We start from the raw sequence: 54405 nt of genomic DNA on the forward strand, positions 1-54405 counted from the left end.
TGAGCGTGGGCCCAAAGACCCCAAGGCTCGGGCAGTGGTTGGGCTCTGTTCACGCTTGAGGAGGCTTAAAACATCTGGAATTCAGAGGGTGGCTTCTCACAGGCGTCTGGGGCACTCGGCCAGATTTACGTCTGGAGTCTTCCAAGAGCCTTCCTGCTGTCCTGGGATCTATGGAGGAGGCCACCAGCCGTGATCAGCCAGAGCTGGTGTGCTCCTGCTCTTTGTCCGCTGCATGGAGGAGAGCCTAGTGGGGGCACAGAGTCTATGCTGCGGCAGCATGTTTCCTTGCCAGGAAGGAGGAGGGCCCTCGCCATGAAAGGACCAGGGAGGGAACATTCTACATGCACCAGGTTGGCTTTTGTCCAGGCCCGACAAGGACACCTGGAGTGTCCTGGAGAAGGCTGCCAAGCACAAGTCAGAGATGAAGATGAGTGGGAAGGAGGGGGGAGTGGGAGCCTTGTCTCTCACTGTCAGGGGGAGGTAGAGAAAGCAACAGAATACCAGCTCTCTGGTCAGAAGCGCTTTGATCCCCAACCCAAGGATGCACTAGAAAGTCACTTGGGATTTTCCCTCTGGATTTGGTCCAGCAATGATGACAGGATGGGCCTCAGTGCTGGAAACTCCTGCCATTGCTAGTGGGGGATACTGATGTGCAGCTAGGGCAGTGTTATCTCCTGCAAGGTGATGCACTGTGGGAATGGCCAGCAAGGAGCATGGCTCTTTCATGCACTATCTTAGCTGCATACCCTTGAGTGCTTATTCCGAGTGTGGGTTTGGTGGCGGTTGGGGCTGTAATCCCTGATTGAAGGATGCATTGATTAAATGCTAATGTGCCACCGAGGCTGTCAAGTAATTAGGACTCAGCATTTATAACGGCTTTATCTGAAAACAAAAAAAGGCTTTAAAAACCCTAATGTGAATAGAAACTTTTTTTCCTATTTTGCACTCTCAGTAGAAAGCATTGTATAGATTTTCTTTCTTTCTTTTTTTTTTTTTTAATTCTAAACATTTTGCAGCGTTTGCAAATCAGGAACCAGCGATCAGCCTCTGACAAGCAGGAGCCGCAACCACCTGCAAATACACAGCTAAACTCATAGGTCTTCTTTCCCTGGCCCAGCTGAGTGAAATGCAAAGAAAAAGCAAATGGCAGAGATGGAGAAAAGTCGACTTGATTTTTAACACATCCTTCCATTTTCAATAACCGGAGGTGTTTTTCTTTAAAGTAGACCTATGATCTTGGTCTTCTCAGTGTCTCTTCAATAATAACAATAATGCATAGATCTCAAAGCAATTTAACAAAGAAAGGTCAGTATCATTATCTCAACTGTACGGATGGGGAAACAGAGGCTCAGAGGGAGGTAGTGACTTGCCCGAGGCTACATCATTATAATTCTTATTACAGTTGTACCATATGTGTTCATGGCCTTGTCATGCTGGGTGCTGTACACACACATAGTAAGAAAGAGTTGCTGACTTGAAGAGTTTACAATCTAAATAGGCAAGACAGGCAAATGATGGGAGGGGAAACTGAGTCACAGAGAAGAGAAGTGACTTGCCCAAGGTCACCCAGCAGGTCGGTGACAGAGCTGGAAACTGAACCCAGTTCCTCTGATTCCCATTCCAGCATGTGATCCATTTGACTCTTTAAGTGATCAATATTCAAAGAACTGATGAACGGCCTTCTTCTTCTTCAGACGCCACCGGGGTATGTCTACACTACAGCCACTCCCGCGGCACCGCTCCGGTGCAGCTGCATTGGCACTGTGGTGCTGTAGTGTAGACGCTTAGTTCCTACAGTGACAGAAGGGGTTCTTCAGTCGCTGTCGTGAATCCACCGTTCTGCGAGGCGGTAGCTAGTCCAACCGAGCATTCTTCCATCGACCTACCCGCGTCTACACAGAGGGGTAGGTCAACCTAACTATGTCACACAGGGCATGACATTTTTCGCAGCCCTGAGCCATGGATCCTGGTTGAACTAATTTTTACGTGTAGACCTGGCCTGTGTTAGGACTCCCTGTCTCTCTGAAAGCTCTCAGAGGGAACCAGGATGGAAACAACGTGACTTTTTGATCTCAGGACTAGAGGTGATCGGAGCGACATAAAATTCCGTGTGGTTTTCTTAGTTGTGACCTTTTGACCGAGCTAGTTTCGAATGACACTGAGACCCACAGCGCAACAGTCGTGAGGAAACAGCAAACCAAACACACAGCAATTGATGTGTGTCCATAAGTCGGCTTGTGTGTGAGTGTGTCATGTGCTTGCATGTGTTTAAGTGTGTCCTTGAGTATTTTGTGTGTGTGTGTGCAGCCTTGAGTGAGTGAGTGCGTGCGCTTTGGGGGGCAGTGAGTACCTGGATTTGTGTGTGTGGATGTTTGCTGGCCTGTGACTGCACTTCCAAATGTGTGTGTGTGAGATGTGTATGCATTGATGCCTCAGCATGTATATTTGTCTGTGTGTGTAGGTCGCCCAAAAAAACAATGCAATCACCACAAGGCCAACCTACACGCCAACCATATGCCGGGACATGACAAGGCTGGGCTTTACTGGAGGAAAAAGCCAAGGACAGGAATGAATGGCAATGCAGCCCTGCTCCGTGTGTGTGTGTGTGTGTGTGTGACACAGAGTACGCAGACAAGTATATTATTACACCTGTGTCCAACCATCTTCTTAGTATTACACCGAAGTGGGGAGGGTGTGGGGGGTCTCTGCTGAATGCTCCGAACTTGCTGATCGTCATGACTATTGCGAGAAGTTTGTACAGGAAATAATTTGAGAGTTAGGTAAAATGAAGAATTGTAGGTTTCAAAACTGTGGAAGTGAAACTAGTCCCCTGAGGCGAGGCAGGTCTCAGTCAGTCAGCACTGAAAACAAGGGATATCCCTTGAGCCAGCCCTTCGTTTTCTGTCTGGCTCAGGTGGAGACTTGAGAAGTTTCTAAGGACAAAGGAGGTCTTTCACCAGGTGGGACCCTGGGAAGAGAGACAAATAAGTCTAGGCTATTGACTGCACTTTATATTTTTCTTGCATTTGTAATCCTATGTTTCCAAACCCTTCTACTTGCTTTTATTTGAATCTCTATCTCAAGCTCTGTTAAATAAACTACAATTTGGTTTGCTATAGACACGGCTAAGTGCCTTGTGCTAAGAAGAGTTTTGAACGGAGGTGAACCCAGGGACCTGGGGTGCCATGCTTCCATGGAGGCAGCGGATCGACAACTTTGTGGGTTTCCAGAAGATAGGGACTGGGCACTAGAGGGTAACAAAGTGGGGTGTGTGAATTGCTAGCCTGCATTGGGAAAGAGTGGGGCTTGGGGAGCTCAGGGTGGAGTCCCTGTGTTGTCGGGGGCTGGGGAGAGTTTCCGCTGGTGGGCACAGGCTGGGGTCCCTCCGGCTGTGAGCTGGAGCTAGCGATTTGCCCTGGACACTGAGTGTAACCCCAAAAAGTGCCACGGTGTTTACAGCAGGGGCAGCACGTGCGGCTCGTGTGTGTTCATGAGGGTCTGAGAGGAAGAGGCTGGGAATTAGCAACTACTTTCCTCTGCTAGCAACCTGAGCAGCTGGATGGATAAGTGGGGATATTTGGGGCGACACTTGCATATGATAAATGACCTGCTTTTACCACGTCCCTCCCCAGGCTAACGCGGTGTTATGAATCGTTTCCCAGGTGCTGCTGTCTGACTGTCTTCAGGGGGTTTGTGCCAGGAGATTTATTTAGGGCTGGTGTTTAGAAGGCATTTAGGGAAGGTTTTGCTGTCTGACTGGCAGGAGGTTTGCATCTGCTGCTTTCTAACATTTCTCAGCACTGGGTGGGAGAAGGAGTGAGAACTTCTGAGAGGAGGAGGGAAGGGTGGGCGGTCAGGGGAGGGAGCAGAGCGAGGATGAAATGGGGATTGCCGCACGTGTGACAGGGCATGCTCTCACTCACGCCCCGTCTTTCTCTGCTTCCCCCCCATCGCTCAGTGCTCACATTGCAGGTCTCCCCTGCAGTCTAGCCAACCGTTTCTTTCTCTCTCTCTCCCTGTCACACACTCGTAGACACACACATTGCACACTTTGCACGTACACACACACACAGACACTCACACACAGGCCTGGCCTTAGACCAAATGGTGCCCTCAGGCGGGGAGTGTCTTCGGCGCCCCCCCTCCATGTCTTAAATTTGTTAATACCTTATTTTGATTGCATTCATAGCCCATTTCACGACATGGGTGCGTGATTTGCACGCACCGTTTCTCCCTGTTCACAATATCGCAGCTGGGCTCTCACTTCACGTCAGTTCGTTCTTATATCTGACTGACCGGCGACACCCGGCCCCTTCAACCCGCGAAGGCCCGACCGACGTTTGAGGAGGTTCGAGGAGAAGGTAGTTCTCAGAAAGCCTGGAAGGTTCCACGAGATTCTAGAAAGGTCCAGAACATTCTAGAAGCTTAGTGACAAATGACTCCACATACGGAATACCTGAAACATGTCACTCCAAACGTTCTATTTTCCCCTTTTCTCACTAACGACAAAAGCAACCCCCCCCACCAGCCCGGTGCCCCCCTCGCCTGGCACCCCAGGCGGCCGCCTAGATCGCCTGCCCATAAATCCGGCCCCGTATGCCCATGAATGCACACACCCTCACACGGCACACTCGTTCTGTCCTACACACACCCAGAGCACTGCCCATGCTCGCCCTCTCTGCAAGGGCTGTGAAGCTGGGGCTGGTGCCAGGCTCTCTGCCTGGCTACACAGACCACCCAAAGCCTGCCAGCAGCACTAGCTGGAGTGTCACACAGGTGTTATCAAAGATGATTCACATTTCACACAATCATTCATTAACCTTCTTTCTTTGCCAAGGAAAGCCGTTCATAGGAGGCAGGGCCCCCTCAGGCCGTGCCTGAGGCCAGGGCTTCTGTACTGTGTGAGCCCAGCCTAGCTGCTGCCAGGGACTTCAGCATCCTCTAGGCAAACACAACTGAAAGTGCCTGTGGGCTCGCTGCCTTTCATGCGGAGCCGAGTTCCTGGGGAGGCTTGTTCTCCGTGGGCAGCCAGCTCCGAGCAGAGAGCCTCGTCTCAGCTCCTGGCTGGGCGAGCTGCAACAACTGGCAGGCTGAACAGAGAGAGTCAACCAGCCCCATGGAGCTGGGGGAGCGAACTATTACACCCATCACTTTCTCTCCCTCCTCGTCCCTTTCTGTCTCTCCCCTTCATCCTCTCTCCACTTCCCTTTTTCTCGCCATCTTCCCTCTTTCCTTTTACCCAGCACATCCCTGTTCTTCCCTTTCTCTTCGTCTCCCCCCTGCAAAAAAACCATCCCTCTCTCTCCATATTTCCTACCCCTTTCCCCCACCCCCTCTGGAAATAACTGGGCCCAGATTTTCCAAAGGGAGCTCAGAAATTCTATCCCATTTAGGCACCTAAACAAGTGGCCACTTTTGCAGAAGGGCTCGGCCTGGTGGTGGGTGCTGAGCCCTTGAAAATCTAGTCTGATCTCTTTAGAAATCTCTCCTAGCCCTACAGCCCTTATTGAAATCACTAGTGGCTGGGCAAGGATCATAAAACGTCTGAGGCTTCCCCGGGAACTTCCCCCTCGCTGCCCATCACTTAGTGGGTTTTCCACTGAGCCCCACAGCTGCTTTGCCCAGCACGATTGTCCTGGATGGAGGGGACTCCCCACCCTGTCCTTTGGCTATGCAGCTTCGGAGCTGGCTGGGAGCCAGTTCGCCCACTGACAGCTTCCTGCCAAAGCCAGGCAGAGGGGATTATGCAGCATGCCCTTCAAGGTTAGCTTGTTTCTCAATTCTGTTCCCTGAAATGAGAAACCTGCTGAAAGTTTGAGACATCTGAAATAAGTTTCAAGCACATTACAGTCCCTTATTACTGCTGTTTGTTTCTGAGACCAGGGGGATTTTCTGCGCCACTGAACTGAGAAATTCCATCATTCTTGCAAAAATAGGTTGAAACAAAGGCCCACTATGGTACAGGGGAACAATTAGGGTGACCTTGAAGGTCCAGAGACATCTTCTCATTGAGCGGGAGGGACACCTCCCTTAGGGCTGCTTTGTCTGACGGGAGAAAGAGCCAGGGAGGGAAGTCTGAGGGGTGAGAGGGGGGCTGAGAGACAGCTAGGAAAAAGGGAACCCAAAGGGGAGGGCAAGGTGTGAGAGAAAAGCGGGTAAAAGCTAATGGGGGTAATGAGAGCCCCATTGAAGGCAAAGATAACACTGAGTAGGAGAGAAATGGGGGAGTGGGGAATGGAAAGAAACAAAATGACAATCACATGAAAGGCAAATTGAAGAGTGAGAGAGCAATCCGCAACATGAATGGCACCTGCGCACCATAAAGCAAGCGACTGATGCTGCAAGCTCTCCACCGTGGGAATGTGCTCTGACTTCCCTGTGAGCGGCGTGCATGGGGGCCCGAAGGGGTCCTGGGGGGCGGCCCCCTGGAGTATCCGCATTGTCAACAGCTCCTATCCTGGGCAGCGCCTGGGGGCGGTATTTGGGTGCGGCTCTGGCTCTGCCTTGGCACACACATTGCCTCCTCTTGCTTGGCGCCTGCTCCACGCTGGAGCTGAGCGAAGAACTGATCTGTCCATGCAGCAGCTGAGTCGGAAAATGGGAAGGGGGAAAAAAATCAGTTTGTTTCATGCCAAAACAGTATTGCTGGGGGGTTTCTGGCTGAAAAGCAGAAGAAATATGGCGCGGGTCGAACAAAACGGCACCTCGGAACGGAATATCGAGCTGTTTCCTTTTTTTTTTAATGGCCTCTCTTTTTATTCGGCTGAAACCATTCAACAAATTTGACCCGAATTCACACAAAGTTTCGGTTGCCTCAAAACTGCACTTTTCAGCCATTTCTGAGTTGCCCCCTCCCTCCAGCTCTGCTGCATGGACGCTCTGTTCCCAGTCACTCGCTTGGTCTCCCTCAGGGAGTATGCCTGCATTGCACACGAAGCCAGGGGCTGTGGGACCCGAGCTTGTGGACTTGGTGGGGACGGTGGACTTGCGGGGCTTGGGCTGCAGGGCTATAAAACTGCAAAGGGGGGAGGGTCTCAGAGCCCGGACTCCAGTCCAAGCCCAAATGTCTACACTGCTATTTTTAGCCCTGCAGTCCGAGACTGAATGCCGCTGTTTTCTTCTTGCAGAGTAGGCACACCCAGTGTTTCCAAGCCCATGCTTCAGTGTCCACACTGCACTGTAAACCTATGTTTACAATTGCTGCACACTGCACTACGCAGACCTTCTGACTCGGGTCTACGGCTTGAGCTGTGTCCACACTGCAAAGTGACAGGGTGTGGACCCGAGTTACGGCAGGACTCAGGCTCTGATCCACACACACACACACCCCAGCAGGATCCTAGGACCGGGGTCCTGAGTGCTGGCTGACCCAAGTCAGACTGATTGGAGTGTGGATGGAAGTGGGGCTTGGGCTCAAACCCGAGTCAGAGCCTGGGCTTGGTGCACAAGGCAGACATACGCATTGTCTCCCACGGCCTCTCTCCAAAAGGGGCCCATGCACCGTCCTTCCACCCCACCCACAGCTCCAAGCTCCTGCCCATGATGCTCTCCCAACCCGCAACCCCTCCCAACTCAGCACCATGACTGCTGTCCTCCGAATACTTTGCATCCCTCCGTGCTGCGTTTGTTTCCCACTTTGTCCTAGCGCAGAGCCATGGTTTGAATTCAGTGGCCCTCGCTGGCTTTTGCAGTACCCTGCATCGCAGTGGATCTTCCTGAGGTTCAGGATCGGGATCCCCAGGGCGACAGAGACTTGCACGGCAGCCTGGGCCGGCGACTCTCCAGCTCGTTTGAGAGGCAGGAGGTGTTCTCTCCTATTGGCCGCCCTCCAGCACGCGCTGGCTGCCAGAGAAGTGAGAGCAAGTATCTCGGGGGCTGTTAATTCCGAGGGTACAAAGTGGATAACCAGGCAATCAGTCGGTGAAGTGAAATCTTTTCACTTCACTTGCCGCATCTCCAGGCTGTAGAAAGACAGGCACCAAGGAGAACTTGTTTGTGTGTGTGTGCCCCGGGGGTGCGGGGGGGCGGACAGGGGACACCTCCCTTTTGGTTTCACATGTAAGAAGGGGCTGGGGACAGGTGTTAATGGAGCAAGACACTGAGCCTCAGGTAGCTGCACCGGCGTTTAATAAGGATTCTGAGCCAGTGATGGAGTGTGCAGAGTCATCTCAAAATCCCTCCTTTTGGCTCACAGAGCTCGGATGCTCCAAGATGCCCGGGCCTAACCCCGTAGCTCCTCCAGAGCGATAACGATCAGAGGCTAAGGAGATGGTGTGGGGACAAAAGGATGATTATGGCTAACGGAGATTGTGAGGATCATTGAGAGCATGATGATAGACCAGCGAGCACGGTCACTCGGACAGGGTGATATATGCTGTTTACCTGAGCTAGTGTCCAGCCAGGAATCCCTATGTTTGTGAGTGTGCCACTGTTTCCTTAACGCCCACAAGTGAGCTGTACGTCTCATCTGAGTGATGGAGCCTCTAGCAGCGTGACACGGCCCTGGGAGCTGGGCTTGGTGCTGACTCAGAGGGAAGGGCACCGTGGCCTGAATCACTAACACCGGCGACGATCTAGGGGCCTGCGACCGGGACCGGTGGAGCTCTTGGTGAGCCAGCATCCGCACCGCCACTCAGAGCAGAGCTCTTCTCCGCCCGCCGTAAATCCTGGGAGGCTAACCACTACAGGAAGTGCTGCCCATGGAAGACCGGGTTGGCAGCATCCCCCGTGACCTCTGATTGGTGCGGGTGCACGACTGAAGCCTGGAAGGTGTTCCAGGACGCTGTCTATGCAACCTGGCAGTACCTGACAACAGACCCTGCTCTGAACTCCAGCTCTGTTCTTCAGCTCAGATGCCTGGCTTTTGACTCCTGACTTCTCCTTCTCACCCTTGGCTTGACTCCTAGCTCTGGCTTTGGCCCTTGCCCCAATCCTACTCCTGCTCTAACCACTAGGCCTAACTCCTGGTCCTACCCACTAAGCCAGATTGCCTACATCCTGGTCATGACCAACACCAAGTGTAGGACCTTGGGTTTTCTCATGAGGTCTCCAATCCAAGGACTGATCCAGCAAAGAGAAGACACTGATCTTGTGTAAGCCATATATAAGGGTTCACATCATTTTGTAAGGCATTCAAATATAGATAGCCTGATCCCAATCCGATTTTGCATGGATGGGGTATCTGACTTTTGCATATGGGTTGCTCATTTCATTCTAAGCACAATCTGAGTCACCCAATCCATTTTATACCAATGGACTTTTTTAAAGAATTTGTCTAGCGAGTACCAGCTTCCCCTTAAAAGCACAATATGTAATTTTTTTTCAGTCCTAATTTTATGGATAATCAGGTCCCTGCCTGGCGGAAGGAAACAATAAATCTGTTCTATAAGACGATCAGAAAGCAGCTCCTTAATAACAGGGCAGCGAGCAGCTGTCATTCTCCTGTTCCAACATCTATCAGGCAAAATGGTTATCTAGCATTTGGTGTAAGAGAAATAAAGAATTGTAGAGAACATTGCCAATGGATCAATACAACTGAAAATGTGTCAGCTTTGCCGGGGAATTTATGTAGTAGCAAGGGACCATTGCCCTGAGACCTAGTTCTAATCCACTGACATTACCTCTTAATGCATCCTTAGCACCTGTTGGACTGTAAAGCCCTCTCCTCCCACTCTTCCCACCCAGCCAGCTAGAAATTTCTGCTGACCAATCAGCTTTTACCATGTATGGATCAGAATTTGTCTTACCAAGAATTAATATCATCCAAGCTGCCTTAGAACAGTGGTGTTCATCTGTTGTGAATGCAGGCATCCTGGTCTGGGGTGGAACACGGTGCCTGCTTAACAATAAATGGCAATGCTATGCCACGGCCTTAGGACAGGGAGGTTGTACCAAGCTGAAATTAAGGAAGGGAAAAATGCGTTACTTTATCTATATTTCTCTGTGCACATAGAGTACAAGAACTAGCAGATGCCTGAAGTTACGTGCTTTGCTGAATCAGGGCCACTGTGATCTTTGCCTCTGTGCAGAGGCCCACCACAAGGCTGATATGCACCATTTAATTCTCACTTAAGCCCTCAGAATAGTGGTGTAGAGCATTTGTGCTGGACAGCTGAGATCCTTTCTGTCCCACGAGCAAAGGAACATGGAAGGCAGAAGATTCTGGAAGGGGGAACTGCTGGCTAAGTGCGTGGTGTAGCGGGAACATTGGTCCACCTTCTATGGAGAGAGGGGGCCGTATATTTTGGATGGCCTCCCCCTCAGTAGGAGGGGGACCAATCTCCTTGGGGACAGGCTGGCTAGAGTAGTCAGGAATGTGTGTGTGTGTGTGGGGAGGTAAACTAATAACAAAAGAGGAAGGTAAAAGGAGGGAAGATATGAGCAATCTGGGTCACTTCGTAAACTGGGCTCAAGCAAACATTATGCGTTTTAATACAGCTAAATGTAACTGTATACATCTGGGAACTAAGAGCATAGGCCTTACTTACAGGGTGGGTGACTCTCTCCTGGGAAGCAGTGACTCTGAAACAGATTTGGGGGGTTGTGGTGAATAATCAGCTAAACGTGAGCTCACGGTGTGAGGCTGTGGCCAAAAGAGCTAACGTGATCCTGGGATGTATAAATAGGGAAATTTTGAATAGGAGCAGAAAGGTTATTTTACCTCTGGATTTGGCACTGGTGTGACCGCGGCTGGAATCCTGTGTCCAGTTCTGGTGCCCACAGTTCAAGAAGGATGTTGATAAATTGGAGAGGTTTCAAAGAAGAGCCACAAGAATGATTAAAGGATTAGAAAACCTGCCTTATAGTGAGAGAATTGAAGAGCTCCATCTATTTGTCTTAACAAAGAGAAGGTTAAGGGATGACTTGATTACTGTCTATAAGTACTTACATGGGGAACAAATATTTATTAATGGGCTCTTCAGTCTAGCAGAGACAGGTCTAACCTGATCCGATGGCTGGAAGCTGAAACTAGGCAAATTCAGACTGGAAATAAGGCGCTAGTTTTTAACAGTGAGAGGAATTAACCACTGGCACAATTTACCAAGGGTCGTGGGGGATTCTCCAGCCTGACCATTTTTAAATCAAGAGGGGATGTTTTTCTAACAGTTCTGCTCTAGGAATTATTATTTTGGGGAAGTTCTCTTGCCTGGGATATACAGGAGGTCAAACTGGGTGATCACAGTGGTTCCCCTTGGCCTTGGAATCCATGAATCTTTGAACCTGTGATAAGATACTTCCCCAGGTGGGAAAAATGATTTTGGCCATGTGACAGGAAAGTCAGTGACTAACTCAGGCCAGGTCCCGGGATATAAGGGAGAGGCCTGAGAGCCTCCTGGGGGAGTTTGAATCAGTAATGCCAAGTAGGCAGGGCTGGGAGTGCAGGAGCCTGGGGAGTTGCAGCTGGCTGGAGGAAGCAGCTGTAGGTGAGTGCTGCAAGGAGCAGGGCTGGCTCCTGCAGGGGTGAAGGGACTGTTGGGGTTGTAACCCAGCTCTGGGAAGGAGGGCTGGGGGCTCCTGGTTCAGGGACAGACTGGTGCTTCCTGGATTAGGAGGAAGGGTTGGAGCCTGGAGGGCCAATGTCTGGATGGGGTAAATGAATTGGATCCCCCTCCAGAAGGGGAATGTTTAGAGTGATATGGACTGAGTGGAGTTCTTGGGAAGCTCTGTGAGGGGGGAAACTGAGGCAGGGTGCTGCAAAGCCACCCCAGCCCACAAGGGGGTGCTTGGGAGGCAATGACCTGTTTATATGCCAATATAATCAGAGGCCTAAGTGAGTTAGATGCCCAACTCCCAGAGAAAGTCAATGTGAGTTGGGCACCTAGGGGGGAGGACTTTCAAACATGCCTGAGGCCCAGATCCACAAAGGTATTTAGGCTCCTAACCTACAGTGATTTCAGTGGATGTTATCTTTGTGCATCTGGGCTATAAGTGATGTAGGGGCATTAAACTTTCAATGCGACTTGTGCTCCTAAGTCATTTTTCAAAATCCCACCTCTAACTCCCAGCGGAGATCAGGAGAATCTGGAGTTGGGAGGTCTCTAGGAAATACTGTAATGCCTTCCTCTTTCACAAAGCCTTTCCCACCATTAGTATGACACCCCCCCCCCCCCATGCTGACACCTGCTTCTACCCTGAAACCTCTACCAAAAAAAATGGCAAATTGATAAAATCTTGAAAACCAAACAAGTCCTATCTGAAGCTGAGTTTTGATCCCCAAACAGGACCAGTGTCAGTGTCTCTTCAAAGTACATGCATGACTTCACTATTGCTATTGATTTCAGGTGGCAAGATAAAATAGCTAGCTAGCTGGGTGTGTATGTGGCTAGATAGATGGATAAACTCCTTTAGGCACCTTTGAAATCCCACTTTGGCTACAGTCACTTATACTGTAACTGGACTCTTCCCCAGAAAGAGAAGAGAGTGATGAAAGTTATCAAGTGATAGGAAAAGCCAGAGTGACTGATAAGCTACTTCACAGTTGAAAGATGCTTTGTGGGGTGTGTGAGAGAGTTTGCTTCACAGCTTGTGTATTTAACTCTTCCTGTTTACTTTGTAACTGATCAGAAAAGAAATGAAATTGTCATGCTGATATATTTTAATTGGTCCATTAGAATTGCTAAATAAAATAAATTTTCCCTGGCAGATGCACCCACTGGAGCGTGAACTTTCATTTCTCACTCTTGGTTTGAGCAATGCAAAATTATTTCTTCTTTCTTCCAAGAAGATTTAAATTAAAATTCAGTGTCTGACGTGTATCCATCCACATACGCTGTCTTTTGCTGTGTGTGATGGTTCAGAGATAGCTGTGTCCCAGCTGGGGCTGAGACATTCTGTTGGGAATGGGAACGTGGCATGCTAGAACAACGACTTGGGCATTGGAAGCTAAAAGTTGCCTGTTAGATAAAGGAAAATTGATTGTGGTTAGAGTCTGCTGTGGAAGGTGGGTGGCTTATGAATTGAGTGGACATGGTTTGTGGGATGGCTTGCACAAAGGCAGTTGGGATCAAGTGATTTAAAAGAAAAAACCTGTGATTTTAAGTTAGATGGAGAAGCATTAAGCATCTGAATTAGGTACCTAGGGCCTGCCCTATTGGATCAGACATGAAGTCCAATATACTTTAGCTGTGTACACATCAGGAGATACTTTAGCACTGATAGAAAAGCTAATACGTATCTAGGTGGGCAATGTTACATGTCGGGGGGTGATGCAAGGGGGTGCCTTCCTGACCCCAAAAGACAATCAGTTTATGGCATGAAGCATGAGAAATGATTTTAGTTTTTATGCAGCTACGGAACAGAACTGTGAAACCAGTGCAGGACTGATCTACAATTATCTGGATTCAGACTTTGCAAATCTGGTTTTCAGACTGTAAACTCTCTGGGGACATGAACAGTTTGCTTACGTGCATGTGCAAAGCCTTGCATAGTAGGGCTTCTGTCCTTGACTAGGCCTCTCGGGACCACCACAAGGAGCTCTAGCCATAATTATATCTGTGTTCAGGTTTTACGTCCCCACAGTGGTGGTTGCATCCGGGGGGTTCTTTCAGGCTCGTTGTGAATAATTGAAAACTCTATCAGTTTATCCTTATTCCTGTTTAATCCAGGATGATAGCCTACCCGCCCACGCCCCACACACGTCTGAAATGAGAATGCAGACGGCGTTGCATCTGCTCTGTAGGATAAACCTGCGCACAGATAAACTTTGCATGCGTGGTAACTAATTCGTCTCTGTGTGTGAGAGCGCTTCGGCATTGCCTTGCTGCTTGCTGTTAGCGGTGAGCACGATTTGCCATCCCGTGTCTGTTTCCTGCCTAACCTGCGTCCCAGCGTCTCACCCTCATGGCATCACTCGCTTTCTGGTGCGTGGTGTTAGGCACTGCTGGTAGTCAGCCGCCTCCAACCCCTCCGGGAAGCCAACAGCTGTGAGATGTGGCGTGCTGACATCAGGAGGTGCTAAACATGCTGCCAACAAACAGCTGGCACGCACGTTTTAACAGAGCTTCTCGTTCCCTGTCAGCTGCTGGCTGGAAGCTGGGCAGCTCTGGAGATGTGCCAGCACACGAGGAGGAGGAGAGCCAGAAGCTTTTGGGGGGTGACAGCCAACAAGCCAAGAGAACTCGCATTGCCAAAGCACGAGGGGTGAGGATGCCAAAGCAATGCCCAGATAAGAGACTCAGCAGTGCCAAGACCGGCTTGCTGGCAGTGGCAAAGCAGGAGAGTTAGCACAGCCAAGACAGGCAAGCTGGCATAGCCAGGAGGCAGTATTATTCTCTCCAATGCACAGGCATTGGGACTTTACAGGATGCTCTTTATGGAATTAAGAACAATCAGTCCTGCTACAGTTGTTGCAGTGCAATTTTTCTGCCTCAATGACTCAATGTAAAATAAGTTTCATGCTGTCTCTGGCGTTCCTCTCTGGGGGAGAACAATACTGAATGGAAGGCAGGGCTTGGCACAAAGGGTGTTTAGTGGGCCCAGTGGCAAAGATGGGACTTTAATTTTTGAGTCCACCAGAATAAGTCCATCAATCTGACAGTCTGGGCTACTCCGTTTAGTCAGAGATGAGTGACAGAGCAAGCGTCTACCACGTGGCCCCCCAACTCAGGTTTGGAGGGACCATCTCAATCTCCATGGCCCTTTAGCTCCTAGGTTCCTGTCGTGCAAAATAGGGAGTCACAGCCAATCAGAAAGAAATCTGCAATGAAGTATAGAAACAAACAGGATTCTACCTAGCTTGAGTACCACTTTTCTCTGCTTTGTTTACCAGGGGCTGCACCCTGGCTGGAACTCAGTGCAACATGCAGACACCTAATGGCTGAATAACATACTGCAAGTAAATACCTATTCAGGGCCATCTCCCAATATTACCCACTCGTGCCAATTGTGGGTATGCGCCCCTGCCCTGTAAGAACAAGAGCGAGAGGCCTTTAGCCCATTTCACAGTGGTTAGAGGGTAAGGGCTTTCAGCATTACTTACCTGGGCAACAGCTACCCAGGTAAACTGCAAGAACCCTGTACCTTATTACCAATCTCTGGAGTCTTCCATGCAGTCACCCCCAATTCATTCTGACCCTCAATGCTGCTTAAACTGATTTGTTTTAGGGTAATTGACATTGTGATCTATGGGTGGGGAGTGGAAGAAGAAAAGGTAGAAGGACCTGTCGTAAATATTTCAATCCTCTACATTTTAATCTGGAGCACTAATGGAATTTATAATCAGCTGGTTTTTATGGTGCCTAATATTCACCGGTTCAGGGAAATACATAACTGTGGTGATATTGAAATATGGGTCCTTGGCTTCCTTTATGATTCCTGGCTGATGCAGGAAGTTGTATTAGTGATGTGATAGCAGGGGGTTCAAGCCGGTCTCTGGCTCAGTACTGAATTGATGCCCCCTGCATGATGTCAGGGGCATCTGTGTTGCTAGAGGTGGACTCTTTTGGATGTTATGCATTATAAGAGCACTACTGGTCATTAATAATTCCAGGCGGGAGGCATAAATTCCTGCGTCTTGACCAAATTACCTTCAGCGGGGGTAATTACAGTCTACCTTCCTAAAACTTCCCCTGCCATTTTTCATTTGGGTAGAACAACCTTCACTTCCTGTCCTGTATAATGGTGCTGTGCGGTATTGTCAAACAGCTCCACCCCAGAGGTGGCTGCATTTCAGAGGTTGATGATTCCCATATGATTCTCTATTTATGAAAATACTTTGGGCTCTTCCTGGACACAAGGCATTATTGCCATCCCGTGGAGTGCTTCGTGATTAGTTGGATTAGGGGCTAGTTGGGAAATATTTAGTTCAGAGATGTTAAATAAATGTTTAAACTCTCGCAAGGTGATCGTGGAGATGAGCTTGATTTAAGTCTTAGACGAGATAGATAATTGTGTATTAAATTCTGTGATGACATTTTTGGATGAAATGATTAAATTTAAAAAAAGCTTGGTTTTTTTAAAACAAAGTAATGAAATTACAACTTATCAAGTTACTCCACGGCTAAAAGGCATCCGTAACAATAACAGCACCTCATCAGGAAAGGCAAGATAGGAAACTGTGTAACCCAGTGGGTAGAGCACCTACCTAGCTCTCCAGAGAGCTGGGTTCTGGTTCTGTTGTGTAGCCTCTAACAAGCTAGTTACTGCTTTGTGTCTTAGCTTTTCCCATCTGCGAAACGAGCGTAAAGATACTCTTCAAAATGCTTTACAAAGGAGAGAAGCGCTACTAAACTAGGAATAAGAAAAGGAGGACTTGTGGCACCTTAGAGACTAACAAATTTATTTGAGCATAAGCTTTTGTGAGCCGGCTGCTACTCTTAAACTAGGAATGTCCTTGTAACTCAAATAACCTCATTGGGGAGGACCAGTTGGCAGTCAAAAATTGGGGTGGCAGCCCAGTTCCTAGTGAACAAATGTGTACGTTGACCAAACCAACTCCGGGCTGGCACTAATTGGGGTATCAATGACCACAGTGGTGCTGTCTGGGCAATACCATGGTGGCCACAGCATCTGGACATCCTCTTAGGCTGTGAACTCCTTGGGGGCAGGGACAGCACCTAGAACAATGGGGCTCCTGGTCCATGAGTGGGACTCCAAGTCTGATACAAATAACTGTGAAGCAGTCTCAGCAGAGAAGCTGAGGAAAGAGGAGAGGGCCTGATCCAGAGCTTGAAGCCAAGGGGGAGAGTCCCAGTGACTTTGGGCTTTGGATCAGGCCCGGCATGGGCCTAGACACCACTAGATATTGCTTTTCCAGATGAGGGACACTGTTCTCCTGCGATCCTGTGTTTTATGGATAATTAAAGGCTCCTTCTCTGAACTGCTCTGTGCTGGGCTGCAAATTGCCTCTCTTGGTTTGAAGCTGCTTCTCTAACAGACCCTCACGTAGAACTGCTCCGAATGGTGCCCTGATCATGACCGAGACTGTTGTAGGTGGAAATCCAATCAATGGTAATTAGGTGGAGACATGAATTAGTGCCTTGGAGACTGACTCTCTGAACTCTGATTGCAGTGGAGGTTGGGGGGAGGATGACGAAGCCCTGTAGAACAAGGCAGGTATTTAAATGATGCTGGCTAGCTGCCCGCCCAGCTCCCTTGGTGGCTTGCCCAGTCAGAGGAGAGTTCACGGTGTACCTGAAGCACACCACAAAGAGAAGGAGGCAGCTTCCGTTAACCGCTGGCCTGCTCCCGGAGAGCTGTGGAAGGACCATGCTTGCTGCTACCCACCCCCAGCCGCACCTGTTCAGCAGCCTAGCACAGAAGGAAGAGGAGGTGTTTATGGCTTTGTAAGGGGACTCGAGGCTTTACTCCCAGTCCTGCCTGTCTTCATGGGGTGTGGGGGGGGGGACCTTGACTGTGTGTAATAGGGGCAGGTTCTCAAGAGCTCAGCTACCACAGTTGACCCTGGATTTTTTCCGAAGAGCTCAGCTTCCATGGTGAGGCTTATGGCCGGATTTTCATCACAGCTGTGCACCCAGCACACCGGGCTCCTCTACAAACCTGGCCCTTTGTCTCTCTGGGCCTGTCCTCCCCACTCTGTACATGGGGAGCACAACTTCCTACCTGTCTTGTGGGGGACTTAGAGGGATAAATGAATTAATGGGGGAGGATGCTCAGATACTCCAGTGGAGATGGGGCTGTAGAAAAGCCTATCCCACTCCCTCAAGCTTGACCTCCGGAAAACCCAGCCCTCTACCTACGTGAGGTGAAGGGGAGGAGACGGCAGTTGGCTTTTGCGCCTCAGAGCAGCTGCTGCAGTTTTCTGGCCAGTGCCTTCCATTCGGGTTGGTGCACTCTGCCCCCGAAGTCCGGAAAACCAGAGCAAGCCACTGAACTAGGAGGTGGTGGTTGCCACGTGTCGGCAGGCCGTGAAACCTGAAGCAAGAGGTTCCCTGTAGGGCTTCCCATTCACTCTGCCTACTTGTGGAAAGACTGCAGGCTCAGGGCCAGGCCCTCTCGCGCCGCTGATTCCTTTTGAGACGTGCCCGTTACGTAGCAGCCTGCCAAGCCATTGCCAAGAACTCCCAGGAGGCAATCCCCCTGTTCTCCCCCAGCCTGCCCTCGCTGCCGCAGTGGGGATGGGGGCAAACCATCACCAGGGAAACAAGAGTCTGACCGGATTAATAAAGTTAGAATTTTATTTCCTTACATTGTTGACATCACAAGTTTTTTGGAAACTTATTACAGTGGAAAAAATCCCATGGATCAGAGTCCCACTCACAACGAGATGGGGAGGAGAAGGACCTCCGTTAATATTTACAAGATGATGGAGCAGGGCTTGTAGGGACGGGGATCTTCCCCCTAGCAGCAGCCAGCTCTTTATGCCACGTGAGAGAGGACTGGGCCAGGTCACCCCAGTATACTGCTGGGCTGCAGGGAATGAAAAGTGGAACCAGCCCATGACCCACCCTGCAATCCCCAACTACAAAGACACTCTGGGAACCGGGGTAGGAAAATGCTGTAAATCACCAGCCGGCTGCCTGTTGGCTCTCAGTATTGGAGACAGAGTGAGACCCCTCTTGGACATTGTCTAGCATTCAGAGATGCCCTGGCAGCAGGGATCAAGCCTCTCCTAGTTTAAATCAGTGCCTCAAGGACTCCTGCAAACTTTGATCCATGTTGGTCTTGCTCAGCCTCCCCTTGGCCTGCTCTCTGCCTTCTGCCTTGTTGTCCCCTTGCATTGCAAGTGACCTTTCCTATGGGCTTCCTTCCTCCCAGGCAGATCTGGCTGTTCTGCAAGGCCTGTCTGCACTATTATCCAGATGCATTTCATGTGTGTTGATGGCTTTGTACCTGTTGGTACCTTGGAGAAGGACATGCAAGCCCTGAGATCCAAACTTGCCCACAGCTCGGAGATGTCTGCACCCACGGCTTTGGCTCAGGCTCCACTCTAAGGATAAGCTCTCCGGGGCACGGACCATCTCTTTGCCACCTGTATAGTTCTGACCACCATAAAGCACTCTCTATAGAGCAGAAAGGGCCTGATCCTGAGAGGTGACAAGCAATTTCAGCTCCCACTGGCTTCAGAGTGGGTTGTAGGCACTCAGCACCTCTCAGGCCTTGTCCAGATGAGGATTTGGAAGGTGTTAACAGCCTAAAAAGAAAAGGAGTACTTGTGGCACCTTAGACTAACCAATTTAGAAAGCTTATGCTCAAATAAATTGGTGAGTCTCTAAGGTGCCACAAGTCCTCCTTTTCTTTTTGCGAATACAGATTAACACGGCTGTTACTCTGAAACCTGTTAACAGCCTAGTGTGGCAAGGCAGTGTGCTTGTAATACATGTTACACCGGTGCCTTGACCTAGGCTTTAACATGAGCCATGCAACATGTGTTAAAGGCATCCTGCCTTGTCTGCACCAGGCCGTGAACACAAGTTAGCCAAGACCTCCCAAATCCTGGTCTAGGCAAGGCTGCAACGTCAAGCCCTGAGTGCTTCCCCAGCACCCTGACCGGCTCCCCGACCTTCCTCTTACTTCCACTGTGGGATCAGACCAGTGTGAGGCAAACAAGCCTTTCCAACCCAACAGCTCAGGCTCTCAGCACGTCCTCACTCCACCCTCTCTCTCCCTCCTGCCCATGCACATGGCAAATACCTCCCCAGGCTACCCTCCGCCGACAACAACTGAGGGACATCGGTGGGAAGGCTGGCAGGCTCTCATGGGAACCCAGTTCGGAACAGGTAACTCCATACCAAGAGTGATGCTTGGCCAGTCAGGGCCCCAAAACACCACCATGGGACCAATCAAAACAAATGAAGATGACTCAAATTAAAGATTCTTCCCCCCCACCCCCACCCAATGATGAATTGACTGCAATTGGGCAACAGGCTGAGAATTTATTCGTAGGAATAATTTAGCCATTTGTTCTGAGCCGCTGAATGAACCTGGGGAAATTGTGAGCTGCTGATGGACAAGTTGCAAATGGAAAGGGAAGAGAAACTCATCAAATCAATGTTTCCCTATGGAACAACTCACAGCAGCTGGTGAGGAACCTGTGCTGCTGGTTGTGGGGTGAGGGCTTGGCTCAGACAGCCCCACACCACCTCAGCGGACTTTCCAAAGGGCTGAAGGTGACCCAGTGGGGTAGAGATGAGATGACCTTAGCACCTTCTCTCCGGAGCTGTCCCCGCTGCATCCTCTTGCCCTCTGGAGATTGGGAGGGGAGGAGAAATACAAGAGAGTTTGCTTCCCACCTCTCAGCTCCGCTGTGGTTATACATCAGCCGGCGTCCATCTCTCCTTGGGTCTCACAGCCTAGTGAGCCAGCCGCAGCAAATGTGCCCACTCTTTATGGGTGCCAAGGGGCTGCTCCCTCTGTTCACAATTAAAAGGTTTGCAGAAAGGTGCATTTCAGTTAAAACCCCTCTGGACAACGGAAATCCATTCCATCGGGATAAACCCGACATCTTTCCAGCTGTTTGGCATCATCCAAGCCGGCAACAGAGCGAGGCCGCCTGGCCCAGGTGGTGCAGAGCAGAGACTTGCCAGGCCCTGCTGCAAGGAGACCAACCCACGGGGATGTGGACAGAGGGGCTGGCCCCTTGCCCCAGGAAGGTGGTATACTGCTGCGGCAGCAAGGAGTGGAGGCACCAGGCTCGGGCCGTCAGCTGCTGCTGTCAGGAGACCTGGGGAAACAAAGCACACAGGGAGCCTGTGAATCCCCCCAATCCTTCTCTGCCTCCAACAGCCCTGGGTGCTTTGGGGCAGGTTGGGGCCCTGGACAGGGGTTTGTGCACCCAGAGGCCCATCTGCTGCCTCCTGCCTGGGGCGTCCCCACTCTTCAGTTAGCCCCTTCCCCCCCCCACCCCCACCCCGGAGCATCGTATCTGTGCTGTGAGCTTGACACTGTGGAAGGGTCTTTATCAACCCTGTGATGGTGGGGAGAGCCTAGTGCATAACAAACCTCTGCCCTCTCTGAGAAGAAAGACACCCCAAACCTGGATATCAGCAGAGTACGGAGTGGGGGGGGGGGCATGTCAGCCCACAGGGATGGGAGTGCAGGGTCCAAACAGGGGATCCAGAGGGGGACACTGAGCAGAGAGCCCTGGACAATGTGTGTGTGGAGTTTGAATGCCTGTGTCTAGCCACAGGGCAGGTGCCACGGGGCAAGCTCTCCACCCCAGCCCGGTGGGGTGAGAGGGGAGGTTGGCCTCCCTGCCCCGGTCAGTCCTTGGCCTCGCTGAGGGCAGCTTCTGGGTCATGCACTTTGCACTGGCCTGAGTGCAGCCAGGCCACCACACAACAGCCCTTGGCTGGCCACCGCTCTGAGGCTGGGACTGTCGAAGGAGCCGCTGCCTCAGGGTGTTAGGTGCGCAAAGCCCAGGCACCAGGCCAGATGTAAATGGGAAGCCAAGAGATGAGTGACTCTGTCTCATTCCCAGCGCCACAGGCCTACCAGCCCCCTCCTTCAGGCTGAATTTCTGAGGTGCTTTGACTTGGACTGAGCACTGCGGGCTCCATGGAGCCAGGTGGTTCTGGGAGGCACAGAGAGGCCCACTGTATCCCCGTCACTGTGTGGGCACTGGCAGGTATCCTGGGGTTCCCGGGGTAGGGTGGTGATGGAGGGCAATGGGATGGTGGTGTGCTAGCATCAAAGCTGCAGAAGGGGGCAGTAGGGCTCATTCCAGCCCTGCCCTTTCAGCCAATGGCAGCTGCTTGCGTGTTTTTGGTGGTGACTCTGGCTCAGGATGAGTTTGGCTTTAGCTCTTTCTCAGTTACTGGAGGTTTTTAAGAACAGATGAGACAAGCACCTGCCAGGGATGGTCTAGATAATACTTAGTCCTGCCCCGAGTGCAGGGGACTGGACTAGATGACCTCTCGAGGTCCCTTCCAGTCCTACCATTCTATGATCCTTTGTACACAGGAAGGAAGATGGGAGCTGGGGGGAGAGAGGCATATGTTTACATGTGTACACACACTGGGAATTCTGGGGCCAGCTCTCCCCATGGGAGCAGCTCCCAGAGGAGACATGATTGGGGTGAGAGGTGCCCCTTTATTGAGCAGTCCCATAGGATAGAATACGAAATGATCACTTTTCCATAGAGTTTCTTGACCCATCCTGGAGAATCTAATACAAGGTTCTGTCCCTTCAAAGGGATGATGCCAAAAGCTATAGGAAGTGCCATTCTGGGCCCATTTCAATGGGGCTTTACAGCAATTTCTAGAGAATCCTATTACATTTCTAAAACGCCCCATGGGTTTCACCCGATTAACATATCTAGGGTGGGGCCAAAGTCCCACATCTTTAGAACAGGTACAAGCATGGCCTAAACCCTGGCATGGTGACCCCACCTCCAGAGATGGGAGTTCAGTCTCCATCCAGTCAGTCCCCGGCACCTCTGCCGAGACCTGTCATTTGGTGCCAGTTATGACAGTGTGTGTCCACTAGGAACTAGAGTGAGACCATCCGCTTATTGCACATAATCTTCTGATGGCAATGGCTCTTGGTGATGCACTATCTGGACTGGAAATGAATACCAGCCCCCTGAGCCCTCATCTTAGCTCCCCATTTCTTAAACGGTTGTAGATGACGTCATGCTCTTGGGAGCAAAGGTCTAGCGAGGAGTCTGGCTGTGCTATACAATCAGCTCTATGCAGAGTCGCCCAGAAAGACCTGCCAATGTAGCTCTCCCCTGACCTGCTATCTAGGTCAGGGCATCTCCTGAGCTGGGGCTGCCAGCTGGCCCTCTCGGCATGGTGGTATTGCACACAAATGTCTCCTGCAGATTAAGCTGGGAGCAGCAAATCAGTTTCACATGGAACAAAGTGGCAATCTATCTCAGGTCCCCAAGAGCTGGCTGGTGCTTTACCCTGGTTGTCCTCTGAGAAACTTGTCTTTCAAGACCCTGATAGTCTTGCTGAACTGAGACCCAGCCAACTCATCACACAGTCCACAGGCTTGTGCCACAGTAGTTCTCGACCTTTTCCATATTGCAACCCCCTTTTCAATAATCTAGCCCTGAGATTTATAAATAGGGGCAGGGCAAGGTGGTCATGATCCCCCTGACACCTGGTCATGACCTCCAATCAAGAACCTCTTCCCTAAGCCGGATGGTTAGTGCCTGGTCTAGCCAGTATCTTTGCTGTACCGATCTACTTCTGGTTGGGCTCACTGAAGGAATTAGGGGCTCCTCCACAGGAATGAACTCTGAATCTCAAGGGGGTCAATAAGAAAGGCCCAGGCAAAGAGGCACAGAGTTTGGAGGAAGAGCGGTGGGGTGTGCCGCCCCTTTCAGACCTCCCGGAGAGAGGTTGCGGGTGTTTCTGTTTATTGTGATCCATTTGCTCTGGTGGGGAGGTTTCTCCGCTCCAGAAAGCAAGTAGGATTCTGCATTTCCCCCAACTCCTGGGGAGAAATGTGCAGATTCCACACCGCTGCCCAGTGCATTTGAATATTTAATTATGCAAAACAGGGCTGTGCAAATGGAGCAGGAGGACAGTTCTGAGACAGTGTCTGATCAGTACGAATGTGCCGCTCCTCTCCCCTGGCTCCCACTCCCAGCGTCCCAGGGTGGATTTATATTTCCTTCGCTGCCTGGAAATGGCACGCAGTTGGCTGTTCTCTGGAACAGTCTGGACCCTTTTACGCTGCACGCTAGGTTCTCACACCAGAGAGACATGCAGGGAACTGCAGGCTGAGTCAGAGGGATGGAAGGATGGGATCCCAGCCCAACAGAGCCCCAATATTCTAGACGAGGCCTCGGCTCCCCAGAAGTGAACCCACCCCCCATGAACAAGAGTCCTGACATTACAGACAGGGCTCCATCCATACCCAGACTTCTCCACTGGTCCCCAGTCTCTCAGAACCAGCTTCAATCCTAAAACCAAACCCAGTGACAACTGCAGAAAAACAGCCGTGTTAGTCTGTCTTTGCAAAAAGAAAAGGAGTACTTGTGGCACCTTAAAGACTAACCAATTTATTTGAGCATGAGCTTTCATGAGCTACAGCTCACTTCACTGGATGCATACCGTGGAAACTGCAGTAGACATTATATACACACAGAGACCATGGAACAATACCCCCTCCCACCCCACTGTCCTGCTGGTAATAGCTTATCTAAAGTGATCATCAAGTTGGGCCTTTAGATAAGCTATTACCAGCAGGACAGTGGGGTGGGAGGGGGTATTGTTCCATGGTCTCTGTGTGTATATAATGTCTACTGCAGTTTCCATGGTATGCATCCGATGAAGTGAGCTGTAGCTCACGAAAGCTCATGCTCAAATTGGTTAGTCTCTAAGGTGCCACAAGTACTCCTTTTCTAACTGCAGAAAAGACCCTGATCCAGACTCAGAGCTCAGCCTTATACAGATACTCTGTCCTGACCATGCAGATAATGCCCTGACAATACAAAGGGTCCCATCCTTTTTAGGCAGGACTCCATGGTCATAGGGGGATGGGGCTGGAAGGGATCTCCTGGGTCAAGTCCCCTGCTATCACCAGGGCTGGGGCTGGCAACCCAACCCTGCAAGGCAAAGCCCTGATAGCACACACAGACCTAGATGGGACACCAGCCATGGATACAGAGTCCTGAGGCTGCAAATCTGGTCCTGACCACGCACCGATAGACCTAATTAGATTCATGATTTTGCACATCATTTGATGGTGGAACTCACTACCACATGAGGTCACTGAGGCTAAGAATTTAGCAGGATTAACAAAAGGATTGGACATTGACAGAGATACCACGAATATCCAGATTTAGTGTACCGTAGTTATTGCTCACAAACATTTTGGAAGGGCTAACCTCATGCTTCATAGCTTAAACTGATCTCAGGAGGAGACATGATGCAGGTTACCCATAGCTGCCCATTACAGGGTTCTTGCACCTTCCTTTGAAGCAGCAGGTGCTGGTCACTGTTGGCAACAGGATACTGGGCTAGATGGGCCCCTGGTCGGACCCAGTGCAGCCGTGCCTATGAAACTAAACAGGAAACTAAACTGTACTTCAGAGCCCAGAGGTCAGCCCTTTGCATGGGCACCTCATTCTAAACCAGCCTGAGAGCCATGGTTTCTGCAAAGGCTCTGTCCAGCCCTCATTCCTCCCTGTGCAACAGAGGGTCCCTCCCACTGGGCCATGAGACAAAACCGATAACGTGGAGATAGCTAGAGGCCAGGACAGCCGTGCTCACACAGCTGCCTGCCTGCCAGATGAACAGCCGTGGCCTGGCCATGCCTGTCTCCCCTGTGCTGCGGGGAGCATAATTTGCTCTTCTCCAAACCTTAATGTCTCTGACATTAATAAAATATCCCGCTGCACTTCTGAGGCTCCCACCAGCAGCATCCAGCTCCCCGTTCATTGTCATTCACTGGCTGAGCTGACTGCAGAGCAGACTCCCGGGCCTCGCGCGGAGGGAAGCTACGCAGCTGCTTCTGGAGCCGAGGGCTCGTTTGGGGGATGCAGCTACAGGAGTGTGTCACTTTAACAGCCTTCAGATGTAAGATACACAGACCCTCCTCCACCTGCGTCCCCTCAGACCTCCCCACAGCAGAGACCAGGGCTCCAGTCTTTCTCGGCTGTCTGTGAAGGGAAAGGCCGAGCAGCCTGACAGAATGGGCCCCAGCTCAAACCCTGGATCCAGACATCCCCAGATTCTTGGGAGGTGCCTGGAATCTGAACTTGGATCCAGGTCTGAACCTCACAGCTGGCCCCCATATCTAGAAGAGGCCAGAACAGAACCACCGATCTTAACACCCCCAACGTGTGCAGTCAGAAAGGGTTCCAAATCTGGATCCAGGTTTTGCAGCTCGGGCTTGTCCACTCCCCACCAGCCTATTAAAATATCCCCAAAGTTCCGGTGGGCATTAGGAAAAGCATGCCCCCTTCCCCTCCTCCACAGCACTGCTGCTGTCCCGTGCCCGACAGCGCCCCCTGCTGGGAACGGCAGGGACTGTGGTAGTTGGGCCCTCCCCCACAGCCAGTGCTCTTGCCTCCTCCTTTACAGTCCCCGTGCTGGGAGAGGCTGGCACTAAACCAGCTGTGAACAAGTCTGCAGGTTTCAGACGTTTAAAATGACAGCATGTGTACAGGCCTATTCCAGGCTGCAGCCTGTGGCATGGTGGGGGAGCCTGGCAGGCAGCCCCAGTGGAGAAGAGGGCCTCTCCTTCGGGAAGTCAGAAGGCTGCCTGAGTTCGCTGCACTAGAAACAAAACTGTGATGCATTTGTAATCGGACAAGGCAGAACCGAGCTGGGTCCATTCTATGATAATGCAGGGCCAGGGCTTGTACCAAAGGGACACCTCCCCTTTACCCCGTCCCTGGGGCAGAGATAGTGCTGAGTGGAGTCTGTGAGTGGGGGCTGGCAGGTGGGTACTAGACCTTCTCCTCTCCCTGGGGGATGGAGCTGGGTTTGAGAGCAGGGCCTGCAGGATCTATTATTCTCTCCCTGGGTTAGCAAAGCTGATTCCCTTAGGTGCCAGCAGCTGCCTCCCTGTGCTCTCAGGGCAAGTGGAAGGAAAGTACCACGGGTTGGGATTTCATTGCAATTTCCATCAAAGCCCACAGCCCAGAGGTCTGTGTTTCTTGGGGCTGTTTCTCCCGTCGGGGTCTGTGCACGTTGCGTGGAGCAACCACAGTGCTCTGCCTGCCTGTCTAGAGTAAGAGACAGCAAGGTCCCTTTCCCGCCATGCAAATATTCCCCCTTCCCGCCCTATACCTAAAGACTTGACCTTCCCCATACACACACTCATACTAGGAGAGGGACGGTCTTGTGGTTAGTATTCAGGCCTAGGAGGCTGGAGATCTCGGCTCTCATTCTGACTCTGCCACTGAATCCGTATGCACAGTCACTTCCCCGCTCTGTGCCTCAGTTTCCCCATCACTCTAAGATGGGATAACAATTATGCAGACCTGTCCCACCCCTTACAGGCTCATTTGCGAGGCACCTAGGCCCAGATCTTTAGGCTCCTAAATAGCTTTAACTCCCATTGGAATCACTGGGAGTTGGGCTCCTAAATACTTTTGAGGATCCAGACCATTGATAATATGGTGCTTTTTAAGCCAATCTCATGATTTTCGGGCACCTGCCTCAGGATCTTTGAATGCTTGGGGCTGACTGTGAGGGGAGAGGCCTGGAAATGCCCATAGCCACTGAAGCTAAGATCAGGCAATGGGAGTGACAGGAGGTGTAAAGAAATGGCAGTGAAACCAGTTTCTCCAGCAAAGGAGCATCCAGCCCTATGGAGACATGTTTATAGCCTGTCCTGATTGGTTCCTGGAATAGCTCTCTGGGCAGAGCAGTTCCGGTTTTACTGGGAGTGCTCCCAAATGCATGAGCTGATGGGGGGGGGGGGGTATCCTCACTCATCCATGGACAGACCAGTGATTCACTTTCTTTCTCAGCTAACACCAACCCCCCCCCCCCCCCCCCAGATACCTTCAAACCAGGACACCCTCCACCCCCGGCTGGTTCCTACTCCCATCTGTCGGGTTGGTTGCCAGGAGGCAGGAGTTACTTACTGTGACAGTTTTTATTCGGCCCAATCGTCGAGTGCAGCTCCAGCCTGAACGATTTATTAACAAAGTGCACTGCTCCCCTTCCGCACAGGGCTCCATCCCGCACCACTGCTTACTGGCAATGAGCTGAGCTGCCACATAGAGCGGGGGAGGTCACGGAGCATGGGGAGGGAGAAATTCGAAGGGTTATGAAAAGAGAGAGAGAGGTAGGGGAAAAAGATGGGTGTATATAGGGATGGATAGAAAGGTGTGTGTGTGTGTGTGTGTGTATATATATATAGGGATGGAGAGAGATGTATATGGGGATGGATGGATAAACAGATGGGTTTATATTGAGATGGATGGATAGAAAGGTATATATAGGGATGGATATAATATTGGGATGGAGAGACAGATGTGTATGGGGATGGATGGAGAGACAGATGTGTATATACAGAGATGGATGGATGGATAGATGGGTGTATATAGAAATGGAGAGACAGATATGTATGGGGATGGATAGATGGGTGTATATATAGCGATGGATGGATACATAAATGGGTGTATATAGGGATGGATGGACAGAAAGGTGTATATAGGGATGGACAGACAAATGTATATAGAGATGGATGGATAGATAGAGGTGTGTGTGTGTATATAGATGTGGAGAGACAGATATGTATGAGGATAGATGTGTATATAGAGAGATGGATGGATAGATAGATAGATGGGTGTGTATATAGATATGGAGAGACAGACATGTATGGGGATGGATGGATAGATAGATGTGTATATAGAGGGATGGATGGATAGGTGTGTGTGTATATAGACGGAGAGACAGATATGTACAGGGATGGATGGATAGAGGGATGGATAGATGGGTGTATATAGACATGGACAGGCAGATATGTATGGGGATGGATGGATAGATGGGTGTGTATAGGGAAAGAAAGATGGGTATATATAAGGAGGGATGGATGTATATATGGATGGATAGGTAGATATGAATGGTGAGAGAGAGGGCACAAGATTAAACAGGAACAAATAAGGAAAGTAAAATCAAAGGGAGTAGAAAGAAGGGTTGAGTTATCCAAAACAAGGAGACCAGGAGATAAAATAAGAGTAAAATAAAATGTGTCAAAGGGGCAGAGGAGAAAGGGAGAGAGAATTGAGGCCGTCAGCGACAGTTTATGCAGAACGTTACAATCTGTATCATTGTAGCACCTACCAACAGTAGATAACAGCCGTCTGCAAGCCGGAGGCTTGGAGCAGCCTCTCGTGTTCCCCACACGTAGGGACACCTGCCACCTGTGAGGGACACATTCCCTACACATAGCAACCTGAGATGACATGTCCCTCCCTCACCAGGGCGCCACGTGGCCCCTGACACCTGCAGGACATAGCAACGCTCCCGCCTGGCAAGGCTTCCGGCAGGCACCGAAAGGATCAGTGTGGCTTTCTCTGCAGAACTCTGCCCAGCATGGCTCCTGCCTCCCTGCACTCATGCAGTGCCTGGGAGTGGAGAGGAGTTCGCTTGTGAAGCTGGACTTCCCAGAGTTCAGAGCCAGATTTTCAAGGGCTCAGCACCCACAAACAGGCCAGATTTTCCGAAGAGCTTTGCACCCCCACTTCCCCATGCTGAGGGGGTTCTTCTCCTCCCTTGCCCCCCACCTTGCTACCAACAGATATAAACCCTGATACAGCTGGACGTTGCTGGACCATGAGTGTTCTCAATGAGCAGGTGCGTGTGTGTCACCGTGGACCCCACCCAGGACAGTTTGACTGTGTGTCATGTCACCTGTACAGTTAGCTGCTCCCAGTGATGATAGGGGCCTGTGTTTCCGGGGCAGGCAGGGAGGCCGGAATGATTTGTAGAGTTGGGGGCAGGGGCTGAGAGTCATTGAACTAAACAGTAAACCCTGCATGTGATGGAAACCACTTCAAGCCAGGGGGTGCGGCCCTGCCCCTAGTTTCAGCACCTCTGGGAGCAGGAGGATCTGAGTTCTGTGGCTGCTGTCACCATGAAGTCCCAAGTGACCATGGTGAACCAAGAAGCCACAGGCAGCCCCATGGCCCTGGCCCGTAGCTCTCTGGAGCAGTCAGAGCTCTCTTACCATCCACGCAGGCAGGTTTTGCCCTCATTGTGCCCGCGACTTGGCCTCTCCTGCAGGCACAGCGTGCTGTCTGCCGGGCGATCATCCTCCTGGGGTGGCTGAGGTCTCTGTTCAGCGCCGTAATCTCACACATCCCCACCTCCAGCTCCTTGCCTGCAATGAGACAAGGGGACATCCAGCAGCCGCTGCGCAGTCAGAGTGTCGGGGCAGGGCACAGCCCTAGTAGCAAGAACAGGGAGGTGGGAGTCAGGGCGGCTGGGTCCTATGCCCTACTCTGTCACTGACTTGCTGTGTATTCTGGGCCAACAGAATCAAAAGAAGCCACTGATTTTTGGATGCCTCTATATCTTGGGAGCCCAACCAGAGCCAGCTAGGGCCTGGTTTTCAGAGGGGCTAACAGCCTGATGCTCCCACGGTGAAAGGAACTAAACCCCTCAGAAGTACAACTCCAGCAGTCCCTGTTGAGTTCAGTGGAAGCGGTTCCTCCATGGGACTGGAGCCTGAGTCAGGACAACTCTGGAGATGGCCCAATCTAGAGAAAACGCTTTTCACCTCCCTCCTGGCCAGGCACTGAGCACCTTCCCTTAGCTCCTTTCCTGTCCCGTGGGGCCTGGGAGTGGCTTACAACATAAGCAGGGTCCTTCTCCCAAGGGGAGGAGGGGGAGTCGTTCGAACAGCTCTACGGTGATCCCTTAGCACCGCTGTGCAGGGGGAGGGCTGGTAACATGGGGACGGGAAGGCAAAGCCAGCAGGCTGGGTGCACACTGAGCCAAACTGCAGCAGCTGGCAAGGCTCAGAAGGTCTCCAATCCAGCCCAGCATAGGGCAAGGCCCAGTCTGCCTGGCCTGAGGAGACTCCTCGGTACCTAAAGCCGCCCTTCCTCCGCCCTTTGATCTGTAAAGGGAGCGTGAATGAATCCCACAGACAGGAAGGCTGGGCTGCATGCAAGACAGTCTGGGCTTCCTTGCTCTAAGGGGAAGGCTGCACTCAGCCGGAGCACACCTCCTCGTGCTCAGCCCGGAGCGTTCCCCTGTAGCTGAGCACAGGGTCTGCGCCTGTCCTTGTTAACATTTTGGTCCCGGGGAAACAGATGTCAACCCATGAATGCCGCCAGGCAGGTGGGTGAGAGGCAGCCGCACGTGAGCGGCATCATCTCAGAGCTTTTTAAATACTCCGTCTGGCTCCCCTTGCGCTCTCTCTCTGCAGCCTGTGACAAGGGGCAGGGGCAGGCAGGCAGGCAGTCCAACATGGCCCAACGCAGGGTGTTTAAAGTGTTCGGGTAGTTCGGCAGCATGCTGCCACCCGCAGCTCATGGCGGGAGCTGAAACCCTCAACTCTTGCTCTTTAGCCCAACACAGCCCCCCGTTCTTTACCATTAAGGTCATACCTTCAGGGCCTGTTGCTAGAGGTGGATTGGAAATGTACCATACACAGCACATGCACAAGGCACCTTGGGTCTGTTTCCCCTCCCTGTTGCAATGGTGTAACTCTGACTTCAATGGGGTTACTCCTGGTTTACACTGGTGTAAGCAAGAAGAGAATCAAGTCCACTGTAAACCTGGGGCAGGATTCTGCTCTCACGTAGGGCTCAATTCAAAGCCCTGTGACCTAAACAGCCACTGGCTTCAGTGGGCTTTGGATCGGGGCTCAGAGATCCAGTGTACATTCACTGGGCCTGATCCTTCCCTCCTGCCACTTTTACGCTGCTGGAAGCCCACAAACTGCAGTGGAGTTACTCCAGATTTCCACCAGGGGATGTGAGAGCAGCATCCGGCCTTCAGTGGATTTACACTGCTGTACCTGAGATCAGAATCTGGCCCCTGGTATCCAACAGGCATAACAGGGTTCCCAAAACTCTTTCCGTTCCAGTGATCTAAGCTGTTCTGACTAATGCGGGGTTAGGAAACCCCTTCCCTTTAAATGTATGGATGGTTACAAACAGGAGAACATGGCAAGACCTCTTACACAGCAATGTGACTGATTCTGCCAAGGCCCCTTTAACGCCTCGCAAGCACAGTCTGCAGCTGTGGCATCTCTCTATTTCTGACAGTCCTGCTCCTTCAAATGAGGGGGGAAAAACCCCACCTGTTGCCGTTTGCCCTATTAGCTGAATAAAAACATTTTTTGCTTCCCATCATATTTTTTTCCAAATTGCACAGATGAAAAGATATGAGGTCACTGGGATTTATATGGAAGGATTTGGCAGCCTTTTCCTATTTATTTGGCCTGTAATATATAAATTCAATCTGGACTCTCCCAGAGTAAGCGATTTGTTATCTGAGTAAGTAGATGTGGGTGGGTAAGATGTTTCAATTAGAATGGCATTCGTTAGGTATGACTTGCCTCCGAGTGTGTTGTTTTATGCCTTTGTTTTGATTAATTAGGACCCGGTCCTTTATTCCTCATGACAGTTGTACCACTGAAGTCAGTGGAGAACGGCCTGATGAGGAAGGATTCCAGGATCAGGCCCTTCATTTGGGCACGTCTACACAGCACACAAAAAACCAACCAACCCTGCGGCAAGGAGTCTCAGAGCACGGATCAAATGACTCAGGCTCCCAAGGCTGGCACTGCGGGGCTAAAAATAGCTGTGTAGACATCTGGGCTCAGACTGGAGTTGCGGCTGTGAAACCTGGTGAGCAGGGAGGGTCTTGGAGCCGGGGCTCCAGCCTGACCATCTACATGGCTATTTTTAGCCCTGCAGCGTGAGCCCAAGTCTGTTGATCTGGGTTCTGAGACTCGGTGGGTTTATTTTTTGCTATGAGTAGATGGTTTGTTGGGGGGGTGGGTGTTGTGGGGTTTTCTGGTTGACTTTTTAAACTTTGGGAAGCTAGCTATCAGGAGGAATGAGGAGGTGCAGTGGTCAGGGCTTTGTCCAGGGACCCAGGACATTTGGGACCTTGGGCAAGTCACTTAGGCCCAGATCCTCAAAGGTATTTAGGCACCTAATTCCCACTGACTTCAATGGGAGTTAAGCTCTGATCCTTACGTGTCTTAGTTTCTCTGTGCCTTGATTCCCCATCTGCACAATGGGGATAGTAGCAGTGCCCTACCTCCCAGGGGCGTGAGGATAAACACATTAAAGATGGTGACGCACTCTGAGATCTACTGTTGAAAGGTGTGTGACAAAGTTCCTGCTCTACCTTGGTGGGTCTTGCACTTATTGGCGGATTTGCTCGCCTTGGAGCTTCACAGCAGCCCTCAGCTTGGCCGTTTTTCTGAACCCACAGTCCAGGTCGACTCCTCCTGTGTCTGACCAGGAGTTGGGAGGATTTGGGGGGAACCCAGGCCTACCCTCTACTCTGGGTTCCAGCTCAGGGCCCTGTGGAATGCAGCTGTCTGGAATGCCTCCTGGAACAGCTGTGTGACAGCTACAATTCCCTGGGCTACTTCCCCCATGGCCTCCTTCCAACACCTTCTTTATCCTCACCATAGGACCTTCCTCCTGGTGTCTGATAATGCTTGTACACCTCAGTACTCCAACAGTGTGCGTTCTCACTCTCAGCTCCTAGTGCCTCTTGCTCCCAGCTCCTCACACGCACACCACAAACTGAAGTGAGCTCCTTTTTAAAACTTAGGTGCCCTGATTAGCGTGCCTTAATTGATTCTAGCAGCTTCTTGATTGGCTTCAGGTGTTCTAATCAGCCTGTCTTAATTGTCTCCAGAAGGTTCCTGATTGTTCTGGAACCTTCCCTGTTACCTTACCCAGGGAAAAGGGACCTACTTAGCCTGGGGCTAATATATCTGACTTCTATTACTCTCCTATAGCCATCTGGCCCAACTCTGTCACAAGTGCTACAGAAGAGCAAGATATGATTATTCAAAGAGTGTGAGGCAGTTGGATGTTATGGTGATGCGGGCCATGTAAGTACCTACAATAGCTAGAGATGGGTCTCAACTGGGATTATTTAATCTGCAGAAGAGAAGAATGAGGGGGGATTTGATAACTGCTTTCAACTACCTGAAAGGGGGTTCCAAAGAGGATGGATCTAGGCTGTTCTCAGTGGTAGCAGATGACAGAACGAGGAGCAATGGTCTCAAGTTGCAGTGGGGGAGGTTTAGGTTGCATATTAGGAAAAACTTTTTCACTAGGACGGTGGTGAAGCACTGGAATGGGTTACTTAGGGAGGTGGTGGAATCTCCTTCCTTAGAAGTTTTTAAGGTCAGGCTTGACAAAGCCCTGGCTGGGATGATTTAGTTGGGGATAGGCCCTGCTTTGAGCAGGGGGTTGGACTAGATGACCTCCTGAGGTCCCTTCCAATCCTAAGATTCTATAATTCAGTTCCCAAGCATTTGGGGCGACTGTGTCGAAAGCAAGAGCTAAACTCTGATCCAAATGGGCTGTCTGTGGAATGGACCGAACCAGTGAACTGTCAAATCTTAACACCTCCAAGCGCTGGAGCTGAATTCTAGACCCAAAAGCAGATCTGGGTCATCAGGAAATACAAAAAAAAAAACATTGAAAATATTTTCTAAATATGTTTACATTTCAATAATAACCTTCAGCAATTTGGGGACCTATCCTACAAAGTGCTGAGCATCTTCAGCTCCTGCTCAAGTGAACAGGAGTTGGGCACTTGTCACATCACAGAATCAGGCCCTTAATTCATAGTAAACGGAGGGCAAAACGTTACAAAGCTTTCAGAACTTCTTTGATTCTTAAATCTATGGTCCCCATCTGGCCTCACATAACAATAGTGTCTGAGCGTCTCACAGCCTTTTAATGTATTTATCCTTAGTCTTTTTTCTTTTTTTAATTGATCTGAAAATATAGCCACTTCTTTCTTCAGCAATAGCTTTGCCCTGCAGTCCTGCTGAGTAACTGGGATGCGACTGCTTTGTTAGTCTTGTGTGGCCCGCCGGCTGGAGCTTCCCTGTTGTCCTGACGAATGCTGAGGTGGCTCCTGCTCCCACTAACGGGAGTAAAACAGGAGGGACTCCATTGAAGACAAGTGAGGAAGGCCTGGAGAGCTTGATTGGACTCACTGTCTCGTCTCTTCCAGCCCCACCCAGCGCTTCTTCCGGATGAAAGCCAGCCAAAAACCTACAATGCTATACCTGTGCCAGGCTCTCTGCACAACGGTGAGTTTCCGGATTCCTGGACAGCCTGTCTCACCAGTGCAGCCACATTTCCACAGAGCAAGTGCCCTGCCCCTCAGGGCAGACTCTCTAGATTGATGTGATCAGGCCTGACTCTCTTAAATGCTCCAGCTGGCCAGAAACCCCTGTGGGCCCGTGCTCTGCTCCACCTGGCTCTCCCCTGAACTGCAGGCTGCTTGGTTTCAATGCTGGGCCCAGTTTGAAACGTGCCGGGGTCAGGCACTGTGGAATTCACTCTGCTTGGAGCACAGGATGAGACTTGAAGACATGAAGCAGTGTCTCTTTGGACCAGCCTCCTGCTCAAGGGAATAAGCCATCCAGCTCAGACTGTATGCCTGTCCACTGCCTGGATGCTCAAGTGTTAGAGCAATTGCCATGGATGGATAGATAACTAGCTAGCATGGTTTTCAAACACACATTGACTCCATCCACTCCCATCAGCTAAATCAGCTTAGAAACCAGTTTAGCTGGAACCATTATTCAAGCCAAGTTTACTCCCAGTTCCGTTTAACAGAGAGACCGTGTCATGGATGCCTCCCCTACCATCTGTGCTTCTGAGGTCTGGATGGACACCCAGCCTTCTACCAAGCCCTGGGAGCTATGTACATACAGTTCCCAATGCTGCAAAAGGCTTTCAGTACAGCTGTGGGGTGAAATGGTGCTCCAGAGGAAAGTCAGTGGCAAAACACCCGCTGAGTTCAATGGACCCAGGCTATTAAACTTGGCATTTAAAGTGGAAGAGCGGGGGAGTTCATCCCCTGGAAGTTCTGGGTAACTGAGTCAACATTGGTTTTAAATGCCCATCAAAGGCAACACTGACAAATGCCAATGGACAGCTGCAGTTTGCACTTGGCTATGAATCCAAAGCCTCCATTCCTTGGGGCAATTATTTAACACACCGCTATCCCTCTCATTACATTGAGATGAATTGTGTGCCTGGCATTCAGTGTTCCTAGATTTAAAACAGCCAGGCTCCTGCTTCTAGCTCCTCTCTCAATCAGCCCCTTGAAAATAGCACTGAAGAGACAGGGCGTTTTCTTCTCCTCTCCTCGGGTGACAAGAGCAAGACGTCTTCAGGAGCCCCAGTCTGTATTAGACAGAGAAAAGCACCACGTGGAGAGAGACAGGAGCAGGAAAAATTCACTGGGCTGAGATGTGCACCCCATGGACCATTCCTAAGTGATGGGTCAATAACACTGACCGTCCCTCGTCATTACCAAATTTTTAAAAATGCACAGACCAGTCACCGGGGAGAATCTGTTAAAAAGGGAGTCTGTGGATGAGTATTAGGGGCTTCAGCCATCATTCCCAGCCTCTGCTGGGTGCAGGCAGGGTCACTGCTGAAGATGCAACCCTACAGGCTGCTACAGGCAGTCACAAGTGTTTTTATAGGCAGCTCCAGTGTGAGCCATGTTTGGCCTAGTGCTTGGTAGCTTTGAAGCCTCTGCTGTCCACAGCCAGGCATCCTCTGGGCCAAATGCTTGTTCCAATGAAATCAGTGGGAGATTTGCCATTGATTCAGCAGGGATTATGGTTTGGCTTGGGATATGCCTTGGGAGTCTCTGGGATCTGCACCAGAGAGATGCACCATTCCCCCTGCCCACACATACAATGCAAAAATTAGCTGTGGCCATTTGGACAATGGGCAATTTCAATAATGTCTGGAGGAGATTTTATGAGTCACACGTTGCAAAATGCTCCAGCACAAGAATGAGGGCAGCTTGGAAGGCAGCTAATATGAATCCAAACTAAATCCTCCTTCTAAAGGAGCGGGCGCTACCAGCTCTGCACTCATACACAACTGCACGCCACAAGGAATGCAAGAGAACTGCTCTGAGTTGTTTGCTTCCATCAGAAGCGGTATGAGAAGAAACTCTCAAGCAGGGCAAGGGCACTGAGAATCACGGCTCTGAACATGTTAGGGTCTCTCTGAAATTTTTCTGCTCAAGGGGGTGTTCATTTCAAAATTTGCTCAGAGCCATTCAAATTCTATGCCCTCCAGTTACCCAGCTGGGGCAGGGGGGTGTCTTTTTGTGCCACTGGTTTTTAAATCAGAACTCCCCCTTGAAATGACTGGAAACTACTTCCCCCTCCACCAGGGCCCAGGCATGCACCCAGCCACACGCACACACATCTGAGCATTATACTTAGCACTTGCCTAGAGAACATTAACTGATTGATCCTCCCAAACCACATCTGATCTAGTTAAGTGCACCCGTCTCCATTGTACAGACGAGAGCAACTAAAACACACGCATGTCAAACTGAGAGAGGGCCAAATTCTCACTTACTCCACAGTGAATCAGAAGTGACTCCCCTGAAGTTACTCTGGATTTACACCTGTGTAACTCCGAGCATAAATTTGGCCCAGAAAGGTCACATGATTTCCTCAAACCCACCCAGTGAGTTAATGGCAGAGCTGAGGTTTGAATTTAGGATTTCCTGGTTCAGGCAGCTAGATTGTGCTGACTCTCACTAGGCCTTCTCTCTACCCATTTGTTAAGCAGGGCTTTCTGGTTTAATATCTTAAACCAGAAGGAAACTGGGGTTCCTTTCCTCTGACATTTGCAATCTGGGGTAGCCCCTTACCTCTAACAAGGATGAATAATGACTAGTAGTTCCCAGCTGCTTTACAAATTGCCCAGCAGGGGGTGCTGTGGAGTCAGGAGCATTGCACCCTCTAGCTGTTCTATCTTACAGCTCTGCCAACCCCAGCTGATGCTTTAGCAGTTCTAGCCTCTTCCATGCCCAAGGCCAGGCTTGAACTTGTCTCTTGCTTGGCTGAGTAATGCTGCATCATTTGAATTATTGCATAAATGTTTAGTTACAGTTGGTAATTGTGGCATTATTTATGGATCCACATGGCTCAGCAACGCTCCTCTCACGTCCTCATTTGCAAGCGCAGCCTCTGGAGGGGAGGGAGACGTGGCAGGCTTGCTGAAGCGCTCAGCGTAACGGTGTCGATTCAGGGGGCGAGCAAGCGTCTTGGCATGGTTTATTCAGGTTGCTGCCAGCCCCGGCAGTCACGCGGCAAATTAGCAGCAAGAAAGCGGAGGAGAAGATTGAACAGCAAATCAGTTACGTAGCACGGGGCCTGTCCTTTGAGGTGCCAAGCAACCTCAATTCATGCAGAATCATAGAAGATTAGGGTTGGAAGAGACCCTAGGAGGTCATCTAGTCCAACCCCCTGCTCAGAGCAGGACCAATCCCCAACTAAATCATCCCAGGCAGGGCTTTGTCAAACCAGGCCTTAAAAACCTCCAAGGATGGAAATTCCATCACGTCCCTAGGTCAAGGGATGCAGCACTCCCACAGGATTGAGCCCCACAAAAGGGGGGTGTTCTCAGCGATTTTTCACCCCAATTCCCATGCCATTTTAACAGCTTCTCTTCCAATTTCCCACTGTCTTTCCTTGGGTCATGTGTGAAACTCTCCTCCCCCATGTTGGCAGCAATTTGGGTACAGACCAAGCAGAGTTAGAAGTGAATTTCATTCAGCTATAAAAAGGATCCGTACTGCATGAGATACCATCAAAAGACAATGGAGGGAGAGATTCCAGCTCTCATCCAATATACATGCCTGGCCATCCCCAAGAGCCTTCTGGAAACCAGCTGGGACAACATTGGAAAGTGGGACACTGAACTAGACAAAGTTCAGTCACTGTGAAACATACAGCACCCCCCAGTCTGGAGAAAAAGGGAAACTGACAGTGCTCTTCAGGGTTGGTTGGTTTTTTAACCTGGCAGTTTTCCTTTCTCTGTTCTACTTTCACTTCTCTCCCTCCATCCCCCTTGTCTGGCAGAAGAGTCACCCTGGGCACCCAAGCTGCAATCCACACTATATGGGACTCTGTACAATTAAAGAGAGTTCATTCTCCAGGCTGCTTATTTTAATTTATCCCATGTAAATATAACAGCACCAGCCCCCCGTGGAAATAATATTTTGCACTTTGTAGCACCTTTCACCTAAGTGCTTTACCCCTGTTAATAAAGAATCCTCAGTAAACAGAGGTACAATGATCTCCAGTTCACAGATGGGAAACCAAGGCAGAGAGGGACTAAGTGACTTGCCCAAGGTCCCACAGAAAGTCTGTGGCAGAGCCAAGGGTTGAACCCAGACTTCCTAACTCCCAGTCCTATGCTTCAGACCCTAGAGCAAACTTTTCCCCAGGGTATCCTCACATCTTAAGGGAGAGACTGTCCTATGGGCAGATCCCCAATCATGATGGCGCAAACCCCTTCCCTTCCCACTGGATGACACCGCAATTGCCTTGCATGGAGAGGACACATTAGGGAAGTACTGACTGTATCTCATGCTCTTTCTAATGTGATTTAGCAGCTGGTAACAGGGAGGAGAGGCAGCCCCATCTCTTGGGCCAGCTCTGACCTACCTCCATTTGACCCAGTGCACCACGCACTCCCAGCAGCCTCGGGAAGGAAGGGCAGCCCCAGTTTCCTTGCTGAACGGCTCAGCTCGCAAGGCTTATCAGTCCCCCGGACTCCCAGTTCACAGAGGTGAATCCTCCCCCTACCGCAGGCCAGCACCTCTCAATTTGAAAACCAGTCCAGGCACCTGGCAGCCAAAGACTGAGTCCAGTGGGAGACTGAACCTCTTCTCCTATGGGGAGCCCTTGCTGAAAAGTTTTCCCCCAGCCCCTCCAGCAGGCGATGCTACCTCTGCGATGCAAAATCTCAGAGAGGAGGGGGATCCCTGCTGGTTGCATGGCACCAGATGGCTCTGACGCAGGCTCTCTGGGGTGGCATGTGGCAGAAGGGGACACAACCCCTTTAAACCCTCCCCCCCTTGCCCCGGCTGGCACAAGCCAGCAGCCTTGGCAGGAGTATGATACAGCGGAGACTTTACCTTCCTTAGGCGGCTGAGAATACAAGAGCCAGAAGAAGAGGAGGAAGCAAAGCGTGGCACCAATCCCTGCAGAGAGCTCTCTCCAGCCGGCCAGCATCCTGAGTGGGCTGGGAGGGGGGCGGGGAGGCAGGGCTGGACCCCCCTCTCACGCTGCAGGGTCCCCTCTAAATCCAACTACCAGGGACGTTTCCACCTGGCACAGGGCAGCCCAGCATGACTGGGGAGTAGCTGCATTCCCTTCAGAGCAGGAGGGCTGGAGTCATTTGGGGGGGGGGGGCCGAGAGCTGTTGAACCAAACTGTCAACCCTGGATATGATGGAAACCACGCCAAGCAAGGGGGGGCGGCAGCCCCCCTAGTCCCAGCCCCTCTGAGCAGGAGAAAAGCTGCAGCCACGCAGGAGAGCTGCAGCTCCAGGGGGGCACAGGCTGGTTCCTTTAGTACCCGGGTCACCACATCCCAGCCTCGCAGGGGGACCCCACGTGCGGGAGGGGGGGGATATGCCCCTCTCGAGGGTGGCTCCTTGTCACAGCGTCCTGTGCTCCTGGTCCAGGCAGGGTCAGACTCTCACCCACAGCGGGCTGGGTTTTTTCCAAAGCCCAGTGTCTTCCAGCTGGTGAAAGTAGCCAGAAGATGCAGCCCGTCCACCCGGCTTCTCTCTGGGGGCCAAACGCCTCTGCTGCCCGGCGGGGGCCGGAGGGAGCCCGGATCCCTGGGCAGCTCCTTTGCATTCAGCCCGCAGAGCGGCGGCTAGTATCTCCCCCCGGCTGGGTGCAGTTTGCCAGGCGAAAGCCGAGCGGTAATTCCCTCTCCGGCACCGCCCGCAGCAGCTGTGCGCTTCCCTCCTGCAGCTGGGCAGGGAGCGAGGCGGGCAGCAGGAGGGTTCATGGCAGGGATGGGGAGGGCTAGCAGATCCCCCCCCCCCTTCCCCCCGGCTGCACCGTGGCAATGTGACTAGCTCCGCGGGGCGGGGGGTCCTTCCCGGCCGGGGGGCGCCAAGCTCGCTGCCCGGGACTAGGCTCGCGAACCTGTGGCGGGTACCCAGGAGCCAACAGCCCCCGCCACCCCGGCTCAGCTCAGCAAGCGGCAGGGGAATCCCGGGAAGCGCAGCTGGGGGGGGGGGAATCAGCCCCGGTAGGTGCCCCCCCCCGGCCCTGCAAGCTGAGACTTGCCACAAAGCCCCCCCTCCCACTGGCCCCCCTCCTCCTCCTCTTGGGGTGTCAGCTCGCTGCAGCCTGTGGATTGCACCCCCCCCCCCCGGTGCTGCTGCAACCCCGCGCCCCACGGCTAGGAGCGGTGGCGTCTCTGCAGCCAGCTGCGGGTGGGGGGGACCCGCGGCCGCTCCTCCCTCCTCCGAGCATCCCCCGCGGCTCCGGCAGAGCCTCCGTCCCCCCCCGGCCGTGCAAGGAGCCCCCCCGGGGGCTGCCTCCCCTCCCCCTGCGGAGCCGTGGCCCGGCGGCGCCCGGCGCAGGGGAAAGTTTCTCGGCGCGCGGCGGCGGCGGCTCCCGGGAGCCCGAGCTCCCCCCCCGCCCCCGGGAAGGGCCCGCGCTGCAGCGCCCCCTGCAGCCGCCCGGCCCGAGCTGCCGCAGCCTCGCCGCGTCCGGCCGGGGGGGGGCCCCGGCAGCATTTCTCCGCTCCAGCCCGGCCAGAGAGGGAGCCCGCGGCTGGGATGCAGCCTCGCAGGGGTGAGCGGCTTGGGGCTGGGACGCCCAGCGCTGGGGGGGGGGAGATCGGGGGATGCTCAGGGGAGGGGCTGGGACGCCCAGCGCTGGGGGGGGGAGATCGGGGGATGCCCGGGGGAGGGGCTGGGATGTCCAGCGCTGGGGGGGGGGGGGAGATCGGGGGATGCCCGGGGGAGGGGCTGGGACGCCCAGCGCTGGGGGGGAGGGAGATCGGGGGATGCCCGGGGGAGGGGCTGGGATGTCCAGCGCTGGGGGGGGGGGGAGATCGGGGGATGCCCGGGGGAGGGGCTGGGATGTCCAGCGCTGGGGAGGTGCTGGGACGCCCAGCCCTGAGAGGGGTCTGGGACGCCCAGCGCTGCGGGGGGGGGGGAGGTGCTGGGACGCCCAGCGCTGCGGGGGGGGGGCGAGGTGCAGGGACGCCCAGCGCTGGTGGGGGGGGAGAAGGGGGTTGGGACACCCCAGCCCTCTGCTGGGGCTGCTGTTGTGGTGCCCAGGCTTCGCAGGTGGAGACGCTGCAAGCCGGCAGCGATACCCGTCTAGTCCAGCTCTCTGGCTGTGGGGGGGTGGCTGCTGTGTGACCGCTTCTGGGGCACCTGTGGGTTTTTTTGTGTCGCAGAGCTCCAGACTACTTGGTCACGGTGCTGAGGGAGGCAGGGTATGCTAGGGTCCTGAATGGCAGGGCCTCTTGGCTGAGACCCCACACGCTCACCACAGCTGCCTGACTTAGGTCTTGATGGGATGTAAGGCCCCAGTTCCCAGAAAACAAGGCAAGAGAGAGAAAGGTACAAATCTGGAGATGGGCTTGAACAAAACTCCTAGCCCAGTCCCTAGCCCCCAAACCTGGATCTGAATCCAAATGGACTCCTATCTTTATAATGGGCTGGACCAATCCTCCAGGTCTGAACACCCCCCCAAATTGGGACCTGGATCTGGGCGGGGAAGGTGACGGGGAGTCCATCTCATCCCTGGCACCGATGGAGAACTGGTACCAGCCTCCCACCCTCTGTCTAGTGCCCCAGATTCTGTGCTCTCCCCATTCAATCACAGGGACGGGAGCTAGTTCATTACCTCGGGCAGCTCCAGTTTTAACCTCCGCTGACCTCCCCCCCCACACACACCTTCTCAGCCCTCTCCTTTGATTTGGGGGAAATTGATACATGTTTTCCACCACAGCAGTGCCTGTGACTAATTTGTTAACTATGGGGACTCCTGAATGAATAGCGCTCAGGCAGGTAATTTACTAGCAGATCTGAGAGGGGATAAAGGGAAACCAATATAAATAGTCAGTAATAAAACTGTTTACTGACACCGGGCCTTCTTTTAATGAGATTTGTATGCAGGGGAGGGCGCCTCTGATAAGTTCTCCAGCTTACAATTATTGACTCTTGTCCAGGGGAGCCACAGAGCAGGGAGAGACCATCTTCATAAGGCCCCTGATCCCATTAATCGGGAAGGGAGCTGGAACAGAGTTGAAAAGGAGCCGGGGCACGAGTCAGTGTTATTAGTGTTGCTCAGAGAGCAGCCCTTAGTGCTGGCAGGACAGGCCACCAGCAGCACTGAACTAGAATCCTAGACGATGAGGGCTGGAAGAGACCTCAGGAGGTCACCTAGTCCCACCCCCTGCTCAAAGCAGGACCAACACCAACTAACTCAACCCAGTCAGGGCTATGTCAAGCCGGGTCTTAAAAACCTCTAAGGATGGAGATTTCACCACCTCCCTTGGCAACCCGTTCCAGTGCTTCACCACCCTGCTAGGCATGGCCACCTGATCCTTGCTCAGAGATGTGCTTGCTGCATACATAACCCGTCGCGCTGATCGCATTCCTTGCAGCTCTCAGTGGGGAAAAGAAATGTGGCAGCCCCTCCCCAAATAGCAGTGCCGAGATTGTTGGGTAGATGAGCATGGGGAGGACATGGACTGGCAGATGCCTTAAGCTGGCAGGATCTGGACAGCTGTCTCCACTAGAGCAGCTCTGTTATGGGTTGGACTAGACCTTATTGAATTGGAAAAGGGGACGGGGGTGTAACTGCTGCCCTTCATTTAAGATAGTTGGAGCTTAATTGTTTCTTACTTTTATGGAATCAGATAGCTGAAACAACAGCAGCCCTCACCCAAAACACAGGCGCATGGAGGGGTTTCGCTGGCTATTGTTCTGTGCGGGTTTGTGTGTCTGTGAAAGAGAGACGGAAAGGCCAGAAGAGCAGAGAAAGAAGCAGGCGATAACACAAGACAGCAGGGGCCAAAACGCCCCTGTACAAGTCCTGTGAGTGTGGCCCTGAGAAAAGCTTTTGGGCTAGGTGCTGGCTAGAGAGGGTCTTCAAATCGGGTGACCATACATCCCGTTTTGGCTGAGACAGTCCCCTTTTTAAGCCCTGTCCTGGCTGCCCCGACCTTTTCTGCATTTGTCCCACTTTTGATCAGTTGGCAAGGGCAAACGGGACAAGTGCCCACTTTTGTCAAAAAAGTGGGGTGTGGAGAAATGTGGGGGGGGTGAGCGGAGATGCCAGCCCTGTGTGGGAGGGCAAGGCTGGGTGGGAGGGCAACGGTCCAGCATGCGAGGGGCTGGCAGGGTTCCGGCAACAGCCTCTGTGGTGGGGGCCTCAGGTGAGCGGCTGGGGGTGTCCCGTTTTCCCTTGGGGGAAATACAGTCACCCTGTCTTGGAGCTGCAAGCCCAGAAACTGTCTCCTGTTGTGTGATTCCTCCTGCATTCAGGGAAATAGGACTTTGTACATTCTCTGTAAATAATCAGCATTGGATCAAAGAAAGCTGACTCCCTCATCAATTTCTCCTGCTACCGGAAACAACCCTCAGCACCCCAGTTGGACTAACTGCTCGGATCAGAAAGGGATAACACTTTCATTTGCACTGACGGCCCAACCCTACGCTCGTTCAAGCTCAGAGTGTGGGTACCAGCAAACAAAGAATAGGCTTTACAGTGAGTTGCTGCATCTCCAGGAGCAAGACCCCTTCTTAGCCCCATCACGAAGGGTTCTTGTCTGTGCAGTGGCTGCTGGTGCTAGCTGCAGAGACCTGTCCTTGTTGTCCGAAGCACTTGGAACTAGAGGAGCTTGTGTGAGCGGTCGTGGTGGGCGAACCTTGGGAAGCCAACTAAGTGGGCAGAAGGAGAGGGTTTCTTTTATAAAGTGCTTGTAGAGAGGACTAATGAGGCCCTAATTAAAGTCAGTGGGGAGAAATTAAGAGGGGGAAGAATTAGAGCAGCAGAGACACAAAGGGAAAAACACCCTCCTCTAAAAAACAGAGGAGAGGAGATCAAAGGAGAGCCGGGGAATGAAAGGAAAACATGTTTCCTAATTGTGCTTAGAGTTTCTTCTCTCTGAGGTATGCCCACCCCTCCCCAGCATCTGGCATGGAGGCAGGTCCTGCCGAGGCAGGCATGCAGCTGGGCGTCTCTGGCACAGAAGCGTTTCCCTTTGTAGACACTAGTTATCCATGGGAGCACCCACAATCGATATCGACGGGGTTTCCCTTGAGCTCATCCTTCCCTACGGCAAGATCAGGGCTTGAGCCACTCTCAGTCCTTCACCCGGCCTCATTCGTGGCGTGGGCCGACATACCAGCGAGGTGTCACTTTGCTCCCATCTCGGTCCCTAGGAGTTGGACTCCAAAGCAAAGCTAGGCCAGTGCTGAGTATGTCTGAAAATCCGCCCCTCCCGGTGGAGCAGAGGCAGCCCCTTAGTGGCCCCACCTTCATCGCTCCCTCAAAGCTCGTGTTGCCTCTGGGGCTTAAAGTGTGGTTCTGCTCCGAGACGTGACAGGGAACCCCGTGGTGCCATTTTCACAGACTGTCATCTCTGCATGGATTTCTGATCAAGTTTGCTCAGCTTACTAGCAAAGAAAAGGGTTTTTTCCCCCCCTAACTGCCAGCCCTCCAAACTCATGGGAGCTAGGATGCACCAGCATCAACTCAATTCCCCTTTCTGTTCAGAAACCCATTGGGATGCAGGAGATCTCCACTTTCACTGGGGGAAATTCACCCTGGGCAGAGAGCCAGCACAGGCCCACACACCCCTTAAAACCCTAGAACTGCTTCAGGGCATCAAACAAGCTGTAACTACAAAGGGATCAGGAGGAGATTTCTCTGTGGGGCAGATTGTCCCACATCTGCCAACTATGTGGTTTCCTGCACCTTCCTTGGAAGCATCCGGTGCTGGCCACTGGATCCTGGGCTAAATAGTGCATCCAGTCTGACAATCTGTATTTTTTATTTTTTAAATGTCACCCCGTGATGGTGGTTATTTATTGCTGTTGTTGCCCCGAAGGCACAGAGGGGCAGGAGGCGTGGTGCCTGGGTCTCTGTGAGAAGCCGCATGGGTATTTGATGACAGCGGGTTAGCATTCCAGGAGCGTCACACAGCCCCAGGCCCTGTAAAATACACCTCCTGGGAAAGAAGCCCCGATCAGGCAGTGGCAAACCAATCCCCAGATAACTAGCTGTAGCCTCACATTCAGGCTACGTCTACACTAGGATGACCAGATAGCAAGTGTGAAAAATCAGGACAGGGGATGGGGGGTAATAGGAGCCTATATAAGAAAAAGCTCCAAATATCAGGATTGTCCCTATAAAATCGGGACATCTGGTCACCCTAGTCTACGCTGCAAAGTGAAGGTATGACTGTAGCACGGGTAGTAACCTAGCTAGCACGGGTCACAACAGTAGTGAAGATGTGATGGCACGCCAGGGGTTCTGGGTACGTACTCAGGTTGCTAGCGTGCACTGAAGCCCGGGCTGCTAGGTCTTCACCACTGTGGTCAGCTCCGCTAGCTAGCTGAAAGCTAGCCCGGGTTTGCTACAATCACACCTGCACCCTGCGTTGGCAATTGTGGGCACCCTCTTACTTAACCTTTCTTGAGCAAATCCCTTAATGCCTCTTGGGAACAGAACCCAAATCCCCAGTCAGTGCTCTAACCCCATGGCCGTTCTTCCTAGACCAGCTCTTGGCTCTGCTATTGGCTTGGGCCTGGGCCCAGCAAAGCACTTAAGCACATGCTTAATTTAAGCGGGTGACTCATCCTCATGCCTTCAGTTGAGGCTTACTGTTAAGCAGGCGCTTAAGTGTTTGGCTGGCTTGGTTCCATAGCGCAAGAAGGCCATTAAATGAAACACAGGATGGGAACCTCAGACGTCGGTGGGTTCAGAATCTAGATGCAGCTGGCACCTGTTTTTATTTGGGCTGAAGCGATGTAGCTTTGAACAACCCCAGAACCTTCGAGGCACGTGTCTGTTGTCACCTGGGGCCAAACAGTGCAGTTTGCGAGCGTCTGGGGAAATGTGATTGTGAAACCAGCTAATAGTGAATCTAGGGAAAGGCCCAAAGTGTGGGGCAGGGTGGGGGGAGAAATCTGAGCTCCAGACTTTGTGGCTCACTGAAAGCAGTCACTCCATCTCCCAGAAAAGTCTAAGAAGGCACCTGCAAATGTATCGTATGTTATTTCGTATCATATCAATTAGGCAGAGGGGAAAAAACGTGCCTGACCTGCTAGACTGACAAGTATTTTGATGCTGGAGTATAATAGCCAACAGTTCAGTGGGAAAACTCATTAACCAAATTAGCCTCCCGCAGGTGAGTTCTGACCCAGGGAAAGGGCACCAAGGAATAGCAGCTCTTTTAATTTAATTTTAAATTATTCTGAAATACTCTCAAGCGTTCAGACCCCTGGAGCTTTCATTTATTTGAGTTTCAACCTGAGCGGCTTGGAAAGGAAACGCCAGGTTGGAACAGACTGGTGACTTATCTAGGCTAGTGACTAAGCCTGGCTGTTGGGGAGCTGGTCATAATGCAATTAACTAGGCTGTGCCCTCTCATAGGGCGGTAGGAGGTTTCATGCTTCTATCACCCAGGAAGTAAGTGGGCCACTATCTGTTTATCACCAGTACCTGTAGGGCTCCCACGGTCAGAGTGTGTGAGCACTTCACAACCTGGGCAGCAGGGCAGTACTTTTATCCTCACTTTTCAGATGGGGACCTGAGGCCTAGCTCCTCAAAGGGATTTAGGATCCCAGGTGAGTTAGGAACCTAAATACCTTTCAGGATCAGGCCCAGAGAGATTAAACAATAATAAGTAGCTCTTAGAAAGTGGCTTTACAAAGGAAGGAAGCCTCGTTGTCCCCATTTTAGAGGTGGGAAAAATGAGGCACAGAGACTTAGCTGAGGTCACACAGCAGCAAAGCAGAGAATAGAAGCCAGATTACCTGAGTCTCAGTCCAGTGCTCTGTCCACTAGGCCATACTGCCACCCTTGTCCAAGCTCACCCAAGAAGTCTGTGGCAGAGGAGGGAGTTGAACAAGGGTCTCCTGAGTCATAGTCTAGTGCTCTACCCTCCTGGACAAGCCTTCCTCTGTCAGCTCCTCTTTTCTCCTAATTGGAACTGGATAAGTTGGGTCTGGATCCAGTGCCTGCTAGGTGGAAAGACTTCCACTGACTTCAGTGGGCACTGGATAATGCCCTTTGTGGCCATTAATCAATAGCCTTTGCAGCTCTAATAATATGTAATTAGATGTTTAATTCAGCCTCAAGCTTCCAGGGTGTGTGAGCTGATCTGTCAGACCAGCAGCTGCAGTTTTAAAATGGTTTGAGTCCTTACGCGCGTGATAGACAATGATTTGATTTCTGTAGCAGCTTCCAAAACACGCAGGGGCTTTGCGGTGTCGTAGCCCACAGCATCATAGAAGAAAAGTAGCTATGATCCTTTTTAACCATTACCTCCCTGATCTTTGCAGCTTTCAAGAGGCCACCAAACAGACTTTCATGTCAAGTGATAACGTGGAGACCTCCTGGGGAGAGGAAACGGAGGGTAGCCTCGGGAAACATTACGCAGAACCGTCGAGAAAGACGCCACCTCCATCAACCTGATACTCAGAAGCTGACACAGACCAGCACAAGGCTGAAATAAAGGGCGGAAATTGGTGGACACCTGATGGCCTGAGAGTGCAGGAGGAGAGCGAGAGAAAGAAGAGGTAATGGTAACCATTGGGTCAGTGGAGACTTATTTACTCAGTTATGTGACCGGTGACTTTTTATTACCCATGTCAGGTGATCGAGGCTAGGAATGAAAAGTCCAATCTCTGAGTAGCACTACCGTGTGTCATGGCTTTATTACATCCTTGGTAGCGTCCCTGCCCCTTGGCCCTGATCATTGAAGTCAATGGAAAGATTCATAGTGATTCCAGTGGATTTTGGATCAGACCCCCTATCATTATGCATAGGGGTGGGTCCCAGTAATCCCAGTTCTAGCGACCCTTCCACTGGTTGTTCTGTGAGATGAGAAATAACCTCATTAAGGTTCCTGGGGGGAGATTTGTCGTAGGCAGAGAGGGCAGCGGGGTCCCAACTCCCATTGGAAGATAATGAGAGATGGGTGCCTTCCTCCCAGATGTGCCTTTAGCACTCTCCCACATCAGCGCGTACTCCATCCGAGGCATGCCAGTCCCACCGAGGCCAGTGGGATGATTCACATGCTTGAAGTTAAGCATGTGCTTACGTATTTGGCGGAATTAGGGCCTAAGGCCTTAGAGTCCAAGTCCACTGACATCAACGCAAAGCATTGGAGAAGGCCCCTTCTAGGTAAAGAAATTCACGCTAGGACACTTGCTCTGGGGCAGCATGAAGACTGAAGGGTCAGTGGCCATGCGTGCAAGCCAGCCTTGATGCCGTGTGTTTCTTCTCCCCTGTGCCGGCTGAGCAGCAGCACCTGGATGCAATGGGGCGCGGGAACTGAATTTCCCAGGCTGCAGTCAGGCCTTTAACATTATTTGAATGCATTTTTTTAGTCTTTATTACATCAGCAGTCACCTCAGGCGTGAATTTGTGACCTTTAATCAAAGCTCTCCACTACCTGACCCTCTCTCAGGCAGAAACTTTGTGCCCATTATAATGTTGATTAACTGTGTGTTGCTGGTGGAGAAGGAAAGGAGACTGAAAAGAGATAAATTGTACAAAGTGCCTGATTATATTTGGATGTGATGTTATGGTACGCTCTGAACTAATTTAGTGACTCCTCCTAACCTTCTTATGAAGGTCACCCCATATGGGGTGAAGTGTCCTCATTTGAAGGAGCCTCAGCCTTCGGCGTGGGAAGATTGATGTGTCTAGCGTGGGCGGGTGGAATACATGCGATCCCATTTCCATTGGGACAAGGGCTCTGGGGAATGATCGCCATTTCAGGCCAGCTGACGCTAGGACTTTGAGCTGTGGAGTACTCTGCTGTCAGCTGACGTGTGCCACGAAGATAGATCAAAAGGGTGCTGGATACCGGCTGGTTTGGAGGACAAATGGCTTTTTGGACAAATCCAAACAGTTTTGTGAAACAGTTTCATGTTTGAAATTTTCTGTTTTTTTCCCCTTCGACCAAAGGATTTGAAATGAAAATGTTTGATTCTGATTAAGAACCAGTCTGGGGGCATTACGCGCTTTTCTCTCCAGTGGAGAACTGAAGGGAAGGGGATGGCAGAAAATGGAGGGGAACCCCTACACCAACTGTTTGCCCATTTCAATTCTGTGTGATGTGAATCAACATAACAATAATTTTTAAAAATGGTTGAAATCCTTTTGTTGAAAAATCTGGAAAAATTTCCAAACGAAACAAACATTTTTCATTTCACTCAAGATTTTTCATGGGAAAAATACCCAGGGGTTTGGGTTTTTTTTTCTTTTTGACCAGCCCTAATTGATTGGCTGGCAGTGCCTACAGTGATCCCCAGTTGAACTGTCATCCATCACCACAGAGCGCCTTCACTAGAGCCCCGATCCTGCCATCAGCTCCATGCTAGCAGACCCCTGTGCCGGGCTGGAGCCCCAGTAGGCAGGGGTCTGCCCTCTCAGAGAGTATTGCAGGCTAGAAGGCTAATGCCACCAAAGAGCGATTCTCACTGGCTTAGTGTGTCTGGGGGCTTCTGGCTGGGGGTGAGCAGTAACGTGCTTTGTGGGCTCTGGCAAGACAGCATTTTCCAGCAGACAGATGATGGTTTTGGTGTGGTGGCATTTTGCACCCATCTCTTAGGACAAAATGTGGCTTATCGTCGAAAAAAGGAACGTTTTCTGGTTTCCTTTCAATAGCATCTCTTCCCCCGCCCCCATTTTTCCTCCAAAGATTTATCTCAGCCCATTTCCTTTTAATGGAAGGAATCATTTAGGTCTCCGTTATTACAGCCTTTCAGGCTTAATGCTTTAATAAAGTCCTGATCTTATCTGCAGAAGAGGGCTGCAAATATGGTTGCATTTAGCGAGCTGTTTATTGTAAGGAATGCGGGACGAGAGAGGAGTAATACAATTTTCCCATGTTAATTCCATAACTGCTTCATCCAGGATCCAGGATCAATCCTGAAATTTACTTTCTTGTTATTCAGTTTCACTGAGAGCCTCTTGAAGTATGTCTTTAGAAAAATAAAAGATGGGGAGGTGGGAATATTTTTAAATTATTATTATTTATTATACGTCTTATATGATAGCACCTTGAGGCCCCGACCAGGAATAGGGTCCCATTGTGCAGACGCTGCACACCCTCATAGCGAGAGGCAGTCCCAGCCCCAAAGAACTGCCGCTCAAAGACAGATAAAGGGTGGGAAACTGAGGCATAGAGAAGTTAGGTGTCTTGCCCAAAGTCGTGCATCAGGCCAGTGGCTGAGCTGGGAACAGAAACCAGGGCCCGTGACTTCTGATCCATTAAAAGCAGATCAGAAGTCTGATCACCAGCGTCTGATCTATAAACAGGCTTGGGACCCCCAGGCATGATTGGGAGAGGTGCTGAGGCCCACAGCTCCCATTGACGTCCACTGAAGTTGTGGGTGCTCAGCGCCTGTGACAATCGGAGCTGCCACGGACAAATCCTCCTCCTCTTACGTTGCTACAACTCTACTGAAGTCAGTGGGACTGCACCAGTGTAAATGAGAGAATTTAACGCTCTCTCTTCATTCTCTCTAGGTCAGCGGTCCCCAGTCCTTTTCTGGTTGAGCACCAGTTACCGAGGATTAGGTACTTCTGCTAGGACCTCTCAATCCATGCCTGGCGAAGTTGCCACCGTCTTTGGAATCCCACCCTCCCACCTTTCTGTTTTCTCTCTGTTGTCCTTTTCTGCCTCTGGTCTGCCTTGAGGACTGATGTCCAGATCTTCAAAGATCTATTGTTTTCAGTGGGGACTTAGGCACCAAACTATGCTTGAGGATCTATGTCTGAGCCCTTCCCTGGTTTATACACACAATGCTTCAAAAGGATGTTGCAAATGGTCAATATCCCATTGGTACTGATGAACCCACGCCACTGCAAGAAATGGCTTGGAAACACTTGTGCGATTAGAGCCAAGGCTGGGGAGTTGGGGATGGGGAGAGGTTCGTTCCTGGTGAGAAAATGCAGCTTCTTGGTATGGACTGTTTGGAGCATTCACCCATCCTGGGTTCACCCCCTGCCTTGTTTGGTTACATTGACAACTAGAGCTGGGTGATGTTTTTCAGCTGATACGTTTTTTCCAGCAACAAAGGCAGATTTGGGTCGACCGAAACGTTTGGCAAATTCGTGGCGAGTTCAGCGAATTGCTTCGGTCGCAGCGGGAAACGAAATCGGCAGTGTTGAAATGGTTCCTAATGTTTCAATTTTTCGGGCGACATTCCCAAGGGGAAGAGTGGGAGGAGGTCCCCAATAGCCCAGTGCTTAGGGAACTCACCTGGGATTGGAGAGGCCGGTTTGAATCCTTGCTCTGGAGTGGAGCCATGAACACAGGTTTCCCCTATTCCTGGTGAGTGCCCCAGTCACTGGGCTATCGGGTGTTCCGGGGTGGGGCTCTCCATCTGTCCTGTTGAAACATTTCCACTGCGTATAAAATACTTGAACAGCCATTGGGCCAGAGAGAGAGAAATGCGAATGACTATAGCAGTGGTTCTCAACCTGCGGCCCGCGAGCCACTTGCGGCCCAATTCAGCACAGAGCTGCGGCCTATGTGACATCCTCTGGGCCAGACAGGTAGTACTGGATGTGGCCCCCAGTGGTAAACGGGCTGAGAACTACTGCTCGATAGCAGGTGCGCTAGAAATGCATTGTTAGAGATTGGTACAGGAGAGGGTCGCCCAGCTCACCTGTCAGGGAGCAGGTCCATGTTCCCTAGCTCACAAGAGTGTCATGTCCTGGCTACTGTGCATGTGCATTCCTGCCCTCTACTGGCCAGAATGAGATCTGCTCAGCCGTGTGTCACAGGCCCTGTATGGCCGAGAGCCTGCATTCTCGCTGCGGTGGCAGGGGCCTGTGCTTTGGGTACAGGAGGCTCAGGGTTCTTCTGCTGTTGGGAAAAGTCCTGAACAGGTGCCGCATAGCAGCAGCCATTAAATCTGAAGTGTTACAATATCCTACTAAACAACATCAGCTCTCACTCACGAGTGGCCCCTCCTGGCCAAATCCACCTCTACTTTGCCATGGTAAATGACTTCTCAGAAACAGTTGAGTCAGGAAATCGACACCATCAGCAACCCTGCTCAGGATAACGTCATTAATTCCACGTCGTTCCATGCTCCCTCATTTCCTTCTTGGGTCCCTCATTCCCGGTCTTTGTTCCACATCCGGCCCTCAGGAGGTTGATGGGTTAGGGGGTGTCAAACAGCCACTTCTCTGTCCTGGCACTGCGTTTGTATGTGCTGTAAATTGTCTAGCTTTTCTTCTAGGGGGGCGGGGGAAGAGAGAGAAACAATGAAGACTTGCTCTGCGCAAAGGCAATTGGGGAATGCTGACCTGGGTGTGCCATAAGCAGCCTTTTGTATGTCTACTTATACACGGAGCCTTTTGTTTTTTTAACATAGGAAACTGAAGTAGCCCTTTTGCCAGAGAATTCAAATGTGACGAGCTGAGAACACTGATTCCCCTCCGCTCATCCCCAGAAGCCATGTAATTTCATGCAGCTTCCTTCCCCTCCATTGTGCAGGCTGATGTAGCGATAACAGAAATAAAAACCCGAAGACCTTTCTTTCTTTCAGATCTGGCTGGCACGTTAATTGCATTCTTCAGTCTGGCGCTGTCCCAGTACAATTAAAATTCTAATAGATCAACAATTACAGCCCTGTACTGTGGGGAAGGATTAAATTGATCCCTGTTAACGTGGGGACTCTGAACAGCGGGGAGTTGGGGATGTCTTCACTGCCGTTACGCGTTGCGACGTTTTGGCCTGGTCTACACTATGAAGTTAGGTCCACGTCAGTTGCCTTGTGTTGCCCAATGTGTGCATGTGTCTACACTCAGATTTGTCTCTGGCTGATGATGTCAGAGCCCTGTGACAGCGATGTGGTGAAACCACCTCCCCGAACGGCATACTGACATTGACTCAGTGCGACTGTAGACATTGCCCGACCTGCACTTACCCTAACAGTCCTTCAGCAGCTGGTCCACATTCCCTGCGACAATCACAATTTAAAACTCCACAGAACCCAGGGGTCAAGAGCTCTGCATGTCCCCACGTACTTTGCTCACAAAGACCCTAGAGTTAAGGTGATGCATGGCAGAGGTTAGGTGGTCAATGCTCTGCCCCCGCGTCACGTCTTGTCTTTCTTCTCTAAGCTCTGATCGCCACCCCTGTCCCTTTCTATTCCTGACCAGCCGTGGAGCTGATTGACGAATATAAACTTTCGCTGAGCAGCGACGTGGCCATACGCCCCAGCGAACGTTCTGACCGGCGCCCACAGAGAAACGCTGCTGTGCATTGTGCCGGGGCTTCGCGTGTGACTGTTACCAAATGCTACAGGCCGGCGTGGCTGAAAAGGAAGGTTCAGAAGACCTGAAACAAGCAAACAAGGTGCCTTTAGCACTGGGCATGTGCCCTCAAAGCCCACATCAACCGTGGCGTGGATGCAAACGGCTTTCTAAGTCCCTAAAGGGAGATTAAATTGCACTGTGAAATGCCTGGGTGATTTATCGCTCGTCACGGCGTGCTCGGCTCTCGTGGCAATTTCCAGTCGTTTCCATGGCAGAAGCCATCGCTGGAGGAGGGAGAGAGCCAATCAGCAGCCGCAAACAGCTGTCAAATGGCCAGAAGGGCTAGCGGCTGGCTCTCCTCGTTCAGGGAACGTAGGTGGGTCTCGCGTTGCACCTTTTCTGGTCTGTTTCGGGGGGGCGGGGGAGAAAGCTGTTGTGGCTTCTGGGGAGATTCTTAAATCAAAGCCTGGGACTTGACACTGGGGTGGGGCATACACAGAAGCCTCGTTGCATCTGTCTGCACTGCGTGGGCACCCGC

At 51.5% G+C, this 54405-nt stretch overlaps 1 protein-coding gene across 1 annotated transcript; it reads right to left on the reverse strand.

Moving 5' to 3' along the window:
• Nucleotides 1-20457: 20457 nt before the first annotated feature.
• LOC144278227 (chemokine-like protein TAFA-5) lies at nt 20458-40232 on the reverse strand. Its single transcript, XM_077839449.1, has 4 exons — nt 40073-40232; nt 29542-29694; nt 27452-27579; nt 20458-20620 (listed from the first exon to the last, which is right to left on the reverse strand). Exons 1-4 carry the CDS (start codon nt 40230-40232, stop codon nt 20612-20614), a joined length of 450 nt encoding a protein of 149 aa, XP_077695575.1. The 3' UTR covers nt 20458-20611.
• Between the last annotated feature and the right edge of the window lie 14173 nt (nt 40233-54405).

This window comes from Eretmochelys imbricata, chromosome 21 (assembly GCF_965152235.1).
Source record: "Eretmochelys imbricata isolate rEreImb1 chromosome 21, rEreImb1.hap1, whole genome shotgun sequence".
In the NCBI taxonomy this organism is placed as follows: Eukaryota; Metazoa; Chordata; order Testudines; family Cheloniidae; genus Eretmochelys; species Eretmochelys imbricata.

Bases quoted from the DNA above. Each gene is read 5' to 3' on its own strand.
- LOC144278227 (XM_077839449.1), bottom strand. From the start codon at position 40,232: ATGCAAAGGAGCTGCCCAGGGATCCGGGCTCCCTCCGGCCCCCGCCGG. The intron at 29,695-40,072 runs GTGAGAGTCTGA...GTCTCATTGCAG, and splicing joins AAAAACCCAGCCCGCTGTGG to GCAAGGAGCTGGAGGTGGGG. The intron at 27,580-29,541 runs GTAAGAGAGCTC...TCTATGTGGCAG, and splicing joins AAAACCTGCCTGCGTGGATG to CTCAGCTCATTGCCAGTAAG.